This window comes from Psittacula echo (genome assembly GCF_963264785.1).
Source record: "Psittacula echo genome assembly, chromosome: 4".
Taxonomy (NCBI): Eukaryota; Metazoa; Chordata; class Aves; order Psittaciformes; family Psittacidae; genus Psittacula; species Psittacula echo.
This window is the reverse complement of record NC_137738.1, coordinates 94,178,614-94,250,702: the sequence shown is the minus strand read 5'-3', so window position 1 is coordinate 94,250,702 and position 72,089 is coordinate 94,178,614. Positions and strand designations below refer to the sequence as shown.

Sequence of the window (72,089 nt, the reverse complement as noted above, 5' to 3'; positions counted from 1 at the left end):
TTTCCAGTCGTCAGGAACTTCACCTGACTGCCATGATTTTTCAAATATGGCCAGTGGCTTAGCAACTTCATTCGCCAGCTCCTTCAGGACCCACAGATGGATTTTGTCAGGTCCCATGGACTTGTGCACATTCAGGTTTTTAAGATGGTCTCAAACCAGATCCTCTCCTACAGTGGGCCTAGGGTCTTCATTCCCACAGTCCCTGCATTCGCCTTCCAAGACTTGGGTGATGCGGTCAGAGACTTTGCCAGTGAAGACTGAGGCAAAGAAGTCATTAAGAACCTCAGCCTTCTCCAAATCCCGGGTAGCCAGTTCTCCTGATATCTTCCGGAGGGGGCCTACATTGTCCCTAGTCTGTTTTTTACTCGCTACGTACCTATAGAATCCCTTCCTGTTATCCTTAACATCCCTAGCCAAGTTTAATTCTAACTGGGCCTTAGCTTTCCTAACCAGGTCCCTAGCTTCCCGCACAACAACCCTATTATTCTTCCCAGGCTGCCTGTCTCTGCTTCCACCTTCTATAAGCCTCTTTTTATCTTTGAATTTTCCTCAGCAGCTCCTTATCCATCCAAGGAGGTCTCCTGGCCCTCCTGCTGCACTTCCTTCTAGTTGGGATGCAACATTCCTGAGCTTGTAGCAGGTGATCCTTGAATAACAACCAAGAGTCTTGGGCGCCCCTGCCCTCTAGGGCTGTGTCCCATGGAACCTTACTAAGCAGGTTCCTGAAGAGGCCAAAGTCTGCTCTCTTGAAGTCCAGGGCAGTGAGCTTGCTGCACGCTCTTCTCACTGTCCCGAGGATATCGAATTCGACCCTCTCGTGGTCACTGCAACCAAGGCTGCCCTGGAGCATCACATTTCCAACCAGCCCTTCCCTGTTGGTGAGCACGAGGTCAAGCATGGCACCTCTCCTTGTCGGCTCCTCTATTACTTGCAGAAGGAAGTTGTCTTCCACACAATTGAGGAAACTCCTGGATTGCTTGTGCCGGGCTGTACCTTCACTCCAACAGATGTCAGGGTGGTTGAAGCCCCCCATGAGAACAAGGGCCTGCGAGCGTGAGGCTGTTCCTATCTGCCTATAGAGCACTTCATCCACAGATTCCTCTTGATCAGGAGATCTGTAACAGATTCCCACAGTAATGTCCCCCATCTCTGCTCTCCCTTTAACCCTGACCCACAAACTCTCTGTCGACTGCTCACCCGTCCCCAGACAGAGTTCCATACTCTCCAGCCTATCCCTAACATAAATAGCAACTCCCCCTCCCCGCCTGCCAGGCCTGTCTTTTCTATAGAGCCTGTAACCTTCCATTCTAACACTCCAGTCGTAGGAGCCATCCCACCATGTTTCTGTGATGCCTATTATATCACACTCCCATAGTCGTGCACACACTTCTAATTCCTCTTGTTTGTTTCCCATGCTACGGGCGTTTGTATAGAAGCATCTGAGCCGAGCTCCAAATGAAGCTGGCTCATTGGCTGGAGTGGCTGGAATATCTCTGCATCTCTCCGAGCATTTATTGTAGGTGCTGGCAGCTGGCTGGGTGTGTTGCGATGGAACGATGCCCCCTTCCCCAAACACATCTCGTTTAAAGAAACCTTGACCAGCCTGGCAAGCCTCCTACCAAAACCTCTCTTCCTCTTCTTTGTCAGATCAGCTCCACCAGCCCCCAGTAGACCTGGCCTACTAACTTGGGTCCCGTATTCAAAACACCCAAACCCCTGACTATGGCACCATCCTTTTAACCATTTATTAACTTGGCCAATCCTCCTAGCTTTTTGAAGGTCTTCCCCTGTATCCTGGAGAATTGATGAAAAGACAATCTGAGATCCAGAGCCCCTAACCACCTCTCCCAGGGCTCTGTAGTCCTTCTTTCTGTTCTCCAAGCTACTTCTATCAACATCACCAGCACCCACATGGATCACCAGAAGTGGGTAATAGTCAGTGGGACTCACTAGAGCAGGCAGCCTCTCTGCAGCATCCCTGATCCGTGCCCCTGGTAGGCAACACACCTCCCTTGAGACCGGGTCAGGCCGACAGATGAGTGCCTCTGTCCCTTTCAAAGTAGAGTCCCCTACCACTATGACCCGTCTCTTTTTCCTCGCAGCACCAGTAGTGATCTCCTTTACCGGTGCACCAGCCGGTTGTTTCTGGTGCGAGTGCCCTTCCTTCTTAGCCCCCTGCAGGACAGCAAAGCGGTTCTGGGTGGGGACAGCAGCTTTAGGAGGAAGCCCCTTGTTTTTAATTGTCCTCTTCTTTTTTTTGTTGTTTTTTGTTGTTACTATTTCCCAGCTTCCTGGGTTTACGGCCTCCTCCACTCCTCCATGAGCTTCAGGGGACGCCTGAGGCCCCTGCACAGTTTGGGCCTGGAGGAGGCAGTCCTGCTTCCTCTCAGCTTCCCTGACATCTTGCAGCCTATTAACAGCATCCCGCAGCTCAGCCACCTGCTGCAGGAGGACCTCCACCAGGGAGCACCGAGTGCAGCCCTGCCCATTGGGCACCGTTCCCTCATGAGACCAGTGCAGGCACTCTCTACACTCTGAGCATTGCACTGCAGCCTCCCCTCTCATCGGCTCTGTCTGGGTGCCTACGCTGGCCACTGCCGGGGCAGCCAGAGCAGAGCTCCCAGACCAGGCCCTGGTCATACAGCGAGTACTCACCATCCCGCTCGCCTGCCCGCGCAAACTGCCTCGACCCGTCCTGGTCGCTCACGCTCCCAGGGGCAGGTTTTTAACCAGTCAGAGCTGGAGCTGCTCCTCCTGGCTCCGCCCCCTGTGAGTCCCTGCTCGTGTCAGCTGAGCTGCCGGCTCCTGGGCAAGTCCTGTCGAGGTCCTGAGGCTCCCTCGGTGGCTGTTGCCGCTCTGAGTTGAGGCTCCTGGACGCTGATCTCCTCCCTGCTCCGGTGTTGAAGGCGTCCTCTCTCGAGCTACTCACCTCAGCAACTGACTGACAATGGTCCTAGATACCTAGTTCCTGTGTAGATGGGTATATATGGAGTTTCAATCTCAGATGGATTCCCAACTGCAGGGCTCAACACAGCTACCCAAAACATTTCAAGTAGTTTCAGATGCCCAAGTAATCACTCGTGACATCTGTTTTTTCAATAAAGGCAAAGGTCTACTGTATGTCCTGTGTTACATCTGCCATTGTGGGAATGTTTCAGACATATCTAGGCACATCAGCTGACACTAAGAACATAAATTCAGGCAATTGACATAAGCCCATAATGCCTTCCCTTCCTTCCATAACATCTTCAGCAACTGCTGATGCGTTGCATATGGCGAATACAACATGCTTAGTCCTGGACTAAGGACTAAGCATGCAGAATTGGGCAATTAATTAACCAACCACTCATCCAGGCTGGCTGTTAGGAAAAACTCACTAGAGCCTTTAACAAACAGCAATCACCCTTCTTTTTGTCTCATCGTCCATCTCCACACTCCTTTAGTGGTATTTTAAATCTTTCTTGTCCATGACTGCATTGACAAAATAGATTATCAGGGGCAACCAACCTCAGACTGCTCAGAAGAGGGTCAAATTAATAAGTGAGAGGGAGTGCTCCAAAATTGTCAAGGGCAATCAGAATTAATGCTTGAGAGGAAATAAAACCAAGCAGATAAAAACCAAGAAAATAGGACTTCCCTGAGGGATGACAAAAACGCTTTGGAATAATGGCCCAATTATTTAATTCTGAATTTCAGTGAAAATCCTATAAAAGAACGTAAAACACCCCTATTAGCTCTAAATGAGCTCATCTTGATTAATGTTATTAAAACAATTGCCAAAGAGTTTAGTAATGATTAAGTCTTTTATCTCAGGTGATAAATTCTTAACATTCTAGCTACATTAGAATAAAGCATAAAAATAAAAGTTTATTTTAATTTTAATTTTTCTAATTTATTATCTTCTTTCTTCATCCCTCAATCAGACCCCATGTTGCCCATTAAAAAAACATGTAATAATTTTCCCACTGTTTCAGCTGGGTACTTAGGTGTTTCAACCTCTTCTTCCCACTAAGTTTGGGCAATATTCAAAGCACCAAATTAGAATATTAATCTCTCTAACAACTCTTTAACGGTTAAAGGTGTGGGATGGGCTCAGTCACAGAGTCTGACCACTGTCTGACTGTATGTGTCTCTTTGCACTGATCTATCTTAAACATCTTCATCAAATGCCTACATTTAGGTGGATGAATCCCAGTCTTCAAACCCTGCATAGGCATGCAATTAGAGTAAGAATCAAAGCGCAGCTGAAGCAATTAAAAAGACCCCTGTTGACTTCAGTGCTGACTGTACTGGCAATTGAGAGTTGTGTTTGACAGTTTCCACATCCATTGCATGGTGTCCTGGCTTTTTCCTCTCAGGATCCTCAGAAGTATGGGTTTTGTCTGTGACACACACATCAAGGAGCCAGGACACAATAGTTCTACACCACGCAAGAGCAAGCCATCCTAATGTGTGGAGAAGGTTTGTCCTCGCCCACCTCCATCCCCACAGAATGCCGAGGACGCAGCCATGGTGCTGCCTTCCTCTGCCAGTGCCAGTTATGGGCTATGGCAGAGAAAACCATGCTATCTTTTTAAGGTAGCTCTGCTGCCACTGTGGATCATAACAGCCAGGGAAACTCCAACAACGCTGTCCACAGGATATGAGATCTCACTCTCAAGTAGCTCTAAGTGCTCAGAACCTTTGTGTATAAGTGCTATTTGAGGAGGATAAAATGTGCAGGAAGTTTTTATTTGCATGGATCAAACCTCAGAGTGAGAAAGAGAAAAGTGTCTGAACTTCAGCAGGCGACTAAAGCCAGACAGCACATCACCTTCTTAGAACTTCAGAACTTACAAATTTTTTCCCTCATATGTGTACGTGCATGTGCTAAAACCCTTCCTTCCCTCTATCCCAATGAGTGTGCCTTGGTGTCACTCTACTGATGATGGGTAAAAAAAGTTTTGCTGTTCTTCAGGTTCAAATGGTGTGGTGTGCACGTCAGAATTCCTTGAGAAGATCCTTACTTACTTTTCTGAAGCTCCTTTGACATGCCAGCAGGCATTTTTCTTCAGTCAGGGCTGAGAGCAAACTGTGACTCATGAGTATTCAAGCTGTGTTGCACTGACAATGACAGGAGGCTGCTTTTCGTTATCTTCTCTGTTGCAGGCTCTTCTGGCTGCATCAGGGCACACTGAGGTTTACCCTTGGACAGATATAAAAGGGAGATTTATGAGGCTTTCTTCTCCTGTGCAGTCAGATTAGCTGTAGTCCTTATCACTGAGATACTATACAAATATCTCTGTGAAAGCCCTTGGAGACAGGTGCAGATGGCACCATTGCCCTTCTTACTGTACGTGTACATGGCATCTCCTCCTCAGAGGCACTGGGAGTATGGTACCTATGTGGCAAGGAGATCGCAAGGAGATCTGAGGATCTCCTATTCTCAGGTACACACAACAGATAGAACCGAAGGCAACCTGTGAAAAGCAGACACTGTGGAGTTATAGCCACCAGCTGCAAACTCAGCATCCCACACGAGCACATACAACCTCTGGTGAAGCCTACATGGCCACAGTTGGGCTGTTCTAACTGGTTATGGCACATCTGCATGGATCTCTGTCACACTCACTGAGACCTAGCTTCAGACCACACAGTGCCTCCAGCTCTTCATTCAAGGCCCTGTAGACATCAGTCCCTCCTTGTGTTTTTCCCAGGGCAACTCACCATGGATGGATACAGCAATACACAGGATAAGGGTCATGCTAGCAGCTCCCTTTATTGACACTAAGAAATGCTGAAGTGGAAAGAAAAAGGTGGCTTCAGCCCTGTTAGGTCTCTTGGTCAACCTGCTTCCCCATAGTGTTCTCAAGTTCTTACAGATGCTGATAAAGAGCTTACTTGATCTGAAGTGACCTTAGCTCAAAGGTTTCTGATGCTATCTGTGTGCCTGTATATGGAACAGCTCTTGGTCTGTACAAAGCGAAGTGTTGAAGAAACCTGAGCCTGTAAATGCAGACTGGAAAGTAATGCCAAGGGATTTAATGAAATAAAAATAAACCCAAACAAGTTTCAATTACTTTTTCTAACTAGGGTTAAACTTTTTAAAAAAGTTACTCATGAGTTGTGCAAAACCTCTGGTTTTCCAGTTCCTGACGTTTCTTCAACAACTTGAAAGATCTGATGAATTCTCTGGAAATGCATAAAGCGTGGAATAAAGTGTTTTACAGATCTTTTTCTTTCATCCCACATTTTGCAATATGTAGCCATTATTGCAGAGCAGTTTGCAATGTGCTTGTCTTCACCAAAGCTTCTGCAAAATGTCCTTATTTGTGGTTGGTGAAAAACCCCTTGATGTTTCAGTAGCTTCTCCATACGTGCCAATGAACTGGCAGCAACGTGTGCTTTCTTGCAGCTTTCTGGAGAATATATCCTACTCTAGTTCACAAACTTTGACTCCTAACGACTCATCTGGCCTCTGAATTTATTTCTAGTCTCCTACTGAACTCTACTTTCCTCTCTCTCACACACCATTTACTTTCTATATTGTGCCTCTCTCCCCATCCAGTTTCTTCTGGAAAAAGATGATTTTCTGGATGAAAACTGGATGTTTTTCTTCTATCCAAAATAAAGATTCCTAATCCTGAAGGTGAGCCCTGTACAGCCCACAAGAGTCTGTCCAGCCACATCCATAATAGCAAGATAAGTAGAGCCAGGGCACGCGCACAGGCTCCCATCATCTGAACCAAAGAATGGTTGCAGCAGTACCAGGAGCATTTCTGACGACCAGCCAGCATCCTTCAAAGAGTTCCTGGGCACAGCTAGGGATGTTGCACAGTGCAGGGACTGGACTAGACCAGGGACTATCCATCAGGCAGGTTAGATGCAGCCATCCTGTTCTGAAGGCAAAGACACTTTAACAGTACTGATGCTGCCAAATAGATTCAGGGACAGAGAATGAGACCTCAACACCTTTGCCCTGCTGCATGTGTGCAAACAAAAGCAGGCATACTGAAGGCCGTTTACCTGTCCTGGCTATTGAATGTGTCTCCATCCTTTAGAAGGACATGTGCCCACTTGTGAACATGCCCATAAACACTGTTTGCAAATGTTCAGGTTTTCCTGAACACTATTCCCCATTCAGTTACTCCCCATACCAACAAAGTACCCTTCAGTGAGGATGGCTGGATTGTGCCAGGTGACTACTGGCACTCAGGTGTTGGTACATTGCCCCTGAGAAGTAATGCTGAATTTGGATGTAGCTGATTTTCCCCAATTAAAACTAGCAGGTCTGTGTTTTCTGTACAGGGTTAGGCAGCATGAAAAAATAGAAGAGTCTCACTCAATTGCACAAGCTCCGTGAACAATTAGTAACTCAGAGAGGAAAGAAATCATGAACCAAATCATAGGAAATGGCAGCGGAGCTGGAAAGATGACATCATAGTTTATTGGAATTATTTAAACATCTTAGACATATGTGCAAAGCTCAGTGGAGAACTCCATTACTACATGCCAGTGAAAAGCAGCTTTTCATTCAGGATCAAGTCACATATCCTTCTGACTTCACACTGGAGTGCTTTACTCATCTTTTTATACATGGCAGCTAAATAAAGCCTCTGTCACAATTAGCTGCTCTGAAACAACCTTGGGTATCACATGATGATGCATATGCTTTAGCTGATGTGCATCCGGAGAGAAAGCTAAACAGAACCACAGGATATTTCAGACCTCGGGGGGAGGGAAGTGAGCAACTCTGCTGTGGAAAGTAGCTGGACCTTATCCAGCTACTCCAGGCCAGTTAGTCATGAATATCCTGCTTTGGCCACAGTGGGGTTGTGGAGGAAGCAGGCTCACAACAATTGGGAAAGGTTTGTAACCACAGGAGTCAAATGAATGAAGCCAAGAGACTGCCAAGTGATGCAATTCATGGGGAAGAAAAAAAAAATAAAAAGAAGAAGGGGGAAGGGAAAACCCTCCTCAGCTCCTACACAGGAGCATTCATCATTCCCTGTGACCTTCCAGGAATGTGCTGACAGACACAAAGCGTTTTGTGTGACATTGTGCCAGTGAACTGGAATGACTGCTGCTCGCAGCATTGTTTCCTAACAGCAGGGCACCATCTCCTGGAGGCTGCAAAGTCCGGCCCGACACTGCCGGAGCAGTGCGGGGCGGCCTGGAGGGGGGGAACCAGGCACCAGCTCTTTGAAAGCAATTTAGTATCCCCCAAAAAAATAATTCAGTGTTCAGACCTCATATTAAAACCAGCCGCTGCCTCAATTAGGCTCAGGCGCCTGAGAGCCCAAGAGAGGAGTTGGAAAGGAAGGGGTGGTTCTGTGCTGGGACGGGATGGAGCTGGGGAAGACCTCTCAAGAATGTGGTATCTGCAGGAGTGGCCCACAACAATGATGAGCAGAGTTGTGCTGCTCATCAGCACCGTAAAGCCACCGCTGGACAGAAAGAGAAGGAAATAAAGAATGTCTTACAAAGAGAACAAAGTATATTTCTTACCTTCATGGGGCTTTTCCTACAGGGATGAAGACACATCTCTGCATTTTTTGTCCCAAATGAGGATCGATTTGATCCTCCACCTTCAAATTTGCTGCCTTTGCTGCTGCTATGGTACTTGTAGTGCTGGCAGCAGTAAACCAGTGTTTCCTGAAGCCGCCAGAACCTGATACCAATTACTTCTTCCTACAGAATTTCAGAGTGAAGTTCACTTTTGGTTTAGGTTCATTTTATGAAGTGAAAGAAAAACGAGGTGTATACACTGGACACAGGCATATGTGCTGACTCTTTTTGAAGCTTATCAGAGAAATTATTAGGACACCATTTCCCATTGATGTATCCGTTAGGTCCCTTAGGTTGTCTTGGCTATACCATGCTTTATTTCTGCTTCCAGAGCTGTGCAGTGATGTGTCCCCATCACTGTGGCATCAACAAAGAAAAACCCCAGTCCCCACAAGCCTACAGGAATGCCCTGCTCCCTGCTCATGAACACCTGTCAGGAAACGGAGAAACCCAGACCTTCGGCGTCCCACAGGGCTGTGGGGTGGGAAGGCAGAGGGAGAAGGAGGAGCACTCAACCAGATCACCAGCTTGTGAAACAGCCACTTCACCAGAAAAGACTGCTGAAGGTACAGTGATGGGACAGGTGAGGTGACTGAACTTCCCCTGAACTTTTATTGCAGGAAAACCCCCAGGGTGGTCCCAACCGGGCCTTACGCCATCAAGACATAAGCAGTGCTGTCCACAGCACTGACAAATACAGGCACTCGTGTAGCCAAGTAAATATGAAAACATCTCCTGTGAGCCTCAGCCTACACCAAGCAGTCCAGCTGCCAGAGCTGTCTGCTAGGAACAGGAAAATTCAGTAATGCTACCAAAATCACTCTGCCAGCAAAAGCGGTGCAGAAGCGGACACAGTTGGGGCAGCAGGCACCTTCCATTCAGCTGTGCCTCTGATGATGACTTTGCTGCCTGGGGCTGTAGCAGCATGGTGTTTGCAGACACTACTCTGCCATAGGTACCATGAACAGAAGTGTCCAGGCACCAGTGCATGCCTAGGAGCACAGGCTGCTCACCGTCAGTTGAAGGGTGGCTGGGCAGCCAAATTTCCTTACCCTTCTATTACTTTTCCTGCAACGCTTCCAGCACATCACACCATGCAAAGAGAGAGGGAGTAGAAGGAGTAGTGCAGTGGCACACGGCATTAGGCTGCCCTCAGCACCGTGGTGTCTGCCTTGCTGAGGTCTTCAGCTGCCAGGCTGGCAATTCAGAGTATGCAGGACAGCAGCAAAGTCTTGCTGCAGCTATGGATGGTGCAGCCCTAACTGCTCAAAAGGCATGGCTGCGCTCGGCCAGACCTTGTGCCTGAGCAGACCTGGGGCTCAGCGGCCACGCAGTCAGGAGAGGAGCCTGCCCAACAGAGGAACAGATGTGGGTAGTGAGGTCCTGGAGATCCTGGCCACAGCTGGGGTGGCACACTGGGGGATTCCCATGTGTCTTGGTGGATTTCAATATGGCAGAATGGAATAGGCTCATCTGAACAAGAAGAAATAAAATAAAGTTACATTAAAATGTACAAGGAGTTGCTGGCTACACTGTGTCCTCCACAGAGACAGTGGGTCACCTGGCCAAAGCCACAGAGAGGACACAGGCAGGGGATAAGAAGACAGAGACAGGGAAGGTAGCCAGCACAGGAATGAGTGCAGGATTTCAGCCCAGGCTCAGAGAGGTAGGATGTGGGAAACAGTGGGAGGAAATAATAGATGCTACAACCCTCTAATAAAAAGAGAGTAGAAGATGCCAAGATAAACTTACTCTTCTGTCCTTGCCTGGAGCTAAATTTTCAGGACCACTTGGGTGATGAAGTTATCAGTCAGGTAGAGAAGTAGGATTCACAGCACCTCTGTGTAGCACTATCTCTGTAAAACTGGGTGCTCAGTGATGCCCAGTGTGCTTTAAAGAATCTGGGTTTCTCACTTTAAAACCAAACACACTGCTTCATTTCTCACACTCCAGCTGCAGCCCTCAGTCTCCCACCGCTGTCCCTGGCTGCGTCACAAGGCTGTTCCCATGCCCCTCGCTAACTTGCTTCTTGGCATACACTTCTGGGAACAGCCATTCGTGTGCCCTATGTATCTGGGAGTATGTGATCCTGGGCAAGTGCCTTATACCCTGAATGGCGCGGATCAGACTTGCTGGGAACAGTTCCCAGGGACTTCCTCAGTAATTGCCCAGTGGTCTCTTACAGTGTTTATTGGAAAATGAGGAGACAATCAAAGCAAACCTGTAGCGAAGCATAAAAAGATCGGATCTAATCTAAGCTGTGGGTTACAGCCTGGCTAGACAGACTAAAAGCTTCCAGTTACAATTCATTTAAGAGACTAATTTCCTCCTATTCTGTGCCTGATGCAATAGCTGACTTTTATGAGATAATCAGCCAGAGCTCTCCAGCTATCTAAAGGAAGGCTTCACCTCCCAGTAAGCAATGAAATACTAAGCCCACCTGGTGTCAAATGGCATCATTTAACTGATGGTAGTTTGCACCAGGTGACATTAAAGATCTGACTCGGTATCTGCAAAGGCAATGTTAGTGAAAGGTAATACTAACATCCACTAAGTAACCGGGGGTTGTGGCAGCACACCACCAGAAAGTCTATGGAATTAAAAGTACTGCCAGTCTGCCTGGGACTTTCATCCCCAAGTGTCCCAAGCCTTTTGTGCTTGCAACTACCTGTGAATCATTCCTCCTTATATACACACAACAGAGCTGTGTCCGCTGCTGCAAAACACAGACTGAGCTTCCACAACCATTTCATTGATTTGTGCTGAAGGCCTAGAAAACTGACACAATGCTCTTTAAAAACAAGGTTATGGATGTTATGATTTATCAGAAAAGCAGGGCTACCACACTGCAGTAAACAAATGAACGCAACATTTTCTTTATCATAAAATCAAAGCATATTGCACTCAGTAATTGCCAATTTCTTTTTTCTCATTCCACATATATTAGGACGTGGAAAATTGGGTATGGGGAAGCTTTTAAGGAGGAAATTGGACCTTAAATTTTTAAATATATTTCCATAACTTCCAAGCTTTTCAAGAGTTCCTGATGAATTAGAGGGTCTTAGTCCTGAGAGCTGAATTTAAACAACCATAAAAGGACTTAAATTTCAGAAGATGGGTGCTCAGCCATTCTGAAATTCAGGCGTTATTACAATGTTTCCAGTTAGGCACCCAAAGTCATTAGTCACTTCTGAAAACCTTGGCATTGAGTAAAAGAGAAAATCTCCAACTGAGCTAACATCCTTCATGCACAGTCTCGTAAAACAAAGACTAGAAAAAAATGTCCTAAAGCCTATGAGTGAGTCAATCTCATTCACTGCGACTGCGGTAAGCTGTAAATTATTTTTATTTAATAATAGCTAATACCTGGGTTTTATACAGCTTTTTTTTTTTTTTATCAGTGGGCTATAAATGTATTATAATCTTTAAATGCAGCATCGTGGAGCCATTAGTACAAGAATTTAGTCAGTGTAGACAGACCATCATAGCAAAAGAATCTGGCTAAACAAACTATACACCAAAGTATTTGCTGCTTTGAAGACAATGGGAAATTTTAAGCGGGCAAGAATTCTGATGCCTTTCTAACATATTATTCTTGAGAATGCATTTCTCAATCAGATCAAAGACAGTTGTGATATTATTTCTTTCTCTGGTTTCTTTTGGATCCTTCTCCACCAAGCCAAAGGGAAGGAGGTTGTATTGCAGATCTCAGCATCAGGTTTTCTATCCTGTTCTGTAGAGCAAAAAGGCAGGGGTGGTGGTTGCAAGGTGTCACCCAGGACCACTTGCAAAGTGGTTTGTATAGGTGTTTACTCAGGGCTGTACCTGAAACAACCTCATGGCCCATAAGGCACAGGAATTGACTCAACAGACAAGGGGCCAAAATCATCCTCAGCACCACCGCTCTCAGCCTGAGGCATTTAAATATCCTGGAGTACTTACTGGGGCACTAGCAGTTTGGCTGCAGGAGCAGACTCACTCAGGGTGTGCCAGCATTGTGCTCCTGCCAGCCAGGCTTGTTTTACCATGGAGCAACCTGCTGCCAGATGAGCTACCACATACCTGCATGGACCTGATCAAGCAGAGGAGCCATTTGGCAGATGGGTCTGGCTTTTCATATTCAACAGTTTCAAGCTTGCATGGCCAGCACGCACCACCACTGGGCTGTGATACAGAAAAGCCAAAGCAATGGTGGTTGCCCAAGCAGGACCATGCTTTATCCAGCACAGCAGGTCCATGCCAGATCCATCACCTTGCAGTTTAGATAAGCCCAAACTGAGCTTAAGCTGTGCTGAGCAATACTTCTCTCACCACAGCGTTTTTGCTGCCTGAGGCCAAGTTTCCTAAATGCTCTTACATGGGGTTGAAAGTATGTGCAAAGCCAGGCTAGAGCTGCAAATGGAACCAGCCATTTGGCTCCTATATGAGGCCCTTATAAAGGTCACTTTATTTTTGTAAGTGATGTCACACAGCTTTTCTGCACAAGCCCATTGCATCATTACTCCTAGCTAAAACAGGTTGCTGAACCGGGTAGGCTGAGGGCTGATTTAGGTAGAGCAGCTCCAGCAGTTTTCAAGAGGTTAATAAATAAACTGAGTCCTTGTGAAACCTTTGCAGACAGCCTTGGTGCCACCAGCAGCTATCATTTTGTTCCTGCCACAACCCTACAGCCTAGCCTCCTGGCAACAGAGAAGCAGAGGAGCATATAGGCAGGATCAGGCCTGATGCAATGCCATCTCATAGTCATCTGAAATAGAAACAGACCCTGAGACTGGCACACAAAACAGGCAAGTCTTAAGGAAAGAGCACAGTATGAAATGCAAGTACAAGTGTCCAGGAAAGGAGAGAAGAATGGATGCAAAAGAAGAGAGAAATATGTAAAAGGCAATAATCCATCCAAAACACCAAAGCGAATGTGCTGGATAGATGCAGTCAATAGAGTTTTCTGGATATTTTCTTCCTAACCCAATCTTAGAATTCTGTGGTTATGTGTTAGCTTTATATATTCATCTAGCAGTCAAACGGAGTCTCTGTCTCATTTTTACCTAGTTTTAGAAGAAGGAGTTTCATTTGCTTTGCAAATAAGATTTTCTTTTAATGTAAAATTATTCCAGATAAAAAATACCAAGCCCACACATGACAAATTGTCACATAAAATCTTAAAAATGCATTTTAAGGAGTTAATGACTACAATACACTTGTGTAGCTCACTATTAAAATACTTTTTAATCCCTAAGTGCTAAATATGAAATAGTCACATACGACAAAATATTTCTCAAAAAAAGGAACATAAAAATTATTATCCCACTCCTGAAAATAGGCAATGGTTTTATTTGGCCATGTGCTTATACCTTTTGAATTTATTATTTGCTTACCACTATGGAAGGTCATGCACGTGGTTATCACTAATACATACCTATGAGTTTCACAGGTAAATCAGCAGGTAGCTAATTTGACCAGACAGCTGAAATTTTCCATTTTTATTTTTTTTCTAATTAAGAACTGCAATCAGAACATTATTTTCAGGCACGGTTGATGCTGTTACCTGCAGTATTCCCCGCTGGACACTCTCTCTCAAAAGGCAATGTTTAGAAATTCACATTAGTCAAAACTCCGCTTCTGTGTTCGTCACAGGTACATTTTGGAAATGTTATCCCTGAGTCAACACTCACTTGCTGCGTTTTAATGAATGGTGTGAGCCCTTCTGATTGGCATAATAAACCATGTTTTCAAATCTAGCCAGAGCTAACACAATATATATATATATATACCCTTTCACAAGAGTACCTGGACAGCACTGACTTGGACACCGCACCACTGCCGTTATTCAGTGGATGTTGTAAGTACTCAGAGTTTCTGAAAGCCAGCTTGTATTTCATAGGTAGCTAAAAATACATAGGCACAGGCTTGCTTATGAGCTAGAGCCCTTTAGCCTCCCCACCCTGCCCACACGCCAGTGCCCCCAGCTATTTCATTTTCTTCCCTGCAGTAGGGCTTTGGAAGTGCTCTGATACAGAACTGCATCACTGTCACTTAGCAACCTTTGCTGTGTTCCCTAAATTCAGTGTTATACTGGGGAATTCAGGTAAGTTGGGCATTTCTAACCAAATCAAAGGCTTTTCCCCCTATCATGAGATAATTAAAGTGTAATAATTAAAGTTTAAAATAAACCTGAGAGCTGTTTCTCACTGATAGAAATAGAAACTAGTAAAAACTGATCTCAGATTCTGCTGCCAGTTACTGAGATTGCATTTGTCTAATTTTTATCCTCCTGCCTGCTTGCTGTGAGAGGACATTGCTGAGCTGGGGGTCTAGCCTTAGAAATTGCCTTTACCAGAGCCTTCATCAAGTCTTAGCTACACTTATAGTTTAGTATCGTAAAGAGCAACTCTAGTGGGAGATGTTATTGTTTCCTGACATTTATATCAGTGTAACTTTTACATTGGATGAATTTCAGCATTATGGTTCATTTCTCTTTATAATGCAAATAATAATTATTATTGTCATGTATACATGAGAAAATTTGAAGCAGCATAACTTGCTTATGAGAGGCTTGCTTAGATTCAACCATACACACATGGGTGATTGTCCTGGGTTCAGCAGTAGCAGTCATTTTTTCTCCTTCTTAGTAGCTGTTGCAGCACTGTGTTTTTGACTTTCAGCCTGGGAACAGGGCTGATAACACCGATGTTTAGACTGATCAAGGACTTTGTGAGTCTCATGCTCTGCCAGGGAGGAGGAGAAGCCAGGAGGAAGCAGGGACAGAAGAAAGAAGCCAAAGAGGTATTCCATACCATAGCACGTCATGCCCAGGATGTAGAACTGAGAGTTTCGGGAAGGGCTGGATCGCTGCAGGGTGGGGGTGAGGTACCGGTTGGTGAGCGGTTGTATTCTCTTGCCTTGTTATTTCCTTTATCATTATTACTATTAGTGGTAGCAGTAGTGATTTGTGTTATACCTTAGTTATTAAACTGTTCTTATCTCAACCTGTGGGAGTTGCATTCTTTCGATTCTCCTCCCCGTCCCTCCAGAAGCGGAGGGAAGAAAGGTGGGGGGGGAAGTGGACTGCGTGGTTCTGATTTACAGCCTGGGCTTAAACCACAACAGTGATGCAGCAATATTTTTTGCATACACCAAGCCAGGGACTATTAAAAATTATGGCCCAGCAGCCCTGAATGGTTGAAAATGGCTGTAAATGCCTGCTCCTCTCCTGAGCAGACTGTGGGTGATGGCCATCCTTCTGCACCTCTTGACTCTCCTCACCAGCAACCAGCCCACCCTTAGCTGCCTCTCCCTTAGCTGACGGAGGCAGTTCGGGGTGGGGAGGGAAACTGAGGCAAGGCTGCATGTGACTAGAGACACCTTGTAATGTGCGTCAGGCATTAGGAGAGCTTCAAGAGGACCATGTATGTGTACAAAGCAGGATGTTGGTGCTCAGGTGCATCAACAAAGGTCAGGATGTCCCTGGGACTAAAAGCCAAGAGCTGGCTAAGCCGGCTCTGTGGGTACAAGTCCTGCTAAGCCCACCCCATAGGAGGGGTCCCCATCCCTGGCTGAGAACATCCCCCCAGGCAGACCTAGGAGGCACAAACAGCAGACACAGGTGTGTCAGGCTCTCTGAGTGGTATTTTTCCCACAAGAGAGCACTAAAAGGAGAAAGGAGAAGAGGGCTCCTTCACAGCTGAGATTTGCTCTGCAAGGCTGCTCCTTGCCTGCCGCCCTCCTCCTATGTCGCAACACAGGAAATTTGCTTCTGCTAACACCTGGTGTTGTTTCAAACAGCCAGATGGTCCTAACCTCAGTCTCCGGTAATTGATGGCCTACTTGTCTAACCCTGTAACTATCTCTCACTTTAGACACAGATGCTGCATCTCTCTAAATACCGTTCCACATTAAAACATCCTACCTTCCTGTTTCGCATATCAATCAATGCAGCAACTCTCACAGAAACCAGCTATGGCCTGTGTAAACCAGGAGACAGTGGGTGTAAGCAAGCAGAGATAAAATTATGCAGGCTTACATTACAAACTGGATGCACGGCTGAAGGATTTAGACTCGCATTGCAAAATTACCTGGGACACAACCAGCAAGCAAACAAACATTATTCAGTGACCCCAAGAGCAGATCCCCTGCTTGGACTTAGCCCACAAAAACCAGGACGCCCTGGTATATGCTACTCTCTTACAATAACTAACACCAATTTGGTGCCCCAGTTTCATATCATAGCATCTCGTATGTGCTAATGCCTCATCTTCAGGGCATGGCTGGGACAGAGAACTGCCATCATCCCCATTTTGGGCTCAGAGAACTGAGGCACAAAGCACATTGAAGGATTCACCTCAGCCAACGCAAGATGTCTCTGGCAGGGCATGGGCTGGATCCTGTTCCTGACTTGGAGCCAGGTTTTTGCTTCCCAATCAGTCCTTCCATCTCAGGCAGATGGTTTTGATCCTGTGATTTCCTTACTTGTGGTACGTCACTGCTCACAGTCTCACCTGCATGTGGTTACAGCCATGCTCTCAAGTTCACTGATAGACACCCAGGCATGTCACTTTAACAGGTCTGCCCACAATTATATAACTATTACTATAAGAACAAAGAGGTCAGGTGTAGGATGGAGAGGACATAGTAAAACATAGGTTGCACTTTCATGGGACATGGACAAAAGCATAAGGTCCTGCTTTCCTCAGAGCCCATTTAACTCACTAATGCAGAACAAAACTATCCAGGGAGTACTTGAGGGTGTGGGGTGAAGAATCAGGAGGAGCAAAGGAGGACACAGGGAGCGTGACCTTGTGCTTTAGGCAGTAACAAACCAGTCGATCAGATCAGTCAGCCATGAAACCACAGCCTTGGTTTTCAAGAATTTACTAGGCCCAAAGAAAATGGAAGTGATCCCACGCTAATGACATGTGCAGAGGAGCAGACCAGAGAGACAGAAGAAACGAGCCTTGCAGGAAGGTGTAACACTTGTGTGGGCTCTCAGGTTGTGCAGGGAGTGCTTTAGAAGGTAACACGATGTGAATTGCTGAACTGCTCCCTAAGTCACTGTATTTCAATACAATCTGTTTCCAACATAAAACAAACAGCTAACCCCCCCCATAAAAACTACCCCACCCCATCATACTTTGAGAAATAAAGACATTTCTCATGTTCCTTCCATTCACACAGTACATGGATAGGAAATTAAGTCCACAATACAGGGCATTGTATTTTCACATGACATCTGTATCCCTCCAGGAGAGTAAGTATGGCAATACTGCGTGCCCCTCTTTCTTTCATCTCAGTACTTTCCCAGAAAAGCTGTTTCAGTGTAAGCCTCACAATTTTCCCTTCCAATTGTTGTCTCTGCCAGCTTAAACTTGACAGTTGAGATGTGTAAGTGGAAGTTCACCTTTTTAACATGTTCTGCTGAATTCCTGCTTTCCCAATGTGTTTATCTTCTCTCAGGTATGATCTTCTGTGCACCCCCATTCCCACTTGTCTCTAAGAAGCCTGTGCTAGCAAAGCTCATAGATTTTTCCAGCTTTTTTTTTTCAGAACTGCAGGGATCATCTCGTTCTCCCTAACATGCTTTAATATTGCACAGACATGAAAGCAGTTGAGGACCAGATAGTGCCTCCTCTTGAGATCGAGGTGAACTATGCAAGAATTGAAGCACCTTCTCAAGCTCATAGGGAGATCCCAGCTCATCCCAAAACCTGTGGAAGGAGAGGCACCAATATCTTATCCAGCCAGCTTGGACACATGCTGGGAAAGGAGCTATGGCCAGGACCCAGGACCCAGAGCCGGCTCTTCCCAGGTATAGCATGGTCACGTCAGCAAACCAGCAGGGTGCAAACCCAGGCTGTGGCACACAACCAGCTGTCCGGTATGCTGCCTCCACGCTCCCCAGCATGGTCTTGGGCCAGGCCAGCCAGTGGCCCCAGGCAATGCCTGAGCACAGTATGAGGGTCAGCAGAGGCCAGCGATTACCCCAACGTGGCAGGCAGGCAGCTGGACACTGGCCAAAGTGTGCCAGTTGGCAAGGGGGCCCTAGAACGATTGGTTCCTGCCCTTCACTGGGCAGCGATTTATCTGTGCAGACATAGCCACTGAGCCCGAAATATAAATAGCTGTGTCTAGCAATGGGGAATGGAAACTGTCCTGGTCATTGGTTTTGATATATTTATGGCTGCTTTTAACGTAAATCTCAGTTTTCAGGGCTAACGGTCCAAGCTTACCTTAACCCTCTCCTTCTGCCACCATATTTTTGGCAAAAGTCAGAAACAAATATATCCACACCTCAAACTTCTTTGCCTCCAGCATTCTAAAGGGATGAGAGGGACCAGGAATTGGATGGAAATCTGTAGCACTCACTATTCACCCTTCAGGTCACAGTTGGAGCTATGCGTACCTGAGCAGCCAACCAGATGCTAATAGAGCTGTTCCTGTGTCAGTAAGATCAGAGAAAGGCCTCCACAGTTTAATTTTTTAATATTTATTGGCTATAAATCAAAGGGCCAACACACACTGAGATGTCAGGGAAAATGTCTTTTTGTTGCCTGTGTTAACAGCAATGTTCTAAGATAAAGCTGTTATTCTAAAACATGACCTATTTTCACTTTGCACTAGTCCTTTTAACTGTCCTGAATAGAAGGATGTTTATACAATTCTGCAAAGAAACGTGATCTGTTCTACTCCATTTACATTTCTTTGTTCCAAAATGTATTCCTCTTGTTGAGATTCCAGGAGGCAAGGAAAGCAGACACAGCGGTTACTTTCCAATGTGAAACTTAAAACCACAATCTCCTGCTCAGAAAACACAGAATGAGTCACAGGAAGGGGCCACTTGCTTGCAAAACTCATTAAAAGCAAGGCAAGGCAAAATGGATTTCCTGTATCAATAAATAGATTGCTGGCAGCAGGCAGGACACCTGACAGTGGTGTAGGCTAAAAACCAGTCCAAAGATAACCATTAGAAAAGCCAGATCAATTCTTCAGCTTGGAAACTGTATCCTCTTGGTACACAGTTCCCTTTGCATTAGTTGACTTATTCCAGAGAAGTGGTTCAGAATATGCGTACATTTCAGTGCAGGGAGGAGTGATTTAAGCACATATCTAAATAGGCTGATAAATTATGTCTAGATTTATTTTTCCAAAGCAAGCCTTATTGAAAGGATGGTACTATAGAGGTGTATATCCTGCAGGTGAAAGCTTTGTTTCCCAATTGCAACTTTGTTTTGCTGTTAGCAGTACCCCTAAGACACTTGGGCATAGATTTCCTTTTGGTCAATGTTATTCTCTCGCTTCGCAAATGAAACCAAAATGGCTTTCTCACCTCTCCTGTGCAATGCATACACATGGGAGACCCGGCAAGACTGCTTAAGAGGGAAAAGGCAGATCTCAGTGCTTGACCTGGTACCACCTAGGTACAGAGGTGGAAACAAAAAGCTGCATTTTAGCTCTTTGCTCTGTTTTAATTCCCTTTCTCTAGTTCCTCCTAGAAAACCCATTTCTCATTTTGCTTTTATTTTTGTCCCTCACATCACAATGGCTGGAAAGGTCTTGATGAGGATCTCTTCCCCAAAGCATCCAGCAGCCCTAATTCCTCTGCACCACTGCTGGGTTTTCTTTAGAGCCAGTCTCCCATCTCCCATTTACAATTAGCCCTTTCCTCACATATTTTCAACATGTTACAGAAATGAGGGGCTGGATTTTACTGCAAGCAAAAGAGTTAGGACTACCTGAGGTTGTGGCTCTGTGCGTATAACTCCTTCACAACCAAACCTTGTTGGACTTTCATGAAAAGAAAAAAACAATACTGAAACCAACCCCAAAACAGCCCCACACCAAGAACTCCCCCCAGTCTTCACCCTTTTACGCATTCATAGAAGAGTTGAAAGTTGTATTAGTTTTATTTTTAAGGCACTAGCTCTTAGCACCAGCAGTCTTCTGCCTCTTGCAACAAACTGTCCTGAGGTACTTGATGTGCAATGTATATTGAATGAAAACTATTTATTTTTATATATATAATATATATAATATATATTATATTATTATTATATTATATATTATTATATTATATATTATTATATATTATATATAATATATAATATATAATAGATATATATATATTTATTTATAAAGAAAAATTTACTGTTGTATTTTGGGAATAATCCCCATGGCATCAAAAAAATCCCAACCCAACAACTTTATGGTCTTTGCTCTAAAGCAGGTCTGCTCCCTCTCTATTTCTAGTGTTAATGGGCTATTCCAGAAGCAATGAATATGTCCTTATAAAGTTTGGTTTGCTGATGCAAAAGCACCATTTCTCGGACTTTTAAGTAAAAAGGCACCTTCATTTCAAAGCCTGTCTCTAGAGCTCCCAGTGTAAATGTTTACACAAGCCAGAGACGTACAGAAAATAGAGAAGATTGAAGAAGCAGTGACTGCTTGATTCTTCTGCTTGATTGAAGAAGCAGGCTGCCCAAATACGGCTGCTCTTGTATTTTTAACACAGAACTTGAGCTGCCGCTGCGCCCTATCAACCCCAAACATCTCTGTTTTCATACCAGCTAACGCAAGCCTTGCAGTATCACCACGCTGCAGTGTTTGCTCAGCAAACCCGGCAGAGGGAGCAAAAGGCAGCGCTGCGTTCTCAGGGCCAGGAGGGAAGGGTAATGCACCAGCAGAATGGACAATGTCAAAGAGGAGAAAGAAAAATAGAAAAGAAACACCCCACCAAACTATCTGGTCTCACTGCCACGAATGACAACACTCCCATTCAAAACAGATGGCTACTTTTTCCTTAGGTCACACTAGGAATTAGACAAAAGGAAGATTCAAAACAGTTCTGGGCTGGGGTAGGATTCCAGACAGGTCCAATTTGCTCCAGCTCCCGTCTGGCTGCTCTTGGCTCCGAGGTGTTGTTCCCACACCCCAGAACAGCCAGAGCCCAGATCCTGGCCCTGGTTCCCTCAACAAACTCTTTCCACTTGAAAAGGCTCTGGGTCAAATGCGGTAGCTGAACAGCAAAAGTTTTGCAAGTCCTGGAAGTTACACTGCCTGAGAAAAGAGGCAGGCGACTGAGTCTGGAGCTAGAAAAGCCATGCTTTACAGAGTTTCAGCAGTTCTGCAAGAGCACTCTGCCATTATCAAAAGCATGCACAAAAATAGAGAAGTCAGGGAAAAAAAATTATTTGCCTTTATTAGAATATATATTTCTACCCCTGTTGCATTCAGCAGATCAAAATGAGGTGTTAAAATGATTTTCATCATTGCAGTAGCATATACATATATAAATACTATATATAAATAGGCTTTGAATAATCATGTCTACAAATAAAAAATACCCAATAACCTCTTTCTCCTCCCTCCCTAAATTACAGCAGCAAGATTTTAGCTTCAACCTAGCTAATACAAGTATAGTATTCTTCCCCTCACATGACACAGCTGGAGCAGTATGGTCATCAGCTTCAAGAAAATAAACATTACTCACTCCTAACTGCTGCACATTCTAGTTTATGTGTATTGTATAAATAGAATATACTGTGATTTAATGTGTCTGCATATTTATGTTAGCCAAATATTCTGTAACAGAAACCAGCATTACACTGCAAGCAAGGATGAATTTTTTTTTCTTTCACAGAAAGAGTAAGAATTTATTAAACCATCCCTTTTTCTTCTACATGAATAAAGCAGTTTAAATATCATGCATAAAATTGTTCCACTACCAAATCAAAAGGTCTTATATTCTCTGAAAAAGCATGGTGATGTTTATAGCAAGCCAAAACTTTGATTTTCATGTCTTTTCAGTGAGCAGATTTTATAAATATTCTAGAAACACGCACTCATTTCACTGTTCAGCTATATTCAACTTTCAGATACAATGGGGTATACAGTATGTCAGAAGTAAAGCATTTAACCTCACAGAATCACAGAAATGTTGGTCAGAAGGGACCCCTGGAGGTCATCCAGTCCAACTTCATGCTTAAAGCAGATGATTGCCAACACTAGATCAAGTCAGCCATAACTCTGTTTAACCAAGTCCTGAAAAACACCATGACAGAGATTCCACAGTGTCTCAGGGTTATTGTACCAGCACTGCACCGCGCCTGCAAGTCTGACTGAATTAAAACGACCACCCATTCGCACTATCATGTGGTTTGAAATACTAACGGCAACAAACGACCCTGGATTAGTTATTTAGTAAGTTATAAATAAATACATCACAGGCTTTAATTGTGGAGAACTTTCAGGCACTGTCTTTTCTGTTGGAAGTTACTATATATGGTATCTTAGGGAAACAGATGTTATCTACCATAGAACTGACAGCCTCTCTCCAAAGAGAAGGGTTGGTTTGGTTTTATTTTGCATAATGAATGGACTGAAATAGACCTTCACTAAAACTGATATGATGCAGTTAATATATTCATCCACTTATTCAATCATTAGTTACAAGTATTAATAGATATTTAAAGGAAAGCGTGGCTATATTTAGAAATGCAACCAATTTGGCAACCTGCAATCCCTACTGATTGTCTATCAGAAAATCCGTGCCACACTTCTTCCATCTTTAAGATATTTGCATTTTCCTTAAACTTTCAAGAGGGCATAATCAAGTATGGGTTGTTAAACATGCATTTCTTCCTCTTCATGTTTACCTAATCCTGGTATCTCCAAAGTGGGCATGCATCCTGCCTGAAGCAGCAACTTTCGTGAGGAAGGGAAGACTTGGAGAAAGCTCACCACTGCACATTGCAGCTGTATACAGGATTGCACTTATATCCATTCCTATTGAAGGCACAGAGAAATCACAAATTGGCCCCTGACATCACATATAAAGTGCAGCACTGAAAGTTAGAGAACCCCTATTACAGAATTTCCATCGTTACTTACGTGGCTATCACTCTTGACATGCAAACCCAGAATTTGTTGAAACAGAACAAATGTGATACAGAGCAGCTGTTGCCAATCTTCTGGGTGCTAACCGACCACAATCACATCTTAAAATTTCTCCTGGACCATTCTGCCTTCCTATTACTAAACTCTTAACTGAAAACACTACAGAGCAGCTGCAAAACATGTACCATAGCCTCACAGATGACAAGCTGGCAGAGACCACAGCCTGTGAACCACTGTTTAGCCATACTGAAATATAACACAGAGAATCCCATGATGCCATTTTCAGTGTTTCAGACTTTTAAATATATTTTAAAAGGAAAAAAGAAAAAAGTTTTTTTCTCAGCTACAAGCACATTTGAGAATCATTTGGCATATGGTCACTTGCCATCTACATTTTAAGTAAAGTACTGCATTGTGTAAAGGCAGATCATTTGGAAAACATTATCAACTGATCTGCAGTATTGCTTTTAGCATGCACAGTTAAAGTCTTAAGGCTGTCAAAAGCAGGTAGCAAAAATGGTATCTACAGCTTGTGTCTGGTCAAACAAGGGTGAAAAAAAAACTCATAAAAAATATTTCATTATCTTAGAAGAGAGTAAATTGCAGTAAAAGTATCCATTATTCATGATATAAAACAAAAAATTCCATACAGTAAAAACCTGAGATGCATCACTCACCAGCATCAAATTTCACATTTTAGCCAAAATAATGTTTCAAATAAAACTATTCCATTTTGACAAAATCCTCAGTGCTCTTGGCTCAGTAATGATCTTGAACCTCAGCACATTCTGCAAGATGACTCTACTGAAAATCACTGACTTCAGTAAGATAGGCAATATGCACAGCAGCCTGTATCTTCCACTTGCACACTTATCTTAATCCGAATAGCTATTCTTGAAGCATAGTACTTCTCAAATTAAGAAAGCCTGCCAGAATCCAGCCATCTTATTTCATTTGCTTTCTCTTTAGACTACACATGATTTATTTCCTCAGAAAAGTGTTACCATGTCAAAACAACAGGCTGGAATAAATCAATCAACACAGCTCAATTGGCTTTGACAGCTACACTGATTTACAACAGCTGAGGATCTAGTAATTAATTCAAACAGTTGTTGGTCAAGTAAAGGGAAAGAGGAAGAATCACTTGCTCCTTCAGAGAAAGGAATTTTGACATACGGATTGTAATCCCAGTCCATGTCACCAAATGATATCAGGAATGGTGAGCACCTTCAGCTCCCTTACTTGCAGGTGTTCTGGTGAGACAGAAGATGACTTCAGTATTGCAGAGAAGATACAGAACCACTTTATAAACTTATGGTATGTTTAACTGAAACTTCAATACCACTTCATTTTTATTTGACCTTAAATACTGAAACTGTATGGCACAATTTGAAAAGCTGGATGAAAAGCCAGAAACACAACTCCTGTTCCTAGCAAGACTCCTTCTTGTCATCTGGAAATGTGAAAAAATGCATTTCTAAATTTGCTCACAGCAAAATAAATACAATGCTCACAACATCACAGATTCCAGCTGAACTGTCAACAGCAAAAGCCAAGTGGTGGCCTTTCAAAACAAGCTAACTCATTCTTTGAACTGAGGCCAGCAGTTTGGAGATGCAGTTAAGTGGTTGTTGAAGGTGGATGTTCATCCTGAGTTTCAAAAGGTAGTGGAGGCTCTCTCCAGTAGGTGAATTGGCTGTAGGTATCAGAACAAGGGAAGTCTGAAGAATGGCTTCGTTTTAGCAAAGGAAAAATGTGATCTACCACTTCACATAGTCTCACATAGCTGGAAAATAAACAAATAAAAAGAATGCTGAACCATTTAAGATCTTTGAATTTTCCTAAGTCCCCAACCACTAAGGAATGGCTACTCTTACATGAAAAAGTCACCCTCCTCAAATGAAGAAAACTGAACTCAATTTACTGTCTAGTTTCCAGAGAGGATTCCCAGTTCTGATAAAAGAATCCATTCATTCTAAGCAACGATACTTACCTAGTAAGAAACAGATACCCTTTTCCACCCAGATCACCTGCTAAACTATTCAAGCCCTATATCTTCATTCTCCATTTCCGTCCAGCTTGACACAAGCAGCTACCTGCTGAATCAATTATTTCTGGTTTATACATGTATGGCTCCCCTTCAGTTAAGGACAAACTTAACATTACTATAAAACCATTTCTGTTTAGTGTTCCATTTACTGTTAGGCACTACAGTGCCTAAGCATTGTGCTAGAAGCCCTTAGCCCTATCTTTAGATTTTCAGGCCCTTCTAGATAGGAGCTCCAGGACAAGCACATTTTGAAAAGACCAAGAAAAGGTAGATAGTTTCAGGAAACTAGCTACCTAAAGCGGTCCTACAAGAAATCTGGAGAGGGAAATTTACAAGGCCATGTAGTAACTGGACAAGGGGGAATAGCTTTAAGATGAAAGAGCGTAGATTTAGATTACATATTAAGAAAAATTCTTCACTAAGAGGGTGGTAAGGCATTGGAACAGGTTGCCCAGAGAAGCTGTGGATGCCCCATCCCTGGACATGTTTAAGGCCAGGCTGGATTGGGCTTTGAGCCACCTGATCTAGTGGAAGGTGCCCCTGCCTATGGCAGGGGAGTTGGAACTAGATGACCTCTAGGGTCCCCTCCAATCCAAACCATTCTATGATATGATTCTATGATTTTTATGCAGACTAAACTGTACACTGATAATTCCTTTACATGATTAAGGTAGACAGAATACATGAAATTACATTTTTTTGGTCAGTGTTCCTGACAAAACTTTTTTTCCTTCAATTAAACTGAAGGAAAGTGGAAAGCCTGTGTTTTATTAAAAAAAAATTAATGTTTTGTTTCTAAGGAATCTGTTATTAGTAAAATCAAATGCATCTTTGGCCAACTTGAGTCATAAATTAGTTAGCACATTAATTTAGTTAATAAGGTGTTAGGTATAAGAGATTACTTACGATGAAATGTTTGTCTTTGCATGCTCTTGTATAAGTTCTCCTTTGGGGTTAACTGTAAATATCCTGTTTAAAGAAACCCCCACCTGTTTGTATGAATAAACATCCTAAACAGAAAAAAAAAAAAAAATCATGACTCTGCCTTTGCACAATAAGGTTTATTCTTGCTGGAACATATTACACAGAAGAACATATTTGCAGAGTATTGGTACTAAATTTAGCTAGCTATTGTGTATGTGTAATTCTCCATTATGTTACAAAAGAGGTCAGTATAACAAATGACCACGGAAAAATTTGCAGCTAGGTAAGGAGTTTGCCAGTTCAGTTCAAACTATTGATCAAAACCATGTTCATTTTTTCAATAACTTCTCTTGATACAGAAATAACATTCAATAAAAAAATAACGATATTTAGCGTAAAAGAATTCGCATTTTCATTTTGCTTTCAGAGAATATATCATTTCCTGAGTGCATTGTACTGAGTATCTTGCAACAATGTACAGAGGTTAAAACATAATTGACACATAAAACAGCGATTTGTAACCCTGTCCTTACAAACTAAAGGAAGTCATGACAATTGTGTCTACATTAAAACTCCTGGAAACATCTCTTGGCTCCTGAGTTCGGATTTGTGCCGTGTATTGACACCATGTCAGAGCAAAGGGAAAAGAAATCAAGGAATACATGCCAAAATAGCAGCTGTGAGCCCCAGCAGGTAATGCAGATGCAACTCTGGGAAGTATAGTTAGAAGTAAGAAATACTTCTAAGAAATTCAAATTACTAAGGAAAGCAATGAGTAAGTTTTGATCTGGTCTGAAGAAAAGCTTGACAAAAGCAAAGATGAAAATAACACCCAGAAGATCAGAGCAAATACAAGCTTCCATTTTAATCATCTAAGCCATGGTTTAAAAAGCTGAGGTGGTAGAAGACTGGAACATTAATGAAGATACAAAGGTTATTTTTATCTCTATAAAGACTGTTCCAAAAAAATTAAATAACTGAACAAAAGTTAACAGCAGTCATTTCAAGAATCTTGGAAGCCCGTGCACTGGTTACACCAGTAATGTCCATGAGTATTGAAATTTCACTCTCCACATGTGTCCCATTTCTCTGCACCAACTAAAGAACAATGTAACCAACTGGAGCGTTCTCTGGCTAATCATACTAGGAAATATGAAGGATGAAGAACCATTCTCTTCAGATCTAATGGCATGGCCAGGACAGAGGCATACAGTTAATTGGGTTTAGCTTTCAGAGCAGAGAGGATACACCCAAGCAGTATGCCAATGGTCCTTAGAAGTAAACACCACAAAGGTGTTGCCAGGTTTCTTGTTACATGTTATTACACCACATATCATTTCGACAGGAAATATTACCTGACAATACAGAGCTGAAGTACCAAATGCTCTGTGGAGCTCCTGGGCACAAATAAGGGACCCATTTACCTAATGTAGTTAGCACCTAAATTTAGGTGCCCAATGAAACTGTAAACATCTGAAGAAGTAGATTTTCTATATATCTCCTTCTGAAAACAGGATGCTTTCAAAGATTTCCAGTGAATCAAAGCCTTTATCCTTCCTTAGGCACCTACAGTGTAATCTACACTAGTAAACTGAACAGTGAGAGTGCCCACTGTCAGACTTGAAAGTCTCTTGACACTTTGACAATATTATGAAGATCTCTATACTACTCCCTTCAAAAAAACCCCAAACCCCATAATCAAAAAAACAACCCTCCACAGCTCCACATACACACCCACCCCAACACGGCTACATCAAAAATCCACTGGGAAGAATCCGTGCCACAATCTAACACAGCAATCACATCCAGGAATCGTCTGGAAGACTGCTAGCTGCCTGTGTCAAAACAGCCTCTTGGATCATGCTAACAATTTCAGAAGGGATAATCACATGCCAAGGTTGCTGCCTTTGCCCTAGCCTCTGAGACTTTCCTTTTCCATATAAATAAAATAATTCTGGGGCTAGAACAGGACTAAGAAAAGCCTATAGCCCAATTATACAGCCTGCAAATGGCCGAAGGAGATCTGTCTTCCCCTCTCCATGTGAAACATTTCACTTTCTATGCAAAGTAAAACCTTTTGATTTCAGCAGACCATGCAAGTTCTTTTGAGCATACTTTGAGTTTGAAGTGTAAGTCTGACCAACATGCATCTGAAAGATGTTCTGTCTGTCCACATGTATCTGACACTGTATCAGTGTTTTCAGACAAGCTTAACTGCTAACTAAATATGATGTAGTCACTTTGCTGCTCTTCCATCTCTGATCGCATCCTCCACTGCAAGATCTTTAATGAAGAACCTTGGCATTTTCCTTCATGCAGGGCCTAATAAAATATCTTAACTCTCATTTAAAGCTTCTAGCTTCAACAGAACCATGAAATAACAGCAACCATTCTGTTCTTTGCAATAGAAATAAATTCAGCTATTACTTACAGCAGGTCTGTTTCCAAAAGCAGCATAAAAGGGTTCTGTGTTAGGATAAAACAAATTTTTGATGTCTGTCAAACACTGAACTTTAAATTTTTCTGGCTTCTTTTCTATAACCTCCCTGAAATGATAGAAAAAGGGAGGCTCAATAAGTACACATGAAATACAGCACAAACCATTTTATTTCCTTTATTCAATGTTTCCACCTAGCTGGATACTCCTAAAGAGTCTCCACCCTTCTCCAATGAATCTTCATTTGGAAATCACAGTGTCTGCGAAGACAAAACAGCATTTCCAAGCTTATGTAATGGGCACAGTAAATAAATCCTCTGAAACAAGGGAACTTCTATTTAAACGTATGTTGTAAAGATGGCTACTGAGCAAGGATGGTTGATTGCAGGAGTAGCTGCTAAATAAAGCCTTATGAAACAAATTGCCATCGAGTAAACTGCTTCCTGAGAACTGCAGAATGATTCATAGATTTTAGTAGTCTTCACTGTGCATAGATTTTTTTTTTTTTTTTTAGCTTTTTAAATGGATTGCCATTACCATATGTGCTAGAAGCTCCTCTGCCTGTTAAGACACTTCTACAGTCAGGGTCCTGCACCACTGCTAATTAACAAAAGTTAAGAAATAACGGAATCTTCTATTTCTCTTTAGTTGCTCCTTACAGAATGTAGAATTCATTAATGAATACAGGAGTTCTCATCTCTGGGCAAAAGCCCTTCCACAACAGCTTCTCTTGGCAAGGAGACTGAACAGGTGGCAGAGTCTGGAGTTCCCATAACATAGGAAGATGCCAAAATGACACAAAAGTGCTTAAGCAGCTTAGAATCCCACTTCCTAGTACCAACACATATGTCAAGGAAGATGTGAATAGTGCAGAAGCTTCATAGGAGTAAAACAGGCCTTTGGAACAGCAGCTCCATGTATAAATCAAAGTTTGAGAATGTGAGAAAAAGGAACAAAACCATCTTTCCTCAGACTCACATACAGCTGATCTCAGAGCCTCAAAACCACAGTAATTAAATCTATAGATAACAATGAAGTCATTTATTGTCCACATATCGCAGCAGCTACACCAGTGTATACCAAAAAACAGGCTGTCTTTAGTCTAAACAAGATATCATGGAGAGTATCACTTTAAATGTATTTCTAGATATGAGGACCATAAGATAACAGTAACTACCCTGCATTTATTATTTAATCAGCCTAAGCAGCATACTGTAATACCTCCACAGTCTCTTATATTTAGAACATGACTGATAAGACAGTCTGTAGCATGTCATTCAATCAGGAGAACATCTGAACAACCTTCCATTAAAAATTCTAATGAAATACATCCTGTCACAGCAGCTTTTAACAGCTTAAAATATTTTCAGTAATCACTTGACATTCTTCACTGAATTAGGAAGAAGGTATGATATTCATAACCTGTGCTATTATTATTCACTTATTAAAGTTCCACACCTACAGACATTGTCCACACAGCGCAGTCAGGAGTGTAAAAAGTTCATTTCATTTTCACATGAATTTCTTCAAAACCTACCAAGTAATATTCGTCCACAAAACAATATTTATGCCAATTGGAACACTTTACAAGTCAAGAGTGAATGTTATTAAAATGTTCACATTTTCCCCATAGCTAAATATTAACACACCATGTTAAACACATGAAGTCAACAGGCAGTACCTATTGGTAAACAGTGAACACAGATGTATATTGAGACATGTCTTAAGAGATAAACTAAACTGAGTTGTGGTCCTTACCAAACAAAATTTCTTACATTTTGCACCAATACATAAGAAAAAAACCCACTATGAATTATTTCAAGCACTATTAAAATAAATAAATAAATAAAAAAGCTGAGAATTCAACCTCCACCAACCTCTGAGTTTCCCTGCATAAAACTGAAACTGCATTACCTGTGAAGAGCTGAGAATAAGCTGCTTGGGCTCAGCAACACTGGCCCCTGAGGCAGGACAGTTCCTCTTTCATTGACCCAGTGCAAATACCCTCTGGTCATGCCTGCCATTCCAATAGCACGTGCTGAGCAATACAAAAACTTATATCCATTTCTGTGAACAGAAATAAAAGAGAAAATTACTATAGAAATAAGGCATGTGTTTAGACATTAATTATTTTGTGGGTTTATTTTTACATGAATCAAATTGTGACTGTTAAATGGACTTACGTTTAACCTAGACTTTTTTAAAAGGAATAAAACCATTTATGCCAGAAACTTGGATAATTAAAATCCATCTAGCTCCACTGCAGTTAGTGATTTACACCTAAAGAGGGCTCATTTATCTCTGGTCTTCTAATTACTTATGACTTCTTATGGTTTTCTCTTCACCCCTGCATTGTGGAACTATACTCCTTAAAATTAACCGAAATGACATCCACTAAGAGGAAAACACTTGGCATAAAACAGATAATGTTGTATTAGCCTTTGCTGTATTAACAGTGTTGTATTTCTGCCTCTTAGGCCTCTACTAAAAATAGACTAGCTTATGTGCAGCAGTAATGTATTTCTTCAAGTCAGAGCAAACCTGAACTTCAAAACACAGTATGACAAGTAAACTTCAACTTGACACTGAAAGAAAAGTTTCAGCAGAAGCCACAGCTTACTCTTCGTTCTGTTCATGACAGACCAGAGGCCAGTGATGTTAGTTCAACTTAATAGCAATTTACTCTGCAAGTTGTATAATGAAATTATTGTTCTAAAATAAATACTGTATTTAGTGCACGCATGGTCATTACATTTAAGTATTGAACATTTATACGGTGTCCAGCTGTAACATCTAACCACTAGACAATTAATTTGGTAATCTGAAAAACAACATGACTCAAATCTATTTTTTTCCCCTGTGTTTATGATCACCAAAGGCCTATTAATCGACAATGCTGGCAGGCACAGAAATAACAACTGCAATTAAAAATATTAACATTTTCACCAAGTGTAATGCAGAGGTTATACACAGAACTAAATACAGCTCAGCATGTGAATTCCCAGACTGTCCTGTCTTTTCTATGACCACGTGTGTCTATATAGAATAAAAGCACAGACAAGTGTCTCTGGTATAATTTAGATTCCATCATCCATAATTTATAATTCATTATCTGTGTAAAACAAAAAGCAATAAATCAACCCTAGCATAACCCTAACACACAGGACAAATCAGATTAACTACGAGGACAGTTCTGATGTGTACTAGAGGCTCTTCAAGAATTTATGGTAATTTGACTACAACAGCTGAATTTAATGTAATAAAAGAAAACCAATTTTATTTTCTGTGTAAAGCAGAAATATCAACCTGAACAGACAGCAATCATTAATCCTCCTTGTAAAAGCTAAAATCAGATATTTCATCTGATCCCATTCAGACATCAATTAATTTCTCTCCTCATTTCCTTTTTTGTCTATTTTTATCAATTACTAATTGCAAAACTCACCATACTATGTCTTCAATCCTCCAGAATACATAATGGCTTGACTACATTGCAAAATGTATCCAGAGAACCAACGTATACCTGTACTCTTGCACTACTAGCCTTGCTCACCTAGAAGCATTCCCACACATCATCCCAAAGAGCTGGTACAGTCTTAACAATTTTTCCCCTGTTCATATTCATGCACAGGATTTTTTTTAATATATTGTTTTATGTCATTCCAGGATGCTCTCCTTGTTAATAACATTAACTGACTGAAAGCACAGCTGATCTACTGTTACCTAATATTTCTTCAATAGCTAATGGAAAAAACAAAAGGTATGCATTACTGTGGACCAAAAGGTACCAGTCAATTGCTGAGCTATAACACAGCAGCTCACACTGGTGTTGCCAGGTGAAAGCATGTTCCTCAGGCTCTTCACAGCACATCTTATTGACTTTCAATTCCTTTAAACTGCACTTTAAGCAATGTTTACTAATCACTCTCAAAATTAACCAATGACACTAAGACCGATCCTTTCTAACTCTGCAATTTAACAATGGAATAACAACAAATATTTGTATACAAAAATTACAAAATAAATTGCATAATCATTAGTAGTAAACATCATCATCAATGTCTTTGAAGCTCATCATTATTTATATAACAAATAAAATAAGAATGTAAGCAGTGATTATCCAAAATAGGCCTGTTTCTACTCAAGATAGTGAGCAGGACAAGGGGTAATGGGTTAAAACTTAAACAGGGGAAGTTTAGACTGGATATAAGGAAGAAATTCTTTACTGTGAGGGTGGTGAGGCACTGGAGTGGGTTGCCCAGGGAAGCTGTGAATGCTCCATCCTTGGCGGTGTTCAAGGCCAGGTTGGACAGAGCCTTGGGTGGCATGGTTTAGTGGGGGGTGTCCCTGCCCATGGCAGGGGGGCTGGAACTATATGATCTTAAGGTCCTTTCCAACTCTAACTATTCTATGATTCTAAGATAAGGCATTGTGCTGTGCTTCAAGGATGAGATTTATCTTGCTTGACAAGAAGACTAATGTTTAGACAGCTCAAGCCTAAGCTGTTTCACTAAGCTGCCTTTCGATGCACTGGAAAGGGAACTCCCCCACACAGATTCATTCCATTTATTTTAGATTCCACCCTTGCATGACTCCAGTTGAGTCAAGTTTGGCAAGAATTCCACCTTCAGTGGCCCTAGGCTAAACAGTCCTCATGCATTTTGCAAATCTCCTCAACAAGGAGAGAAGGGAAGGTGTATGAGCATCTCAAATATTAATGCTGCTGCAACTCACAGTTCACAAAAATGTTCCACTTGATGCAACTGCATTGCAGTCTTTGGAACTAACTGTAGCTATCTGTTTGGGATGGTTGGAAGATCAGTCACTGCTCATTGATAGGGGGCTTTTGATTTTGATAATACAAAGCAATTTCTGCTCTGGATATCATACAGCAGATGTTTACACTGTGTAAGCACCACTGAAGTGATGAGATATTGATGAAATTGTCACTCTTACAAGTTAAGGGAAACCTACAGAAATTTTCTCTTTTATGTGCAAATGAATAAACACAAACAAGTCACAGATGCATGGATTGATTTACTGAATACTCACTGGCTCACTTTATGGTACAGTTTCGCAATCCCTTGGTGTGTCCAGTCTTTGCCAAGAGTTGGCAAAATATGACCTAAAGTATCTGACCTGAATAAAGGAAAAACAATATAACTGAACTGAAAAAAACCCCCACTCAAACAAAGTACTTATAATAACAACAGTCAAGGTTAATTCAAACCCCGCTAACTTATTTGTCTAACGGCAAAGGAAAAGATGGTTTTCTATAAGGTACTGATTGTGATCATTGTGATCAGATGATTTTACTGCCATTACTTTCGAGATAAACTGACATGCCTATCCTTGACCATATTGTTTTAATTATTCTTGTGCTCCAAGATTTGCCATCATGGATGAAGCTTATGACCCACAAGTTAACATGGAAGTTACAGCATATAGGCTATCAAGTGCCAGTACCATATAGGTACCAAGTGCCAGTACCAAGCCTACTTTTTGAGGTTTACATTAAATGTTTTTTAAATAAACCAGATCTACACAGGATGGATTTGCAATGGTATTGTAAGGTGAAGTGATTAAGTAAAAGAAGCCAGTGCACTTCATAAATGCGATGCAGCAAAAAAGTTACGATTCTGCATAAAGTCGTCCAATACTACTGTAAATACTATCATAAAACACCAAAACATCAAAAAATATGTGACAAATAATGGGCACATATGGCACATATATTTATTACATTAAGAATTCAGCTAATGATTCTTGCACTGTTTGAAAGCCAAATCAAGAAAAACCCAAACACACACCCAACACACAAACACAAGAATACGATGATTCTGTGACTCAAAATTCTGTTAATTATTTTTTCAGCTAGTCCAAAGAAAAACTTGTCCTTGTAGATAAACCCTCTCCCTGTTCATGAACTCACCGTGTGATTGTTCCATCAATGTCAGAAATAACAACTTTATCATCCCAATTCCACAGGTAAATGGTGCCTTCACAGCGGCAAGTGCCTTGATACTGTGTTGTAACACTAAAGGTCACATCATTGGGGCCATTCTTAAGCTTTAAACTTTTCTGCAAGACATTATCAGCAAGATAATTGACAAACTGAGTATGTGAAACTGACACAGTGCAAACACAAAGCCACAAATGATCACTGCATTCTTGGTCACACTGAATCTCACTGCTTTCAGCAGAGTCACTGTCTTAACGATAGCAGAGGTTTCCCCGGTGCAGTGTACGTTAGGCACCAATTTACAGAGCAGAACAAAACCAAACAAAAATTCTGTTTCACAGTCAGGGATATTAAAAAAAAAAAAAAAAAGGAGAAGGAAAAAAAGGAAATGTCCAAAAGTTGACATCAATAATGACAAAATTATAGATTAGGGACTATCTATGGGGGGGGTTCCATTCTGAGATATGGACACATGCAGAGAGAAATGGGTGTAACAAGGAGTTCCATAAACCCTAATTTAGAGTGTTTATATGGGGACTTGTGTCCTACAGTATCACATCTCTTTCCTACAATAACCCATCGCTCATACCATATGACCCATCACCCTTCAGTTTCCACCAAATACCCTTAACTCTCCTACTTCACTGCCCTTCCCTCCCATTGTCTCCTGTGCCACTTAGTGACAAGAAACAACTGGACCTAAACACTCAGTTTCATAAAGCCTGCAGGAGTTTAATACTTTAAGTGTCTCTTTTTTTCTTATATTTCACTGCAATTTTTCAATTAGTTAAAAATGAAAAGGAGGTGGAAACGCAGGACAACTGATGGGTAACTGATAAGTCTCACCCACTGTTTCATCAAGAACTAATCTAAAAGTAATTTTAGCTACAGGTAATTTCTGTGAGGTTTCCAAACCTGAAAATTATCAGTATATTTGTATAACCCTTGTTTTCTGTTTGCGACAGAAAATTACCAACACATCCTATCTGCCTCTTAGGATAAATTCTACAATTCTTACAAACTATTCAAGCAGTGAGCGATGGGTTGTTTAATACTGTACACCTTGTGTGGGTTTCCTTCAGAAAATTAATTGGCTGTAGACAAGACGACAGAAAATATTTCCCTCAAGTAGCCCATTTTTCCAAATCAAATTGGAATGTGCAGAACACAAAACTGTAAGACAGTTTTGTCACCATTAGTCAAAACACCTCTGTCACAGAGGAAGAGAACTGGCTCCAAAGAAATTAATAGCCTGTTCTCATAGTAAATTCACAAGCAGCTCTTTCAGAAGTTACTAACAAAAAAATGTACTTATATAAAATGTGACTGTCTCCCTATGAAAGAAGTGAAAGGAAAGAAGGAAAAACGAAAAAAGAGGCCTCTGGTTTAACATAATATATATTATACATAATACAAAAAGGACATAGTTCCAGTACACTTAGTTACGTGACAAATTTAGACATGCTTTAGAATTTTGACGTTTTTCTAAATGTGATCCCATGTCTCCTAATCTATGAACCCCAGGACTTGCTGCAAGGTACAACACTGATGCTTAATATTGAAAAGAGAAGAAAAAATGATATTTTTTTAAATAAAGCAAGAGAGAAAATTAAATGCAAGACATAAGAGCTAATTAAACTTTGCAAATCTGAGTAAAAGTATTGTTCATGTTGTATTAGAAATGACATTTCAGGACAAGGAGGTAAATTAACTCACAAGCTGCTCAGAAGTGAGTCGAAGCGTTTTTTTGTAACTGATTCCGGACAATGACAGATGACTTGAGCTGGTTTGTAATGATCCGAGATTTTGTTTGGCAGCTCTAGGGTCTTCATCACTTGAAGAAGATTCATCTTTTATTCTGGAACATTGCACACAAAGAAAATGATGTTATGTCAGTAAATGCATCTCAGTATCCATTAAAAATGCATTAACAGTGAGTCACCAAGTCAGCCATTGATTCTCTGCTCCTAAGAACTGTCTCACAGGAGGTCATTCACATCATGGCTTTAAATATATTAATGAAGTGCTGAATTCTCATTCACGCATATTCCCCATTATTCATACTTGGATTGTACTAGCCATTCATTTGTCTATAAGCTAATTTTCATTGTTTAAATTTTAGAGATGGAGGTTAATGTGCCATATTGACTCAAAAATCTCATAGTGGTACAAAAAAAACCAAAACATAATACCCATTCAATACTGTAACTGCAAAAAATCCTCAGTTTCAAAAGGAGGAGTTCACTATGCTGGCCTTCTCTCTCCACTTCTCTCTTCCCCCAAAGAATTTAGCAATTCATAGGAAAAATGAAGGTGATTGAAATTTGATTACAAATTCCTTTTTTCAATGAGCAACTTTAGATCACTGGATTATTCTTTTCCAGGATTTGCAGGATTATCCCATTCAGGATATGATGATGAAAAGTCACAAAACCTGAGCTCCTTTACAAAATTCTGTTTAAATACACATCAATATAATTTATTTTTTTTTTCTGCTACAACCATTTTTATTTTTTTTTTCAGAAATTTTTTAAGGATATTTTTCTTCAGGGAGAAAGTTTGCCTACAGTAAACAAATCTATCACTTTAGGCAGAAGATAAAACATCCTTTCAGGTCTTACAAATCTCATCTTTAAAACAATTAGCATTTGGCCTCTTTCTTCAATCACACCTGGATGTTGTTAGATGTTACAAAGTTTTGATCCAATATCAAGGTACTGCATGCCATGACAAGCAATACTTAAAAGCCTGTCTTATCCTTTGTAACATCAGGTCTCAAAAGCTTTACTCAACATCCTACATATCACAGTTTGCTTGCAAGCAATAAATTCTTAATGACAGATTTCTAAGGTCAGTTAAAATTTAAACAAAGAACACCAATTACAGAATCCAGTGGGCTTGAAGTCTTAATCCCACTTTAAAGTTTATCTTTAAACAACCGTGTAAGAAACAGACCTAAAAGACACACATCATCCTTAACAGGAAAATCAGTCTTTCTCATTTATTCCATGGCACTCTCAAACTCAGAGAGGCAAATGAGATAACAGCTACCCTCCTACAGAATGAGGAATCCTCCTTCCAGCACATTCACCTGGACAGCAACTGCCGACCTTCAGGAAGAATGACAGCTAATGCTTTTTTGTTTCGTAAAAGTGACACTTCAACTTCATGAGCATAAAGCATATTTGAATACGGCCCTTTTCAGCTCTAAGTGCAGACAGCATACATACGGCCTGTATTTACAGCAAGATCTGCATGCACAGAGAAAGGGCAAGGTAGGAGAGTGGTCCCTGGCGAACTCATCCCTCTGAAGCAAGTTAAAGCTCATCTTACAGAACCCTCCTGAAGGAGAGATTCTGGCTATACAGTATGACTAATTTGGAGAATGTGACAGAAGAGACTTCTATAATCCTTGAAAGAAGCAATAGAAAACATGAATATTGCCTTTGAAAAAGCCTCTGCAAAGACTTAGGCTCCTGAACTTCCACAGATTGCAGAAACAAATTAAATTGTCAGGCCATAAATATATCAGAAACCTTAGCAATTGAGATCTGACAGCTGCATGGCGTTTTCTATGATGCTCCCTTGAAAACTCTAGAGAGATACATACATACAGATTTGGCGAACTGCTCCACTAATTGTTTGCTTTCAAGAGGTTGGAATTTGTGTCACAGAGCTGCCAGCCAAACCACAGAAATGCCAGGGCACACTCACAAGGTCTGAAACCCTGCCATGGGTAGAGCTTTCCTATCCACACTTATCTGGTGCATTGAATAACAAATGAAATGTATTTCACTGACACAGAATTTCTTTGTTCAAATAAATTGTTTATTTTTAACCAGTAACTCCTGCTCATTTCAGGTACAGATACTTTCAGGGGTACCTGTTTGCCATGCTCAACTGTGAAGAGTCTTCTGCAAGTCCACTCTCACTCACACCTCGCTCTGGCTTTGTTTCCTGTAAAAATACAAGTATGAGAAGTTGTCAATTTCCTTTTAGGCAGAGAGCAAATGTTTTTAGAAAAATGCTTGAAAACCAAGTTCTGTCTTGTACAGGCCTGGTAAAAATCAACAGCATGTTTGTTTCTTTGCTTGTAAGCAAAGAAAACAACATGGATTCCTTTAAAAAGAAAAAAAAAAAAAAGGCTACACAAAGAACTAAAAATTGCAAATATTAAAATCAGAAGAAGAATTAAGATTTAGTTTTGTGTGGAATTAGTACAGAAATACCAGATTTCAGATTTAGTATTACTGAAGTTCTGGTATCAATCCTGTAACTACTCAGTTCATGCACCTGAAATACCTAGATTTCATCTGAAAAAGCAAAATATGACTGTAGAAGAAAAACAACCAACTAACTTTCTCAGAATCATTAAAATCTTTAACATAAGAAAACTTTCCAAACTGATTTTATATTGAGTAGATGCTAAGTTCTACCAACTTCATCTCACAAGACTTTTTAAACAGTGATTTTTAAACACACAAACACCACCACCACCCCTTTCCATTTTCTAGCTGACACTGCTCAACAGATAACCAAATACTTCCACTAAGAGAGAAATTCTAAAAACTTCAGTGAACTGTAAAAACTAAAATCTCATACTCTGAAGCCCATACTCACAGATCAGTACAATGGTTATTTCACGCAAGGCTAAAAAAGTTCAACTGAGGCACAACCATAAAAACATATTAGAAGTCATTTTCTCCCCTCAAGTACTAATGCTTCACTAATATAAATTAATATGAAAAGGTTTTATTAGCCAACTTTAAAGATTAAATATGTCTAGACAGGAGATCAATATTTCATATAAAGCTTTGGGTTTTTTCCACTGTTCTTTAATGTTCATCCATGGCTTTAGGACCACAAACTTCTAATGCTCAGAAATTTAAAAATACTTTCATTAGTTTTTCATCTTTGGTTTTGCTGAATTTTACAGCTTACTACTCATAAATATGTCTGTTCTTTAACTGTCTAAAGAAAGCTCCAGAAAGGTAGGTAATCTGCACAAAAACATTAAATTAGCAGCACCAGTCTTGGATTCTAGGTTCCAAACACGTTTAATCCATTAGATAATACTGCCTCAAGCTTGTGTAATGAAAATAAATGCAGAACCAAAGCACTGCAGACAGGTGTCTCAAGGCAGGGTCTGACCAAACTTTCTGAAGTCAAAAGAAGTCAGACTTTAGACCTTGTTTAAACATCTTTTAATATGTGTATCCTCAGTCAAATTGAATATGGAGTTATTCTCAGAAGCAAAGTTCTGAGGGATGAATATAGAGGTATCCAGCTTTCCCACTGCAAACAGAAGAAAACTGCTTGCTTCTTAAACTTACCTCTTTAATAGCACTGTTCCTCCCTCGCCACGAAAACCACCACCTTCCACCTTTTTTGGGCATCTTGTCCCTCATTATAGATTCCACAGTGGCCTGTGATAGATGGATGGTAACATAAAAAAAAAAAACAAAATAAAGGACAACCTGATATATGCAAATGAAAGAAAGTGCCAAACACACAATTTTAACTGATAATAAATAAAGAGAAATAAACATACTGTCTGTGGACCATAAATTCTACTAAAGCAAAATCTAATGGTGTCCAGAGCTGCTCTGAAGTAACTTAAGCATGAATACTTATGGTATTTTTAAAAGGAAAATGAAAAAGAGATAAAAATCAAAGAAGAAAAAAAAAGCGTAAGTAGATATTAGTATAATGTCTAGAATGAAGAACCTACTGTTTTAAAGTTGAAGTTACTTAGTACAAATTATATAAAAAAATTGAATAAGGAGAAAGAAAAATATCACCTCCCAAAGGAGTTCTCAAGCAAGACAGTAACAAACCGACATGCAAGAGTTATTTAAAAATAACTAGAGTTCATATTTAATCATCAGTTTAGAAATAAGCAAAAAAGTTACTAGCTTTTATGAGTTCAGTATGATGCTATGAATTTGACTGACAATGTTAGAACTGGGAATTTTTTAAACCCTGGCTACTTTCCTTTGGTCATATCTACTACACCTCAGTAAAGAAAAAGGTTTTTTGTCTTTCAACACCCATAATGACTAGAGCTTTATGCACTGTAACAAGGAGAGCTGAATTCTTTCACTCAGAGAGCAAGCAAAAGACAAAAGGGGAAAATACTACAGTGAATGCGAAAATATTATACCACAGCAAAGGTGGCCACTGTGTTTGGTATGCCTTAAAAATAGCTTAGCCACTAGAAGGAACAATGCATCCCTTCTCTCACTTTTTCCATAGGTTTTCTTCACTATACTAGCTAAAGTATGTGAGAAAATAAATGACAGAGGAATCGAGGTGAGCAAATAACTTGAAAACTTTTCAAACAAAATAAGAAAAGCAAGGAGCAGATGGAGCAACTGAGAATGGAATGCCACTGTTGAGAACAATGGCTACAATTTAAAGATGTCCTTAAACATATAGGCAACTTCAAGCACGTGTCCTATTGACTTTTAGTGAGATAATTCACATGCTTATAATTAGGGATTTAAATGTATTAAGAACGAGTGATTTTTTTTGCAAAAACTTGAGTTTTCAATCACTTCCTAAAGCCTGTTTTGATAAAATACCTTAGTACTTAGTTCCATTATTACAGCAAATAAAAATTGTAAGTAACAAGTCATTAAGAAAACCAGTAAGATGACTGGTAGCATAAATTAGTAATTTCAGTTTCAGAGGCATAGTTCAGTCAAGAAAACCTTCCCAATCATACAGACTGATCTAACTACATATACTGGCTAGTCCACTAAATTAAAATTGCACTGTCTAGAAAATTATCAGCCTTCAGCATATAAGTTGATTATTTAAAAAAAAAAAAATGAACACACTGAATTTCACACTCATAGACTTCTTAACTGATAACCTATACGAATGATGGCGTAACCATAACACTGTTGAAAGAACTGCCATTTCCCTTAATAGGAAAATATTTCATTTCCATTCTTTCAATTTTATCCTAGGCAAAACCCAAAACATCTAGCGCGGGCATCAGTGTTTAATTAAAAATGCAGTTACTTTGCATTATCTTTATGAGATCTCACAGACACCTATCAAGGTCTGTGGAAATGCCCAACAAATACAGATCAGGATAACTATACACCTTCTGTGGGCATTTGAGTTCCATGGATTAATTCCACCTTTGACAAGTATTTGCATGTATAGAATATTTGCAGTTAAAGCACAAAATATGGGGTTCTAACATCCTTGAAATTCAGGCCAGGTTTACCACATGCTTAGGACCTTTAGGATCAATTTATTTTATATTGGGATGCTACACAGCAGCTATACATGCATACGTATGTGATGTGGCACTAAGAACACAGCGGTAGAGAGTATTCTGGGCTTTGAAGAAATTTTTATCCCACATTCATGGCAATAGAAATAGTATTTGAATTCACATGTATTAAACCCAAAGACATGTGAAGTATTGGAAATGGCAGAAGGAGAGTTTGAGTCCCAAACTTCATTAAATCCATTGCTAACCAGGATACAAAATAGTACCAATGGTGATACTACTTAGTAGTATTGCAGTGTGCCTTGCTGTCCTAAGTATCTATGTGGGACAAGGTCCCATGGAACTGAATTAAGTTAATGAATGCATTTAAGACAAGCCAAGACATATAACTACCACATAGTCATAGCTATCTGCCACTACCTACCTGGTTTGTTTATGAACAACAAACTGAAAAATAGAAAACTAGCAAGCTACAGGCCTTCTTTACTTAGTATTTAAAGCTTATTCACTGAGGTTAAAATTTCTAGCCTCTATTTTTATTTGATAATATATGCTCTATGCAGATAAAATGGAAAGCACTCATCAGGTATTCAGCTACAGCAAACACAAACATGGGTCAATAAACTTTCTGCTTATAATCCATGTTAATGAAGGAAAACAGGAAGTTTTCCTTATTTAAAATATTTGTAAAGTTCTTAGCCAAGCAAATAAATACTAATCACAGATAAAATTAAGTCCTGCTTATTTAGCCCCTAGCATAAAACTAGATGAATGGTTACATGTGGATAGGTATTACTGATGTACAGATCCTCTTGTGCAACAACCCTCTTCCCTGCCTTAATAAATGGCAGAATATCACAAGTCATCCTCTGATCAACCTTCATTTTCAATCTCACCTTTGGCAAAGGTTTCTGGAATGCTTGCATTGCCAGCAGAAGGGGACCAGCTGTCGTCCAGTTGTAGTACCTGGGCATGCAAGAGAGACAATTACTGCACTTTGTAATCCTAAGATTCCAATTCACAATCTACTTAGTATTTATCATCTGGCAGGTGTCATGATTTAAGCCCAGCCAGCTTAATACTGCACCAGTAATAGCAGACCCATCTTATTCCACAGTATGTTCACAGGTATTTACAACACATACATTTCAAGGTATGCAAGAAAAGCTATGTCCTGATGTAGACAGGGTATTTTTCATACATTCCTTATGTCTTTATTATACTTACTTTCACATGAGCCACTTTTTTTTTTTTTTTACAACTGTTTACATTGGTTTTTCATCAAGAAACTACATAAATGTTAGGGGCCGTAGTCTGTATAATATCAAGCTTTTGCTATCATGTGCTGAACATGGGTCAACTCTTACAGACAGTAGGACAAAGAAAATACTGCCTAGGGAAGCTGAAGCTCACATAACATCCAGAGAATGAGACAGTAATATCCTCACTAAGTACTCCTCTCTCTTCCACAGCACATCAATAGGCAGGCAAACACTACCATCAAAGTCACAGAACTATGACAGGGAAGCTGTAAGTGGCTCACCTTAGACCACAGAGAGGGTCAGGTATGAGGCTGTAACATATTGGCAATACAAACTATCACATAAGGATGTACCAGGCATGTCAGATTTGTATGAGTGATGTCTACGACTAAGGGTAGCCTCACGTCCAAGTGCAACACAATGCCATGATCTCTCCTCTACTCTATAACATTGTATGCCAGGTGCAAGGAGTTCTCAAAGTATCATGCAAAAAGCTGCACCCAGCATAGACTATAGTGCCGCACCGCTGCCAGCAGTATAAATATATGTAGTAATCTCTTAGCCTTGTAGAAATAGAAGTCGCATACTTGGTGAGTGAAGTTTGACAAACAATACCTCCATAGAGACATATTAGCAAAATATTCAGACAAACTGCTGGGTAAAGAGTGCTTGCAAGCAGGCTACCATATTCCTGTAAATATTAACTACTCAAACTGGCTCAGGGCAAGCCTTAGGAAGTTCATATCCTATTTCATTTTTTACTCTGCCAGTTGAGTGTGAACACCATTAATAATTAATACCAGCTTTTTTAAATTCAAATTGTATCAATTAGCTATAATTGGTCATCTGAAACTGCTCTTTACTTTCTATTTAAAGGAGGAAAGGTAGTTAGCAGGGCCCACATTCTTTGGAGAGTTGACTCCTTCTGGATGAATCTAAGCTATGAACGCTCAAAACCTATTTTTCAGCTACAGTTCAATTTCTGTAACACAATGAAGTGGCACAGAAGTATTTTTGTTACAACAGTAGTATTTTTTTTCCTTGAAATATACTTACTTATTTCCAATTTTAACCACAAGGTTAGGGTCATCAATGATAGCAGGATTGTCCACAAACTGCTGGTATGTTACTGCATGTTCTAAGAATTCTTCTGTGGGGAGAAAAAACTACATTTGTAAAGCATGCATTTATATATGTCCGGGATGGCCAACCTAAACATCGCACCTCTCAGACAAGCAGGTTTCACATTCTGGGTCAACCCTTCATTACAAGGGTGCTGAGCTTAGCAGCGGAAGTGCTAATATGGAAGCAAAGTATTCAGAGACTCAATCTCAGAAAATGCTGAGTATTTCTTTGTCTGCTGGGTGTCTTTCCTGTTCAAAATACAAGCTAAGAGAAAGCTCAGGGATAGAACTGAGAGGGAGGAAAATCAGGCTTCTAAGCAAGGCAAGGAAGTACTTTATCATCTCTTTCACTGATCCTCTGCCCAGGTTAGGAGAAGGAACTGACAGGATCAACGTATATGTACACCCACAGCCAGAAACTTAATCATCACTTGTAAGGCCTACAGCAAAGTGAAAATGTTTGTGCATACCCCTTCCACTGTAACTCCTTTCACAATGTCTATGTAATTTACAAGTGATGCAGTAACAATTCAATTCCAGTAAATCACAGTATATTTGAAATACTTTACAACTGGCTTCTAACAGCAATCAGTGTAGCATCAGGCTCATACGATTTTTATGATGTCATACAACTACAGAAAACACAAGTCTTAACACATTTATGTTCACATTATGCAGCTGGAAGTTTAAGGCACACAGCACTGTAAATGATTTATCTAAGAGTTACACATGAAATTTGAGGTAGAGCAGGAACTCAGGTTAAAAGTTTCCAACTCCCCCTTCTAGTGTTCCCATTTACAGACCACCTTTTTCATTCCTGACACCAACAGCTGTGAACTTCCTAGCTATATACTGTACCAAGCAGAAAAGATACCATTAATACTATCATGATACAAACCTAATTAAAATTAAAAACAAAACTAAAAACAAAACAAAACAAAAAAACCCACAAAACCCAATGCAATAAAATACTTAAGAACATTTAGTATGTAGTGAATTACTAAAAATTACTAAAAATCATAATTCCTATATAAGTCCACTATTTTAAATATGAAAAATTGTAGGAATTTAACCATTACAGGGACAGCATTTCTCCTCTCAACACATTCTTGAACACAACCACAAGAGGGCACTGCTTCCCCAGTCTAGGATGCTAAAGCTCAGCTGCCAGCACATGCCTGTGTAACAATGTCATTCTGTACCTGTGGTTATTTCTTTGTTGTCAGTAAGGCCTCCGCAGAGAGAAATGGCAATGGAAGGTAAATCTCGAATTCCATCCGAGGTGCTTTCAGCTCCACTGTCAACACCTGAGCTCCCGCCAGACTGTGGAGACTGGCTGGCAGACCACAGCCCTGTGTCACTCGTGTTCTTGCATTGGACATTATCTCCACTGGAAAAGAAAAATCAGAAATTCAGTCTTCATGTATTCATTCCCAAATTCATTCCCTCCAGCAAGCACGTTTTACATCTGACACACAGTTTGGGGGGGGAGGGGGGGGAGGAGGGAGAAAGGGGAAGAACCTGAAGAAATTTGCTTGGTTTTACCATAAAAGTAGTATAGGCCCCATGTACCCTGAAACATTAGATTGCTTCTTCTTACTTGTCCAAACTAAGCACATATAATTATAGCTTCGCATATGTACAAGAGACAGGAAAAATAAGGCAATAAACTGTACAATCTTAGTAGACTATATAATGCTTGCTACTATAAGCAGAGTTTATACTAGAACTATTCCCACACAGGCACAAGAATAAACATTAGTTTATTTTTTTATTTATATTAATTATACAAACTGATAGCTAAATCCAAACCAAAAGATGCATCTGCTTGTGTATTTATGTCATGTATATACAAATAAAATACTCTACATATAAACTACTAGAATAAAAAAATTGAGAAATAAATCATTGTACCCACTTAAAATCTGCGGATAGATGAGATCATTATTACAAAGTGCAGGCTCATCAAATTCTGCTTTCCACTCCAGATTTATATGAATATATTTGAGAAAGGAACTTTCAATCCAACTTTTTTCTCCATATTACTATCTTCCTCACTTTTATTAAAATGCTAATATCACAAGAGCTGAGTTTAAGCAAGCAAGAGTGAAAAATAAAATATGCAAGCTACTTTAGTTGTTGCTCAATGACTTTAGTGAAATGACTGGAGTATGATATGGAAAGGAGGACTATAAATGTTATAAGAGGCTCTAATAAAGATCAGAACAAGTTGGAAATTTTATTTTCAGGGTGCAATACTTGCATAAATAGATCTGTTACGCATCTTCCAAAAATTGTTTTGTAACTTTCATATTTATAGGTGATCACTCACAGTCTAATAACACTAAAGCAGTAATTTGGTGCTAATACTATTAACAGTATGGTACGTTCCTCATGGTAACAAGCAAGGACATGGGGATAAATATATCCCAAGGCCAATTGCTCCCTCAGGGCATGTGAGTAACACTCAGAAACATCAGTGTACATCACATAGCAATCCACAATCAATATATGATCCTTAATTGACCAAAATAGAAAATCAGTTTCAAGCACATTTCTCAGGCCCAAATGCAGAACCTTCCAAAAGCTCTAATATTCTTCTCTACAGAGTTTTATTTTCCTTCTCCCTTCATGTCTACTTGGACTTTGAAAAAAGAGGTCTTATCTGGTTGACAATGAATCTGGAAGGTGAAAAGAACTCTTTAAATAGTCAAAATACAAGCAAAGGACTTATACTTCTTGGGGAAATAAAGTGCAGCAACTTCTGGATCCATGTCAGGGAGGTCATCTAAATAGACACCATCAGCACCAAGATGCCGGCTTCGTTTGTCTGTAAGGGACACCACATATAAGCCTATTAATGATCATATTCTGAACAACAAGCCAGAACTGTTATTACTGTTTAACTATTCATTTTAAGATTGAGAAACCAAACAAATTATAACAGTTTGTGAACTGTATTTCTATAAAATGGTACTGCCAAAAATTTCAAAACAAGTTGCTCATATACATTGTTCAGATTTTGTCCTCAGGGATAATAGAGGACGAGTTCCAAGATATGCTGAAGCCTCTCTGTCCAAGACGAAACAAGTGGGAATTAGAAGTCAGTGGTCACTGTAGGAAAGCAGCAAAGAAAAAGTATTTGCATAGGCCTATTATCACAGTAAGGCAATCGGAGCCTTTAATCTTCAAGAACTAATCTTCAATGCCCCCTTGCAAAGGGAAATAACACAACAGGCTATGCCATAGTCACTAATGCACTGTACCTGGCTTGTTATGGAGACAACTCACTGTTTAGCACATCCATCTGATGTGTTGTGTGTGCGCATGAATCACTGTAGGGGACAAGACAACCCTCCCATGTCTTTACCTAGTACCAACACACAGTCATTACTGTCCTGTTGTTGCTGGTTCATCTAGACAAGTAACTGCTGTAAGGCCAAAACCTAACTTGAGATTCATTCTAAAACCCCTGACTTCTCCCTCTCCCAGTTACCAACATCGAATATCAGCAAAGAAATCAGAAAAAGAAGTTATGTAAAGGCCAAAGAGCAGAGTAACACTGTAATTTTTATATCTTCAAAGATAGTGGAACACATGGGGAAGTGGCTAAGAAACCTGTATGTCTACTGATTAAAATCAGCTGCATAAACCAAGCTTAAATAGGCTTTACATAATTACAGAATTATCAGAGCTCTAAAACACAACATTTGTAAGCAAATAAATTTCATGTGAAGACTGTAACACTTATTATACAATAGCATGGATATAAAGCCCAGAAATTAAGAAGTAGAAAAGCAGATAGAGTTATATTTCACAAATTCAGAACAAAACGTGTACCACAAAGAACTGAAATTGCTCATTGTTCATGTGAAACGAAAGCACCTTATTTTGTGGCAAATCTGCTGTTTGCACAAAGGACATACTACCACTTTGTACCAGAGTACAGAGGGTACACAATTACCAGAAACACATAACTCAGAAAGTAGTCAGAGCAGGTGAACCAGATCTACAGTTGGTTTGTACCAAAACCTGAAAACCGATCAGTGTGGATGAATTTGGAACAAGCTTTGTAAGCTCATGTGCACAGAGCTGCCAAAAATCCCAAACCAAGAAGAATCTTCTGCCTTACTACATGGCTCCTGTGAAAAGAAGGCTGCACAGCTCAGGTTTGGAAGGTTCTTTCCAAAGTTTACAGTCTTCCAGATGTGAAAGTGCCTTCAGGGCACAGATTAATCTAAATGGCAATGAAGTACTTTATCACCATGAGATTTAAAGATGAAATCATACATATAAAAGTGAAGAATCAAGACTTTTACCTTTTTTTCTGGACGGAGAATCTGTCTTGCCAGCTGGTTGGGTTGAGCAAGCTGTAGCTTGTTTTATTTCTTCATTGGCAAGCAATGGTGGTATAGCTGCTCCTGGAGACTCTGTCTCTGGCTTATTTGTCTCAGCTGGTAAGGGCTCACTTTCAGCAGCAGTTGCTGCATCTGCTTGTCCAAGAGCAGGTAGAGGAGACTCAGTGTTAAACTCCTCTATAGGAGAACTCTGGATGACCCGAAAGTGAGTGCTTTCAGAAGGATTCACATCCACCATGCTGGGTTCCTTTGCTTTGAGCAGAGGACCGGTCTGTGAGGAAAAATAAAAACTGCTATAAAGAAAAGTTATTAAATGCAACAGCCAGAGTTTAATCTGTTCTGCTCACTTCAGTGAGATCAGATTCTCAAGGCAAGCAACTACAGCAGAAAGCTACCACTGAGGTGGAGACTACAGTGTACAAAAGGCCTTTCTGCTGCGTATTTGCTACTCAAAATTCATCTGTATCTTGGGGGCCAGGAAAGACTTGTTCTGCAGTGTGCTTTACCGTCTTCATTTCCCACTCACCTGCCTGAGAGCACATCATAGCTCCTACCCTGCCCTCCTTCCTGCACAAATCTTACTTTTTCTTCAGAAGGTAACCCTGACAAGCATAAGAAGGAAGTGCAGACTGCAGTCTGTACACAATCAGGATGCTCCCAGGGACCAGACACTGTCATTCATCTATACCCCAGATTTAGACTTTAAAATCACTTCACAGGAACAATTCGAAATCTTCTCTCAGTGTGGGACAGGAGGAGTTCTTACAGAGGAAAGCTGAACTCTTACAGCAGCAGCTGTATAGCTGCTATAACCTTCACATGACAGCAAACAAACTCTTACACAAAAATTAAGACTGTCCAAAGCATAACTCTCAATTCAGGTAAGGTCAGATCAACTCTGAATAGATTGGCCAGGGACATAGGCAGGGACTGCAGAGGGAAAAGCTTCCAAGAGTAAGATTTGCTATACACACTAGGCTGTGTGACTGAGATAAAAATGAAACACCTAAATCTATTAACAGGAAACCCTAAATTATAGACTGGAAATGCCAATTTGAAATTCTTGCCTGGACCTGTGCACTTGAATTAGTTCTCTACTTACAGAAAATAGCTCCCAATTTTCTAACATACATAAGGAGGAGAGTAACACAGAGGTGATGAAGCAGCTCCTCTATGGCCTACTAAAGAAGAGGCCAGAGGTTTTCTGAAGGAATTAAGAATTCTGGATTTCCATCCCTTCTTTTGTCACTAGCTAACAGTGAATTGAAGATAAAATATAACAGCACCATTATGCTTCTGGTGGCCCCACCAGAATGTAGTCTTCTTTCTGAAGAGGATACTCACTTCCCTGGCCTGCAAAGCAGCAATTTTGTTTCTTTATACTGTTCCTGACCCCAACACTCCTGCAGACCTTCCTGCAGACAAGCCAGCCCTGAGAAGAGGAGGCCAAATACTGCACCATTCCTGCCCCTGTAGTTGCAGTATGCTACTGACCTTTGTTCCTCATATCCTGAGGCAGGCATAACCCCTAAGTCATCCCTTTCCTTATGACTCCATAGCTGGCATATGGAGCTGGTCAATACCCAACCTGCACTGTACACAGCTACACATGGCTACTGTGCAACATGGGCAACAATGCTACTGGAACACTACACATCCTGCCACCTAACTGAGCCAAATGGCTTCAGGGAGGAGACAGGCACCAAGCCAGTCAGCTGAGCCAAGAGAACAGCATGCCTGGGCATGCACTGACACAGAATTGTGTTTCTGGATGCTTATGTACTCAAACAACCAATTTCAATTTTTGTGAATCACATTGCTAATACCAAGGACTAATTTCCCTCTAAGATCATTTATGAATTTCAGTGATTTACCAAAGGACATTTGTTTTGATTTTATATGTTATTTAAGCTTCTAACTTTAACAAGATTATGTCTCAGGGTCATTTTTTACCATGTATCATGGGTGTTGATAACATACCCAGCACAGGGTACTCTCCTGTACCTCCTAAGGAGCAAGATGCATAAAACATGACAATTTTCGGTAAAACCAGGATCCACTCCCTCTTTAGTAGTCTGCAACAGAGCAAGTCCATGTGCTCAAGAGATGCTAGCAGGAATTAAATTACATCAGATACCTTTGCAGCCTGGGGTAGCTCTCCCCATGCCCAATGCATGTGGGGATTATTCTTCAGCCCACTTCTGTCCGTAGGTTTACTGACTAATTCTGAGTCACTTTTAGGAGTAGGAGGGCGTGAACCTGATGGGCTGAAGAAAACCAAACAAAAAAAATATTACAAAACCAAAAGTAACCAAAACACATGAAGCACTTTCCAACTGATATCCCCAACACAAAGCACTGGAGATCTAAATAGCCATTAGCTAACTGAAAGTGTGAAAGCATGGAAAGACAGTTTAAACAGTTCAGGATCCTCTCAGACTGTCATTCAGAGGTCTCATTCATTTTTTATTAAGTGCTGTCACAGAAGCAGGATTTGAGAAGCTGAAAGAGATGAAACGGGACCACTGGACCTGAACATCTCAGGAGGGTTTTGTGTGGAAAAAAGTACAGGGATGGTACCAGCAGCAGCAGATGAACAGATGTTAGTATGGTTATAATGGATGAAAAGTGCAGAAATTACTCGCATCAGCAAGACATTTTAACCTGGTTAAGTAATAAATTAGTCTAACAAATCCAGCTGATTACTTCCTTCTACTAAATTGTTCAGTTCTAGCCTTGGACTCAAGTTTATAGAGAAACCTGTACAGCAGCAGAGCTGTGCAAAGAATTTGAGTTCTTCCAGTTCAAAGAAGTTTAACTGTTTGCTTTGCTGACTACTTAATAAAAAAATATTTAATAATCAGTAAATTATTAGTTTGTAGCATATATTTAATTTGGTAAAGTCAAGAATGTGATAGCAAATCACATTTTTCCTTTTGTCTTTGAATTAGTGAATCATTATTTATTTATAATATTCTGATTATCTACTCTGCCTTTAACGCCATATGCATGTACATTAATACAAGGCAGAGTTTTGCCCTGAGTGCCCTGAAGAAGTCTCTTGCTGCGAAAGGCTGTCTAATGGTCCATGCACACATCTGCTTTATTGGTTCTGAGTATATACAGCCACAAGTAGGTTAGGATTAAGGTAAGCATCTAGCCACCAAAATATTACCCACTGTCCCAAAACAAAGTAGACAAAATGCCACTATCTGCTGAACTTGTGACACAAACACAATGGTGACATCTTAATTCTCATTCTATAGGTACTACTTTTCTATACAATAAAATTGAGGATTTAGTAGTAACAAACTGTTAGATCTTTAGAATTCCTTTCAGTTGATTTCTCCTTGTAGATTAGCGTATAAATGTGAATATAACCTCAGGGTAGAATGGAATTATCACTGCAATGTCATCTTGATTTAAAAGGCCCACAACCAAATCAGACTGCAAACATGCAGCCACAAGGCAAACAGGGATAAATTATTTTGTATATAAAAACATTACAGCATTCTCATTCCTTATATCATCCAGGGCATAAAATGGAATTTTCTATGCCATCAACAAACGTTAATACAGGGTTGGTGGCCTCCTGATGGGAGCTGTAATGGAATCAGAGAAATACCTTTACCTTTTTCTTCATAAGCCACATTGCTGTTTAACACTCTATACCTACTCTCTCCAACTAACATCCTTCTAGAACACCAACAGTAATCTCTGTAGTTTATGGACACAGATAGCCAATTATGCCTACCACAGTCCTGTTTGTATTCTTCCTGTTTGTAAAGTTCTGCTTCCATACGTAATGCCAGATGTCACCTCCTTTACCCACACTGGGACTATTTTGGCTGCTGTTCACTTCATACCATTGCCACCAAAGTAAAGTAAGACTGAAGACTAATAAAGTTCACAATGCCATTCCTTTAATTTTATTTTAAAAGTCAATTAGGTCAAATTAAATCCCAAATTAATGTTATATTTGCACTAGGGGTCAGAAAGTCTGAACATCAAGACTGTGCAGGATTTGTAATCCAGTGAGAGTATCCTGCAAATAAAAATGAGCTTTTTATTCCTTACACCAGCAACATGTTTCTCTTGGACTGAACTACGCCTTGCAAATCCCCTGTCCTTAAATTGGCCACTGACCCAGCCCTGGTGAAATTCTCTTGCCTTACATAGATTGCTGTGATAATTCCAGATTAAACTGGAGCCACCCTTCCTGTCCACAATGCACAAGAAGGTAAACTTCAGTTCAATCATTTAGATCAGCATATCTGATTCACATCCCATAAATGCTGAAGATTCATGTCACAGTCCTATGTATTCCTTAACCGCTATGATTGCAATTAATGTAAACCAATGTCAAGAATACAGAACTTGACCTGTAGCTGGCAGTTCTGCAACAGGAAACCATACTGATCTTTGCAGAGTTTCCCACTGAAAGCTAAGAGAGTCCGGAGAAAGCAGCAGTGTGACCTGAGAAAAAGTCCTGTCCTGACTGAGGCCAAATAAACTGGGAAAAGATAGAAGGAAAGAGACCTATCTCATGTACATGTCACAACAGCTGAGAACCTCTGAAGCTCCTCTGAGGTCACCATAGTAGGGCTTCTTATTTCAGGAATAAGAATTTCAGGCTTTCTTATTTCAGGACCTTACTCAGACAAATTACTACAGCACTTCAGCTGTGTATCTAGACTGCAGGACAGGTGAAAACTACAGCAAAGTTCATGGAGCCACCCAGAGCACATCACTGCTCCATCCCAACCTGTGCACTTGCCCTACACTGCCATGAAAACACCAAGGAGAACAGTCTTGAATGTCTCAGGATCTCACCTTGATTGCTAATGCAACATTATCAATCAGATAATGGTCAGGTTAAAGAAGACAAACCTATAAGCTGGGAAAAAATCTCAGGATCATCAGTTTGATGCAGACTTATGCACCTAGTATGGCATCTCTGCTGAGATAAGCAAAGAACAATTTAGCCTGATATATTACTCAAAGCTTCCCCAGCATTAATGGAGAATTGTACAGGTCATATTCAGACACCTACTTTAAATTTTTCAACTGAGTTGCTGTGATTTCTGTCCACTCACTTAATACAGACAAAAGGCCTGGCTGCAGAATCTTGAGACGTCTCAAATTTAAAGATATCATCGAAAGTGTCTGCATCCACTTACAGATCTGTAGAAGATAGTCTACAGTCAGAGGAATCCTACACTACAGCAAAGTAGTATGCCTTATCTATTGTGTCATCTTTACTCTGATATTCCCTCACTGCAAAGTCTTCTGCTCCGCCACAATAGGGAACAAAGGAAGAGAAGTTCTCTTCTGGTACTGGGCTCCTCCCACTCCAAGTTCTGTACTCCTTACCGCTCACTTAATCTCCAAGACTTTTGTTCTGCTTTTACTTTTGCAACCTATGCACAAGCAAACAAGTCAGGAAAGCCATGGAATAAAAATGTCCTTAAAATATATACTGACTGTAAAAAGCCACATAGAAATGCCAGTCTTCACAGGACTGTAAGTTCTCACTAGCTAAATTCTTCCCTTTTTCTTCTTTTTAATCATCTTCATCAACTTCAATTTTAATCCAGGTTTTCACTGGCCTGATTTTATACTGGCCATCCTCAACAGATGATTCATCAAGGTAATTTACCTCCAGTCAATGCCCACAAGGAAGCAAGCAGAAGAAGTGGCTTTCAGTGTCTCTTTCAAGGTGCCTGGGGTAGCAATAAGCGCAGTCAGAAGTTCAATGAAGCTCACATACTATTAATGTGTTAAAAGGATTTAAAAAGGAAAAGAGGAAGGACAACTGTTCTACCTGTCTGGAGGAGAAAAGTGAGAAGATTGTTGAGGACAAGAGTTAGATAGGCCTCCGTCTGCTGGAACAGCGAGAAGAGAGGTTTGCCCTGTGCAATCTATAGGCTTACTGGACAGCAGAGCATGTTGGTACAAAGAAAAACAGGGTGTCATTATTCACAAGTGCTGATTAATACTTAGCTCTTTATGCATTAGCTACATGAATGCTGAATTTACATCTAGAGCTTTCAAAATCCAGAATACTGCACTCTAAAAATAAACAGAACATACAGTTCAAAAAGGCATCAAAGGGGAAGGGTATTGACATATGCTGTCACCAAACTGGTGAAGCTAATCATACTAAGCTTTATAGTCAGTGAGGAAAGTTTCTTCCAGAATGCAATTCAAAACATTTCAATTAAGCCCTTGCTCTGATTACATTGCCCCTCAAATACGCAGACAGTATATTGAAATTAGACTTCTTAGAATAATGTCTTGTGAATATTGCTCCACTCCAGTAGTCTGCATGGAGGATGTGGGGCACGTGCACAGGAGCACACAAACACACAGATTTCATTGGAATTATAATGCAGTGCACATTAGGCAAAAAATTGTCTCCTCCTGACAGTGTTCCACAGACACAAGAAAGTCAGTCCAAACTGATCTGTTCTGACATCAAAGGTATACACACGCACACAAATACACATACAGGAAAGAATAAGCATATTTCTGTATGTGTTCTTTTCACACAGTAAATATTACTTGGGTAATATTTAGAGCCTTGGGTGACATGGTTTACTGAGAGGTGTCCCAGCCCATGGCAGGGGAGTTGGAACTAGATGATCTAGTTTGTTGGAACTAGATGGTCCTTTCCAACCCTAACTATTCTATGATTCTATGATTTCATGTCTATTTAACTGTGCAATTCAACAAATTAGCTTTGAAAGGAACACAAAAAGCTCACATTCATTTAAGTAAATCTTATTTTTATACATCAACTCCAATCTTGAAAGTTCTTAAAAGGATTACACCCAAAGTACTATAGATTTATATAGACATTCACTGAAGTCCTTACAAGGTGTGTGCATCAGGCAAAGATTCAGATTTCAGAAAATATTCATCCTCTCTATAGTATTTCTACACAAACAGTGGCATTAACAGATAGAAACATTCTTTAGAATTTGTGTGCCTGCCTTTGTATGTATGCATTTGTTGAACCAGGGACAAAGCTAACCCGAAGTTTTTGAACACTACCTGATTCCAAATATAGAAAGCATTCATCTAGTAGTTGACATTGACCATGTTTGATACAAACATTTTCAGTAAGACTTCATATAGCACTAGCCTATAAGACATTAATGGAAAGAGGAGATTATTTAGAACTGTACTAACAGAAAAAGTACCTTTGAAGAGGTGACCATTCTCCATCTGAATGAGGGTAAGATGAAGACTGAGAAAACATAGAAGCTGCAGGAGCCTTCATGTCAGATACATCATCAACACACACATCTGGAACAGGGATTCTAGGTATAGGGAACGACATGACATTTAAAACCATACTTAATAACTGAACTGTCATATACTTCAGATAACAGAAAACCCCTACTGTAGAGAAGAATCAGTATAACCTGAACTAAAAGGATATAGAGAAATATTATCTGATTGACTCCTTCTAGTTCACAGCATGATGGAGGATTGTTCTTAGGTTTTCTATGTTATTTTTGTTACTATCATTCCCAAAGCCTAAAGCTTTTTCTTATAGACATATGTTCATCAACCATGTGTACCGACTTAAATAGAAATTACTGTTGGAAGGCATGGAACGGAACATTAACCCAGCATCAGGTTTCCATTACATATCTCAGTTCCGCTGTTATACCGTGAATTGTCCGATGGTTCTTTTTCCTCCTCTGAGCTAATCTCTATGGGAAACATGTCTTCATCTTCCGATGTGTCTCCATTGTCTTCTCTTTTTGAGCTGTCTATTTTATGGGTAGACTTTCTCCTCTTCTTCCTTCTTTTTTTCACAGAGCTACAGACTGGAGATGTTTCAGTAGAAAGCTGGGATCCATGGGCTTGGGGTGGTACTTGTGAGGATGCACTGGTGTCCAGGTTTCTTATCCTGTCTACGGAGTTCCTCTTCAGCTGAGCTTCCATTAAAGCAGTTCCCTCAGACATAATGGGAGATGTGGAGAGATGATGAGGAATTATCTCCTGAGGAAGAACCATGCAACATATAAGTTCCTCCATCAGTCATAAATCTGGTTCTAAAATCTATTCACAATTGCCAAAATCTAAGTGATTTATTTCTCAGAAAAGTAACAAAGATTAGACACCTGGATGCTCAATATGATCCTATAGCGTAGGAAATTGTTCCACAGATGCATCTCCTTAGGCAAGCCAGGAACAACACTTGTAATAAAGAGGATCCTCTGAGCATCTCATATTGGCCACTTTATGGCATGAATCTCTATCCACCTGATGCTACATACAGAGCAGAAACAAAATCCTAATTTATAACCTGAACATTTTGCAAAAGCTAATTCTTCACAACTCAGATAACTCAGGTAACAGTCAGCAGTCGATAGGTCAGTTTATAACTGGGTCACACTCTTAATCATATATATACATCTCTAGATACTCAAGCAAAATTTCTAGCAATTCTCAGTCACCAAATAACCGTTTACCACACAGAGATTTAAACATAAAGATACAGAAATTAATACTGCACATGCACACAGCTCTCACTTAAAACTACTGTCACATTCAATATGGAATTTGAAAACTCATCCCACTATGGACAGTGACAAAATTTGTTGGGGATCTCTGATGAGAAATAGCTGTAAAAAGCTTTTCTTATGACACATTACATATGGTCACACTAATTTTGAATAGTCCATAACTTATGTGGACTGATATTTAATCACACAACTCAACAGCAGGCATTCTCACTTAAATATAATTCCACATGAACATGTCTTTGATGAGTACCAGAATTACTGTGTGCACAGATGTTTCCAGGGTGTGTGTGCACTTCTACTGGCATTCTGCTGAGTGTTTATGCTCAAAGTAGAGATTTCTGCAAAAAACAGGTCATTGACATATAAACCTCTATTGTACACACCTTTGAAGCATGTGAACAACGTACATGTTACTTCTGCTCACACACTGGCATGCACATAAACTGTTATTTATTTTTCAGTTATGTGATTACCTTCTTTAGATTTTTCCAAATCTCAGCAACCCAAAAAACTGCACAGTATTGAATTTCCACAACAGAAAACTGTCCAGAAACTTTGAAACTATACTATGGGTAAAAGCGTATTTTTCATGAAAAATTCCTAAATTCAAAAGTGACTCTGAAGAGCAGGCATTGAATTTTTGACAACTTTAAATTAGTTTTGACTCCTACCTGCTTGTTATCCATCTCCTGCACAAAAAAAGCCTCTCCATTGTCTCCTAGTTTCATGTGCAAGTCTACAGCTTCTCCATTAATTTCTATGTCAACCTGGAAGAAAATAATATGTTCTCATATGAAAAGAAAGTTCTTTTAGATACATAGATCCTGTTCAGCTATCCTACCACTGTCACTGGGCAAAAAGAAAGTTCTTTTAGATACACAGGTCCTGTTCAGCTATCCTACCACTGTCACTGGGCAAATGCTTCTCAGGGAAGCGTAGGAAACCCTATAATAAGCAAAATAGCGAACTTCTCTCTTTCTCTTCTCACCACTTCACAAGGTCATCAATTGTCAAAACGTTTTCCTTACTCCTTCAGCTCATTACTGTCTTGTTCCTCTACTCAGGAAGATTTATAGTCATTATATAAAGTCCTCAATCTTTTAAAATGTAAATCTGAATGCTTCATTTGCCACACAAGTCTTTTTGCTTTTTTAATTCAAAGCTTAATTTTGAATTGTGTAAGAAGTACTTCCACATGCAAATTTTTAATATGCTGTCTCTTGAATTCATTAAAAAGGCTTCTCTTCACACCATGAAAAGCACAAATAAGAAAAAATGTCCTACATTCTCGACACAATTCATGTGTCTGTTTCTTCCATGCATTTATCTCACCACTACACAGCCTCAACTATTTCCATTTCTTCTCAGCAGGATCTCCCTCTTTGCCCATAACTGTTCTTGCCATCAACTCCATTTTCACTCAAGGTTTTTTTTGGGTTGTTTTTTTTTTTAGACTTGGAAAAGTCTATATTAATGTTATTATTTCAGGACACAGGACATTACTGATACTGTAACATTTTCAACTTTTACCCATCCTAAATATTGGACTTCCTTTCTGATTTATGTAAGATTTGAACAATGTGCATGATGACATTAGGATCTTTCCACTGAACAACTATAACTACATTCTAGACTATATGTAGTTACAAATTATTTCCCAAAATAATCTGTCATGCATCACTCACTGGCAACTTCACATCTGACATCATATTGCCAGGTTATTCAGCGTGGTTACATTTATCTCGAGGTCCTTGCTGCTTTATCTAGTTTCAATTAACCTCAACATTCTGTTATCCGAAAATACTACTTCATTACTACCACTCTTTTTCTAACTATTATTGAACACGTTAAACAAAGGGGTCTTAATACACAGTCACTAATGAGATCTAGTATAGGCCCAAATCAGCACATTCAAAATTTTGCTTTTTGAAAGTAAAACTTACAAATGTCATTCTTGTTTTGTTTTTACAATAGTCAAAGTCTTACAAATTATGCTATGAAATGGAAAAATCAGTAACTACCATTTTAATTGAACTTTGCCTCAATCTGGCCACTTTATAAAGAGCGTCTAAAGAAAACCTTGACTAGCACACAACAGAACATTCAGTAACTTTCATGCCAGTAGAGATAATGCACAGACAGAACATATCAAAATTCTCCATTTTCTTACCACTTTCTCCCTAGAACGTAGAACTCCCATTTTGCCAAAGCGAACATGGAAAGGAGAACACTGAAGATTTCCATCTGGCTGACATACAACAATTACATCTATACATCCCGACAATGTGGCTGGGTTTAGTCCTTTATAAAGCTCCTTCACAGTTACAAACACTTGCCCTGCTAACTGTCCAACGTAATTCATGGTTTGGACCTGCAAGGCAAAAGATAGAACAAGTAAGATTTTAATTCCTACTTTATATTTTAGAGACATTTGATACATGGAGATTCCAGCAGTGGGATATTCTTCTGTTTCACAAATTAACAAGTTCACATAGAATCAGGATTTCCCACCTAATTTATTTACAGCTGATGTGTGTTTGTAGAGAGCTATTCAAAGACAAAAGCAAAAGAGACCTTGCAAGTAAGAGAACTGTAACAGCTTTCAAAAAGTTAATAAAAATCAGTTGCATTCAAAACCACTATCAGACTTTTAGACTCTGCACCTCATAACTGCCTCCAATTGTCCCTGAAGAGAAAAGCACTGCTTCCAAAATAACATCTCCTCCTACCATTTATTTTGCCATCAACAACAAATATACTTTTCTTATGTATTTCTACAGGCTTTTAAGAGCAGGGCAAGTGAATGGGTTTTATCAGACCTAATTTTCCACTACACTCAAGTCAAAGACTATTCTCCCACTTTACAGGGATTTCTCCTGTTAAAGGCTATTATAATGCATACACACAATAGATACGCATTAAGGTTTGACAAGCAACCTTCAACCCAGAGCAGCTGAACTTCAGAGTGCTTCCTAATGAAACTTTACTGTTCTTGTTTTTTAAACCAACCTTTTAGTAACAGCAGGTTTATTGAAAATAAGGCATATGTTGATGGTTGAAGTGATTGGCTTTATCTTCTCTGCTCTTTGATTTAATTAGCATTTATTTTCCTGATTCTACTCGGTTAATGCACATCCTGTTTATGATCCGTTAATACACTGAGCCTCCTAGGTGAGACAGCACGCATACTTAGACATACTTGAAAGTTAAAAGAACCTTTTAAGGGCTTTCAAAATACGAATGAATTTAAGCAGATACCTTCTCAAATAGTACATATTTTAAGGACTTCAAGTGTTTCTTGTTTTCATTATTTTTCCAATACCTCTTGAAGATTCTAAGATACTGATTTCAGCATTTTGCACTCAGTATAGAGCATATATCTCACATACAAGTTCTTTGCTAGGCTGTACTACATGACCTGGACATCAATAAAAGAGACACTTGCAGGGAAGGCAACACTAAAACTCCCATTGATGGTGATGAGAACAGAACTGAGCTCAGAGTCTGAGAGACAGTCACTGCACTGAGTTGTATGGCATGCGTTAACCAGCATCATCTGCTACAACAGGGACTCTCTTTCAGCTGAGTTCTTTCATAAACAACAAAAATGTTGTAAATCTGAAATGCTGTAAAAATAGCTCCGATTCTTCACTGTGATTTACACTTAAAAACAAAAAACTATTAAAAAAAACACAACAGTGAAAGCATTACAGTAAAAAATTCTAAAGTTAGGAAATGCTATAATTAAGGTTGGTCTCTTCATGCATAGCTGTTCTAATTAATTAATGATCACCTGTGGTTTTCCTTTTTCCAAAAGGATCTACTGAAACTTCGCTTTTTTTTTTATCTTTATTGCGATACACAGGTATCGGAACACAAACAATGCTCCGAGGAAGATTTATTTATATTCTTTTGAGGTTTATGATAATCATCACTACATTGCCCCTGAAAAGCAATGATGGTTTCCCTATCTGACAACTGGGAAGATGAATCACAAAAAGACTAAGATTAAAACTAGGCACTAAGTTTGGAAACCAAAGAAACCTTTTTTAAGTATTTAGTATACAAGATATTGTTGTGGTTTAACCCCAGATGGTGACTAGGCCCCACACAGCTGCTCGTTTCCTCCCCTGCCCCCCAGTGGGATGGGGGAGAGAACTGGAAGGGTAAAAGTAAGAAAACTCTTAGGTAGAGATAAAGACAGTTTAATGGGACAGAAAAGGAACAAAATAATAATAATGATAAAAGAGAATATACAAAAGAAGTGATGCACAATGCAATTGCTCACCGCTTGCTCACCAATGCCCAGCCTGTTCCGGAGAAGCAGCTCCCGGTCAGCTTTCCCGCCAGTTTATATACTGACCATGACACCATATGGTATGAAATATCCCTTGGGTCAGCTGGGATCAGCTGTCCTGGCTGTATCCCCTCCTAATTTCTTGTGCCCTCCCCAGCCTTCTAGCTGGCAAGATGTGAGAAGCTGAAAAGTCCTTTACTTAGTATAAACGCTACTTAACAATTAAAAACATCAATGTGTTATCAACATTATTCTCAGACTAAAGCCAAAAACCAGCACTGTAACAGATACTAGGCAGAAACCTAACTCTGTTCCGGGCAAAACAAGGCTAGATGTTAACTAATGAAAGAACAATCCCTAAATACTGTTTGGAGAAGCATTTCTGCACAGCCCTCAATTCAGGCATCTAGAAAGTGCCACCCACTGGAAAGTCAACACATGAAAACTTCATGGCAGAAAGAGCAATTATATTCAGTTCTCCAGCCTTCAATTGGTATTAGCACTTCTGGGCCTCTATTATACATTAGAAACATGCCTTCCTGAATGCAAATCTAGTGGTAAGCTCTTTCATAGGGAACTGCACTTGAAATGCATGCCACACCCTATGCTGTGTCACAGAACAACAGGTTGGCACAGACTTCTGGAGGCAAGCTGGCCCAAAGCACGGCAAGCTTCAACCAGGTTGCCCATCACCTTGGTCCTGTCAAGTTCTCATCCATCTGTCAAGGATGGAGATTTCTCAGCCCTCCTGCACTCCTGCTCCTATGTTTGCCTGTCCTCACAGTGAAAATTTTCTTCCCAACACCTAATCTAAAATTCCCATGTTGCAACTTGTGCCTGTTTCCTCTTGTCCTACAACTGTGTACCTCTCAAATTCCGACTCTGTTTCCTCCATACCCCACAACAGGTAACTGAATACCCTCAAGACTGAACAAAACTAGTTCTCCCAGCCTCCACTCATAAGCCATAAGCTCTTAGCCCCCTAATTATCTTATTAGACATCAACAGAACTCTTCAAAAAGCTGGCACCAAACAGGCACAGACCTAAGTTCAGAAGTAAGCCTCCAGGGTGACAGATGAAAGCAAACTTCTAAAATTATCCTTTTGCTTTGGAAAAATACTTCCGTTTCTACTAGGGATTTTTCTAACCTAAAGCACAGTAAGACAATACATTTCTCACTGAGCTAAGATTAAGCTGAAAGATGGCTACAATCAGACTCTGAATTACATGGTGTAGTTCACCACAATTAATGCTTGGTCTGCTGAAGCAACAAAATTTCTAGGTGTGAAACAGCCACAACTTTCTTGGTGGGGAAGTAGTTGCTGAGATCATACATACACCCCACTCTTCAGGAGAGTTAAGGGCAAACAATCCAAACATGAGCACTCACACTCTCAACAAATTACACCATCCATCAGATCTTCTAAACTCCTAAACAGAGAATTTTGCAACTACTGTTGTTCACAAGAAATCTTAGCCACACAGCCTGCCCTGTCTTAGGTCACAGAGACTATTTTTAAACTTGTGAATTAAAAGTTAGATACCATCTTCAGGCTCTGAGGCCAACTGGCACAGCACAGCTTGCTCTCATACAATGAAAATCCTTTATCCCTTAAAAAGAAAGTGACATATTCAAGCTGTTGGCTGGTGACAGACACTCCGTTCAAGCTGGGCTGAACCTGGCCTGTGCAATAAAATCACTGTGGAATTAAAAGACAGACTAGAAGACTAATCACATATCTAATCACATGACTAATCATGGCAGTCAGGTGAAGTTCCCGATGACTGGAAGAAGGAAATATAACCCCTCTTTTCAAGAAGGGGAAAATGGATGACCCAGGGAATTACAGAGCAGTCAGTCTCATCTCTGTGCCTGGCAAAATCTTGGAGCAGATACTCCTGGAAGGCATGCTAAGGCACATGAAAAACAACAAGCTGCTTGGTGACAGCCAGCATGGCTTCACTAAGGGGAAATCCTGCCTGACCAATTTGGTGGCCTTCTATGATGGGGCTATGAAACTGATGGACAGGGGCAGAGCAGCTGACGTCATCTACCTGGACTTGTGCAAAGTGTTCGACACTGTTCTGCATGACACCCTTGTCTCTAAATTGGAGAGACATCAATTTGATGGGTGGACCACTCGATGATTAAAGAACTGGCTGGATGGCCACATGCAAAGAGTTGTGGTCAATGGCTCAGTGTCCAGCTGGAGACCGGTAACGAGTGGTGTCCCTCAGGGATCGGTGTTGGGACCGGTCTTGTTCAACATCTTTGTCAGCGACATGGACCGTGGGATTGAGTGCGCCCTCAGCAAGTTTTCTGATGATACCAAGCTGTGTGGTTCGGTTGATACGCTGGAGGGAAGGGATGGCATCCAGAGGGACCTTGACATGCTTATGAGATGGGCTGATGCCAACCTTAAGAAGTTTAACCATGCCAAGTGCAAGGTCCTACACCTGGGTCAGAGAAATCCCAAGCACAGCTACAGGTTGGGCAGTGAAGAGATTCAGAACAGCCCTGCAAAGAAGGACTTGAGGGTGTTGGTCAATGAGAAAATGAACATGAGCCGGCTTCCGTGTGTGCTTGCAGCCCAAAAAGCCAACTGTACCCTGGGCTACATCAAAAGGAGCGTGACCAGTAGGTTGAAGGAGGTAATCCTGCCCCTCTACTCTGCTCTTGTGAGACCTCACTTGGAGTATTGTGTGCAGTTCTGGTGTCCTCAACATAAAAGGGACACAGAACTGTTGGAACAAGTCCAGAGGAAGGCCACGAGGATGATCAGGGGACTGGAGCACCTTCCGTATGGAGACAGGCTGAGAAAGTTGGGGCTGTTCAGCCTGGAGAACAGAAAGCTGCATGGAGACCTCATAGCAGCCTTCCAGTATTTAAAGGTGGCCTATAGGGATGCTGGGGAGGGACTCTTCATTAGGGACTGTAGTAGTAGGACAAGGAGTAACGGGTTCAAATTTAAATAGGGGAAGTTTAGATTGGATATAAGGAAGAAATTCTTTCCTGTAAGGGTGGTGAGGCACTGGAATGGGTTGCCCAAGGAAGCTGTGAATGCTCCATCCCTGGCGGTGTTCAAGGCTGGGCTGGACAGAGCTTTGGGTGACATGGTTTATTGAGAGGTATCCCTGCCCATGGCAGGCGGGTTGGAACTAGGTGATCTTAAGGTCCTTTCTAACCCTAACTATTCTATGAGTCTATATACTCCACTTCCTCAGGAAACTAAAGATGGTTTTATATTTCAAATATAGGGAATAAAAGATGCTGTAGTTAAAACAGAGGAGAGTTCATAAACTGAACTCTGATGGATGTAGGCCCTTTATCCTAACTTTTATAAATGCCAACTAAAGCTGAGGTTGCTTGGAGTTTGAGGTATGTAAGTTTACACTCTGAACCTAAAGTCAGTCCATTCTATGTCAGTACTCCAGGAAACCAACATTCTTCAAACCCCAGAGAGACTGCATGTGGTTTTGCATGCGGCAGTTTACTTCGGCCACTCCAAGAAGTCTTTCACTTACTAACCAGGCAGCAGCAACTTCAGCAGTAAATATGAGTTTACGTCACAGGTTAAACACTCAGTGCCTGCCTGTTAATTATACTGAATTTAGTAAAAGTCTTGTTCTCATCCATGCTTGTGGACATAGCATATAGTATTTTTTGCTGCTGGGAAAATTCAGAACCCTTTTGATCTAAGCTTGCAGCAAACAGGAACAGTCTGTACTGCTCTTGTCAGGATTTTCAAATGGCTTGACTTCTTTTCTTTGCCAGGAGACACTCCACAGCTTCACTTTATGCATCTATAATGAAATTAAAAGTATTTTCTAGTGCAATTTTTAATGTCAAATTAAGTAGCAGCACCTGCCAGGAGCCTCAGAAAATTTCTAACTCCTCTGATTGTTACAGACAGCAGTCATTTTTCACAATTGATCATCTCATGGAAAAAATTAAATGAAATAATGAATGAAAACTAAATAAATTAAATAATAAATAAATAATACATGAAAAATTAATAGCTAGGTGTTCTCACTACTTAACTGATTTATTAACTTAGCAAAGATTAACCTGACAAAGTTAATTCTTTACAGTCCCGCTCTACTGGATGCCACAGTAATATCAAATGCTCTGTCATCTAGACAATCTACATCTTTCATACTTCAGACTACGTCCTAATTCCAGTGAAAAAGGTAGCAATTATACCCTTCATGGCCCATTTTTTTACTGCCCAGCTCCCTACTTACCTACAAGATTCCCACACAGTCTTGGGCAAGTTACTAAGGCTTAGATTTCAGAGGATGTTTCACTCCCATTGGTTTCAGGCAGGGTCTATCACTGTGGCTACATCTCAACTGCAGCATGCCAAGCTCATCAGAGTGAGACACAGACAAGCACACTCCTCGCATACTCTTTTTTTCTGGGAAAGGAAACCTGGGCACGTGACCTGGAAAGGAATCATAGGCAGCCATGATCCTGATTTGGACAGTTTGTTGAGGGAGAATTCCAGAGCATTCTGCTGAGCAGTGTGACTGCAGCTGATCTGTAAACAGGAGGGTAAACTATGTCTAAACCTAAGTATGCTCCATCCCTGGCAGTGTTCAAGGCCAGGCTGGACAGAGCCTTAGGTGACACGGTTTAGTTGGAGGTGTCCCTGCCCATGGCAGGGGAGTTGGAACTAGATGATCTTAAGGTCCTTTCCAACCCTAACTATTCTATCATTCTATGACCACGTTTTTGCCAGGCTTCCCTACAGTCACAGAGGCATGTGACAGACACATTGCTGCAGGTGATTTGACAATACATCTGGTCAATCAGGAGATAGGTAGCATTCACTTGTACATCCCAGATCAGAAAGGAACATGCAGCATGTGGGTGGCCCAACACCAGAGTTACGCGCATTTTGCTTCCTGCCAGTCAAATCTTCAGAAATATTTTTGGGTTGGGATTATTCTGGGCTTAATTCTATTAGGAACTATTTGACTCCTATTCCAACTTAGCCAAGGCCAGTGCCAAAAACTGTGACTTCTTAAAATGGCCAGAGAGCCATATGAATCAAATGTCAAACTTATCTTCCAAGCTGCCAGTCCCTCCCAGAACTCACTCAACTCATTCACACTCACAGATATGGACTTTGACCATGAGATGACTATTCACTTGGTTCTGGTATTGCACTGTCTTTCAAATACTTGAAACATTACCTGGTCCAACACTTCACAAAGTCCCTGTATTCTGCCTGTTACAGATGGACTATTTTCTTGAGAGCAGCTGAAAGCAAAAACTCAGTCTGAAGACTCAAAACCTGCCTGTAATGAATCTTCATGTTCAAACAAACGGAAGACTAGCCTTCAGTCCCACAGTCAAGGTATTGGACTGACAATGAAAAGAGACCAAGAGAATTATTTCATGGCCAGTTAGAGTGTACAACCATGGTCCCTCTACCGACCTCCCAGCCATATATTCCCAACTCTCCCCAGTCTTGCCCTGGTGTCAAAACTTAAAACTAATAGCACTAAAGCCATACAAAAATAATTTCCAGCTGGATCTATGGGATGATCTGACTCACCACATACCCACACAATTGCTAGTATCAACTAAAGAAAGAAGCTGAGAAAGAGTCTGTTGTGGGTGGCACCAGGGACACCTCTTTTGGCATTTCAGGCAATCTTGAAATCATGGCTTAAGACTTGTCTCTGACATTCCCAAACGTGTCCTGGGGAACCCAGGACACATTCCCAATTTGTTCTTCCACATTTTCTTTGATCTCCCTGTATCTTAGCTTCCCAACTGTATAGCACTCCCCTCTTCACAGAGACACTTGGAGGGAATGTACACAGGGGCTGACACCCCTTTGGACCAGCGCTGCATAAACAGCATCAAACTTTATAACAAATTGAAAAGTACAAACTGATGCCTGAAACTGAAAAATATTTGAATTAAGTGGAGAATATATGGTAGATCATGTACTGTGCTGCCCTGTGCTACTGTTCTGATGTCAGAGAAAGAACATAAATTACAGTGGAAGCACAGCAATAGCTCTACTCTATGCTGAAGCCTCATGTGACTTGGCAAACTTGCCTTCATTGGGATCAGAAAGCAAATTTGTTTGTTAAGCTGTAATTTTATATTTTCCGCATTCTCACAGTTTAAAGTAAGCTCTTACTGTATTTCAACTGTTTTTTATATTTGCTGTGTGTTATGTGTGTTCACAGATAAACAAATGTGTGCACCTGCACATCCTCAGGTATGGAAAAGGGCCAAAGACTAAAACTTTCTTACCTCCCTTACAAACAGAACCCACCAAGTCTGGGAAGCAGATATTATCAGGTAGTCTATATTCCACGCTAGTGAATTGGAGCTGTCAGAAAAGCAGAAACTATCTAAAGCAATCAGAAGCTATTTTCATGGCTTTATGCCATGCATAATGATGTTGAGTCTTTCCCATCTTATCTCCTTCACTGTTTCCCCACTTTTTCTTCAGTTCTTTTCATAGAATTAGGTTCATTTTACAGTAATAGAAGGATATCCATCTGACTTCTAACTAGGTTGTGTATGCTAAACATTTGCCTGTATTTGTTTCCTAAGGCAGCAGAGACATTGAAAAAGCCACCCAGAAAATAAAATAAACAAATCACTCCAAAATACCCTCCAGACCACGAAACAAAACAGAGGTCAATAGATCTGTTGAGGTCAAATACTTTACATCTGCAACATCAATGCTGAGATCCTGTTGTTAGTACAGGCCACTACACAATTCCTTTTTCTGACAGAGGTAACACAAATATTGCACAGTTTTGTCTTCTCCCCACTCTTCACAAGATACATTCTCTTTTACTTTCTCTTCTTGAAGGTAGAGGAGATAGTCTAATCAAAATAAAAACTAACAGATGTTTAAGGGAATCCCATAAAAGAAACCCAAATTATCTAAAAGCTTAGTTTTGCATTAAGCAACTGCCCTACTGCCAGCCAGGCTTTGCTATGCCATTAAATCCCTCTGGTCTGCTACAGCTTTCATTATTCCATCTCAGAGAAAGTATTAGCGAAGCAGTGGTACTCATGCAGCAATCTGCATCACCAGTTGTCAGCCAAAGGGAGGCAAAATACCACCTCTAACATACAAAGGGGAAACAGCGCTCGGAGAGTCACTGAACTTCACTATCTCTCACAGTTCGGCAGGCGAAGGGACCTCGCACCGACACTCCCAGCAGCTGCACAGCACTCGGTACCTGCCTCGGACAACAAACCAGGAAAGCATCAGATTTCCTTTTCCCCTCCAACACCCTACAGAAAGCACTGTCAACCCCAGATGAACCCGTCAGCTCCAGAGCTCACTCTCACTCCCAAAAGCCAGGCTCCTCGGGAAGGATAAAGCAGGTGCTAAGGACAGGCGCCTGCAGCCCAGCTACGGCCGTCGGGATGCCCAGGCCAGACGGACCCGCTGCCTCCAGCGGCTCAGCGCCCAGCGGGGCAAGCCTGGCCTTCTCCGCTCAGCTCAGCGCCAGGGAGCAATCAGAGCGTGGGAGGAAGGGCCGCCCTCTCCCCGCAAGCACTGGCGGCACTCACCTCTGCCGCTCGCCGCTTCCTGCAAGCTCCGCTCGCCGTCGCCTTTGTGCTAGCCGCCCGCTGCGGCGACGGGGACGCATCCGGCCGCCCGGTGGTGCCGCCCCGGAGGAGGGACTGCAGCGCCCGGCGGGGCGAGGGGCAGAGGGCGGTCCCTGCCTGACCCGCCTCCCGCCGGGGCAAGACGATGGTAAAGATCGCGGCGGGCAGAGCGCTTGCCGCGGACAGGTCGGTCCCAGCCTACCGACGGCCGAAGGGGCGGGCAGCGCCGCCGCCTCCCCGCGCACCGCCGGTGCCGGCAGCCGGTTGGGCCCCGCGCGGCGGCGGTTGGTCGGTGCGGCCTTGCGGCGCGGCAGCGCTGAGTCAGCGCGGGAGGCGGTGCACTGAGGTGATCCGAGGGCGGCGGCCCTGTCGTCCCGTGGAGCCGCGGCGCCTCTGACGGGGCACCCCTAGAGACCGGCGGGACCATTGCACTGCCCGCTGCTGTGCCTTGGCCGGCGGGGAGGTCTGGCAGCTCGGGGTGGTCTGTTTATTTAAACCATTACTTCACGCTTGAAATGAGGATCACAGAAGGCATTTTTATCAGCTTATTTCAGTCCATGTCAAAGAAGGCATCTTCACTCAGGTTTGTAGATGGGAAAACCAGAGAGCAGCGAAGGGAATTGTTCAGCCCAGACTCATGGGCAAGGTCCTTGGGAAGCACCAACAGAAGCTGGGGTTCTCTGACCACAGCACTCTGAGCCACAGGAGCCACTTCCTTTGCTATGATATGTTTTATCAATATGAATTAAAGCAATAAAATAAAGTTTTTCCACCAGATAGTGGTTCCCTTCCATTTAATCATATTGTAACCTCCTTTTGCGCTGAGCACGTTACACAACTCCATAAGGAAGTGGATGTCTGTGATAAAAATTAATTGATAAAGGAATCTTCCAGGCTTTTCCAAGTCTGTTTACAGAAGGCAGGAGAAGATGGTGTGAAATGCAAAACAAATGAGCAGGAAACAGTAACACTTTTAAAAAGAAAACAAAGAACATGCACAAAAAAGGATTGAAGTTCATTGCGTGAAGAAAAGCCTGCTGGTTGTGGGCTTGAAAACAAGTTTTTCAGAGCTGGACTTCATGCATGTACACATTCCAGTTCCCAAAAGGTATAGGTAGCTGAAACCTGGGAAGAGCTCCTTGTTGAGCAATTAGCACTTAAGCCCTCTGTTTTCAGTTAACTTTCCAGTTACACGGTAAAACAATCTCTCTTGTTAGACTCTTCGTTAGGGACTGTAGTGATAGGACAAGGGGTAACAGGTTAAAACTTAAACAGGGGAAGTTTGGATATAAGGAAGAAGTTCTTTTCCTGAGGCACTGGAATGGGTTGTCCAAGGAAGTTGTAAATGCTCCATCCCTGGCGGTGTTCAAGGCTGGGCTGGACAGAGCTTTGGATGGCATGGTTTAGTGTGAGGTGTCCCAGCCCATGGCAGGGGGATTGGAACTAGATGATCTTAAGGTCCTTTCCAACCCTAACTATTCTATGATTCTATGATTCTAATCTCAGTGCAGTCACCTCTAGGTCATCATTCAATTGTAATTCTTCAAAGTATTTTTTCTCTGACACATTTGCTCCTGTAGTTCTGTGAACTCAGTCTCCATGTTTGCTCATCTTTGTACAACACATAACTACGATAGCACCGCTGGGTGACGGCCCTTGGTGCTCACATACTCAAATCCCTGCTTCGTGTTCTCCTTCATCCCGTTACACTGCTACACTAATGAGTTCACCTCAGTTTTAGAACAGAAGAGTCAGTGAAAACAGTTTCTGCCTGGGCGCAACAAACAAGGATGTTTACTGAATTCCAGGGAGAAAACAATATGCAGCTGAGCTCAGAAGTATCTGCAGTTTCATTTCCCAGGCATATCGTATCTAATCCCTTTTCAATGGGCAGTCAGTAGGCGATGAGACATGCTGGTAAATAACCCCATCCCTGGTGTAAATACAGGCTGTGTCTGTGCTGGCTGTGGATTCTGACCAGTGCTTTGCCCGCCATATTCGTGTGGAATGCTATCCTGTATTGTGTTCCCTCCAAGGGGGTGGTATTCTTCAGCCATCACCATCCAGGACTACTCTAACCTGTTGTCTTTCACTACTATACTAGAATAAAAACTGTGATTGTAAAATACTGAATCAAAACCACTGTCTTTCCACAGCCTCAGCCACACTTTCCCTTCTCTGCTTCCAGAAATCCAGAAGCTAGAGCCTCAGCTTTGAAGTACTGTATTGTGTTATTTATCATGTCCAACCATCTGCTGATTGATGTAGAATAACCCACAGGATAATGCTCTACATATTTAATTGTTCCATGTGCGAGGTCATGTTTTCGTTTCTTAAGGAGCAATGTAAATATTGCTGTGATACGCACAGGATCTTGTGGAAAGTGCCAAATGTACTTTCAGTTTACAGCAGCAGTAAACTTTCGTTAACAGCAGGACACCTTCTTCATCCTTCTGTGCATTTGCACTCTGTTCTTATTGATGGTGTGACCACGATGCAGTACAGTTGTGGTTTACCTAGCCGGTAAAACAGAACCACACAGCCATTTGCCCACTCTCCCCCTTCTCCCCTGCTCCGGGCAGAATGGGGAGGAGAATTGAAAGAATGTAAACCCTATGGGTTGAGATAAGAGCAGTCCAGTAACTAAACTCTAATAATAATAATAATAATAATGGAAATAGCAAGGGGAGAGAATATAAAACTAAAAAGGGAAAGAAAAAAATAAACAAACTCAAGTGATACACAATACAATTGCTCACCACCAGCTGACCAATACCCAACCGGACCCAAGCAGTGATCTGCCCTTCTGGGTTACTCCCTCACCATTTATATACTGGGCATGATGTGCT

At 40.9% G+C, this 72,089-nt stretch overlaps 1 protein-coding gene across 1 annotated transcript; it reads right to left on the bottom strand.

The window, feature by feature from the left end:
- Positions 1-25,053: 25,053 nt before the first annotated feature.
- Positions 25,054-59,713, bottom strand: LPIN1 (lipin 1; the record flags this gene model as incomplete). Its single annotated transcript, XM_080615930.1, has 20 exons — positions 59,513-59,713; positions 58,014-58,109; positions 56,481-56,815; positions 56,005-56,124; positions 54,624-54,731; positions 50,937-51,066; positions 48,761-49,070; positions 47,178-47,271; positions 45,644-45,831; positions 44,374-44,467; positions 42,952-43,021; positions 40,140-40,232; positions 38,690-38,763; positions 36,523-36,664; positions 34,777-34,925; positions 33,897-33,983; positions 30,759-30,911; positions 28,839-28,953; positions 26,390-26,493; positions 25,054-25,219 (listed from the first exon to the last, which is right to left on the bottom strand). The coding sequence occupies exons 1-20, from the start codon at positions 59,702-59,704 to the stop codon at positions 25,054-25,056; spliced, it is 2,820 nt and encodes a 939-aa protein (XP_080472056.1). The 5' UTR covers positions 59,705-59,713.
- Between the last annotated feature and the right edge of the window lie 12,376 nt (positions 59,714-72,089).